Source organism: Motacilla alba, chromosome 4 (assembly GCF_015832195.1).
Source record: "Motacilla alba alba isolate MOTALB_02 chromosome 4, Motacilla_alba_V1.0_pri, whole genome shotgun sequence".
NCBI lineage: Eukaryota > Metazoa > Chordata > Aves > Passeriformes > Motacillidae > Motacilla > Motacilla alba.
The window spans coordinates 67,017,293-67,088,323 of NC_052019.1; the positions used below are offsets into that span (position 1 = coordinate 67,017,293).

A 71,031-nucleotide genomic window follows, 5' to 3' on the forward strand; every position below is an offset into this window, starting at 1 on the left:
AACAGCTACTTAAATATGCCAGATCCCAAAGGACTGTGGTTCTGGAAAATGGTTAGGGCTTTCTCATTCCCAGAGGATTAAGAGCTGCACTGTGGTCAGAAGAAAGCAAAACTTTGGGGATTTAAGTGACAGGAACAGAGGACAAAAAGGAATACCAGGCCAAACTAGCACTTGCTGTCTGACATGCTGTTTATTTATGCTGTATACCTCAGCTTAATGAGTCATGCCTTTAAATAAGAACAAAACAGAACTGACAAATGACACATGTGAGGTTCCCTCTAGAGTTATTTTTTCCAGTAAATAGCCAACAAAACAGTGTCTGAGGGGAGAAGCTGACAGCTCTTTCCAAGCACACTAAGAGCACTTGAGAGGATGAACAGCTACTTGGAGCTGGGAAAAACTAATGTGGCTCAGGAGCAGGTAAAACAGGGACCACTTTCTCCTGAAACATTTCTTAGATATCTGTTTGCCTGTGGTGTTTCAGGCTTTCAGCTTGTGTCTGTAAGAATATTTTCAGTGAAACATCTTAAAATGGAAAAGAATTCCAGTCTAGGACTCTTTGAGATCTTGAGAGATGGCAATAAAAAATGTGTTGAAAATTTTCCGCAGTGCTCTTCTGTATAAGCTTCAAGTGATGAGGCAGGGTAATCTCTGGAGTTAGCAGAGTTTTATAGAGCTAGGAAAATATGGATAAGCCTTTCTCAAATGAAATCTTGATATCTGGCAGATGGTTCTCTGAAGGTCTCTTTTTATCAAATATTAAATGCCAAGTGTCTGATTGGCATGGTACTTATTTTGCCTCTGAATTAAAAGAAAATCCATAGTAACATCTTTGGGAAAATACCTTCTTTGTTTTCACATGGAAATGATAAGAGAAGAACCTCAGTGATACTTTTCTGCAAAGGCAAATAATAAGAATAAATAATGAGGACTGATATGAAGCAATTTGATTTAAAGCAACAGGAAGCAATCATGTTTTCATACCCAAATTTCCTTTCCTTTGGAATTCTTACTTAATTGGTTTGGAAAGAGCAGCTGAGCTGCACTGAATGATAACTTTTGTGGTGAGCTGATTTGCAGGGAAGCCAAGTCTACAGTACAAATTCATAACAGTTCACTTGGACAGCTATCAAAAAACTCCATTACCAATTCCTCACTCAGTGATTTTCCTCATCCAGTGGTTTTCATTATTAACAGTGTTGCTGCTTAATTACCAATTCAAAAAATTCTAGGTTATGTTTAAAGAATGCAATGATTTCAAATTATTTTAGGTAGAAAATGTCTTCAGGCAAAGCTCTCTAAGCTGCAGACTTCTTATTCAAAAGAAGTAACTTAAAAAATCTTTTGTGCACTGAAATAGCTTGACTGTCATAAACTTGAGGATGTGGAAGATGGAGAAATGAGAAAAAAATAGTTTTTTCCTGAACACAGGTAAAAGTCAGCTATGCTATTTAAAATCAGTGGGAAGTGAAAATGCCATTTCCACGCCCAGTAACTACTTCCTGCTCCCTCTCTGCCATGTTTCTTCATCTGTGTCCCACCAGCACAAAGTGATGCAGGTTGCTGCCATTTGTGAATGTAACTCATAAATGGGCCCTTGGGCAGAGGAAATTGTTTCCAGACAGGAAGTCAGCTGGAGCCTGCACTAGGGAAAAGATTCCTGCAGCCATCTTGCTTTTCCTTCAGTCTTCCTCAAGCAGCAGTCCATCCGGTTACTGTGTTTTCCTGATCTGTTTTTCCTGAGCAGATCAGAAGCTGTTTCACAGCACTGGTGCAGCTCAGCTGTCACTCATCACACAGCTCTTGATCCATTTCTCATGCCAGGGCTCAGACTGAAGCAGGTGCTGATGTCAGGTAGGCTGGGCAGTGACACAGAAGGGACACTACACAGCAAGACTTAGCTGTGTCCTAAAAGTTTTTCTTTTTTACATTTAATGACTCTTGTAGGTTTGGGATGATTTTTACTTTTCTCTGGATAACAGTCAAGGAAGGGCAATTTCCAGATCTTGTCAAGTGTCATCAGCCTAGAACCTGAAGTTAGCAATGAACAAAAACCCAAGTCATCAGGATTTGGCAGCTTGCTGGAGCTGGCAATGACAAGGTGTGATATTTACTAATGACCATCTCTAGTTTTTGGTCTGGGTCAAATAGTTATTTTTTTCTTTCATGGCGTTTAATATTTCAACATAACAGACTTAACAATGAGCTGGAAAACCAAACACTGTTTTGGCGTCTCAGAATTGTAGGTTTAATATTTTATTCTGTAGTCTGCTTGAAAAGAGAAAACAACCAGGGAAATTATGTTGGTTTTGGGGTTTTTTTTGTTTGTTTGTATTAAGAAACAGCCATGTTCACATCACCAGTTTCTGTCACTCAGTGTTATTCTTATACCCCTCTCTCTTCCCTTTAGTTGTGCATTTCCAAGCAGAAGAGTTCTGGACATGGGAAAACTTGGTCCCCTTAACCATCTTTCTCCACACCTTTTCCAGCTTGGCTCGATTGTCTTTAAACTGAGAGTAATCAGAACTGCATTTCACATTCAACATATTGGTATTTCATAGGCTGATGCATTGGTGAGGTTTAGCAAAAAATTTTGCCAAAATGTTGACTTTTCCTGACTCCTAAGCTGATTCCACACATGTGTTTGTCCCAGATAAGTTTTCCAGCTTCCCAGGATAGCATGTGGGGCATGGTGTTAGGAAAAGAAGCTCTTTAGATGAGAACCGTCTTCCTCCATGCCATGGTGCCACTGTCTAGTGGCACACAATTTATCTTAGGCAAGAGCTGACAGAAAGAGGAGCAAACCTATGCAATGAATTTCTCATCATTGGGGGAGTTGTAGTCTAGTGGAAAAAGCATTGGTCTAATGCCCAGGTGCCAAGCCTGGTTTTGTTTATGGAATAACCTTTAGGCAATCATCTCTCTCTGTACCTCAGCCTCCCCCTTAAGAGCACTTACTGCTCTCCTTGTCAAGCATTTGAATGCCAATCGATGACATTCTCTGGGCCTGCCAGGTTGCATTCCAGAGACATCACAATCACTTGGCAGTGATTGTTGCCATTATTCTGTCCTTTCTAACTGTAAGGAAGAGTTCTTTGACAAAACCTGTCTCTGTTCACCCATGTTACATCTGGGACTGCAGCTGAGAGTTTGTTCTGGATATGAAAAATGAAACAGGAAAGCTCACAGCTAAGGAAAACTTTTCTAGGAATTGACTGAAGAGGAGTTGTGCACTTACCTCATCTGTGGCCCTCACAAACACAAAAGCTTGTCCAAGGCTTATTTGTCCAAGCAAATCTGCTGTTTTGGAAAACTCCTTGCCATGGATGAGGTTCTTAATACATAAATGGTTTAACTTTTGGGCATTTGGGAAACCTCTTACTTGTGTGCTGGCCTAAGGCATTCTGATTTTTTTGCCAAATGTCTTTGCATATTTCAACTAAATAATTCATTTACCCAGTAAATGACTGGAACCATTCATGAAGCCATGGTCAAAATATTGCTTGAAAAAATGCAGAGTTCTCTGCCATTGATTCCTTAATAGGCTGAATATTTTCTGAACTTTTTTTTCCATATAAAATTATCTGGAAGTTCATGCTGAGCAGTGTACAATATATAACAATAGCTATGAAATATTAAAGGGCAAAGATTTGATTCATAGCTCTATTTTTCTTGTCTCTTTTACGTTCAGGAGAAAACTCCTCAGATTTATTTCCTGGTGTTGACTTTGTAAAGCACTCACATTTGTACAAAACAGGGACCACAGTGGCCCTGAATACATTTCTGTAATGTAAAAAGTAATTTGTGCTGAAAATGCTTATTGATACTGACACCATTTAAAGATTAGATTGTTCCATTGCACTGCAGTTAATTTAAGATTCTCTGGATTTTTTACATAATTTAATCCTTAATGCTTTTTCTTACTTCCGTGACTTTTCTTATCCTTGGAATACTCTGAACAAGTTGCTACCTTTGCAAATAACTCTTCTCTTATGGACAGTTTAGGTACCTATAAAAGCTTACTGTTGTTTAATACCACCCCAGTGCATAAAATTGCTCAAAATTCTGGTCCTTGGTGGTTGCATTCATCGAGAAGAGCTTTTTGTTGTTTCAGCCTTAGACTGAAATTCTGTGACAGACAATGGAAATCCTGCATGTCTTTTTGTAGTTGATTATGACATTTGCTTATTCAATACTTGGATAGTCTTCTTTCTTTTGTAATCAGATTGACTTCTAACCTGTTATTCAAAAGCAAGGTGTAACCCAGTGCTGCAGCGGGGCTTGAAGGGGGAGATAAACCCCTGTTTTGCCCACAGGGACTGAGAGATGAGATGCCCTATCTTCCCACTCATGTTCTTTCCCCTCAGTCTTCTGCTTGTCAATGATTTTGCCAGCCCAGTGGCCACCTCGTTAATCTGACTGTGTGACAAATTGTACCTCTTCCTCCTGTTAACCTTATGTCATATTATATGACAACTTGATTAGTGGAGATGTGTTAACTGAAAATAAATTACCCAATCTGTCCCCAAAGTCATCACCATCATCTTTAGCTAAGTGGAAAATAACCCCCAAACCCTTAGAAGCCCAAAATTCAATTGCTTCTGTGTGCTGTTGATCCTGGCATTTTTAACATGCTTTCAATTAAATGTCCTAAAACAATTTATTTATAATTGCACCCTGGAATCTGCCTGTACTTTGAAATCTGTGTGTTTGCACATACATCCTCTTCTTTAAATTTTGGTTTAGGGGACAGCAGGTGGTAACAGCAATACGAGCAGCAGGAATGTGCTAGCACAAGCCTCTTGCTGTGTAGCACATGATAGCACCCTGTCTAGCTGATGTTATGCAAAACATTAGAAAGGAAGAAGAATGATTTAATATTCTAATTGAAAGAAATTGCTCATTCAGTGCAAGCTGATCTAATTTAGAATAATAAGGGTTATATGAAATTAATCACATCTAACTAAACCATGGTGCAATAGCATTGTAGCAAGGTCACCAGTCACAACAGTATTAAAGAATGCTTAAATGATACCCAGCTTACAGCCAAAGAGCCTCATTAGCCCTCACATGAGCCCCACATTGCTGGGATTTATCCTTGAATACCATGTGGATTGTTTCAAGTAGAGTGGTGCACAGGGTATTTCATGAACTGATTTTGTTTTAATCCTTTCTGAAATATTGTGATTATCTTTTAATTAGGAAGGTGCTGCCAATCCAACCAAACATGTGGGTGATAGAATGTTCTTGGATGTAATAAAACCCCCTGGAGATTAGAGGAACAAATTCAGCTGCTGCTCAAATCGTGGCAAAGCAGCAAAATCCCACATCAAAAAGGGCAGGAGTAGCCGTGTCCTGCAAGCTTCCTAAGTGGTGGTGCCTTTCACCAAGACTAGTACTTGTTAAGCCATCAGATAGTTTTTGAAAATGTTGTGTAGAAGTGGGAATGTTTTAATTACTTTCTCAGAGAAAGTGCAGATTAATCACAGTAGGAAGACTCTCGTGTGAAAACAAGTCTGAGAGTGTAATTCTGATTTCATCAAAAAGGATAAGAAATATTTTATCTCCCTGTGGGCCGCCTTCTTTTCACTCTATTTACTCTGAAAGCTCTTTTGTGGGTGGGAAGTATGAGGCCAAACAATACTACCAAATTTTGCTAATACTTTTATGTTGATCTTTCCTAGTTATTTCTCCTGTGGTCTGTATTTCCAAGGTTTCCTATTCTATTCATCAGCTTTTCCCCAAGTAATTTCTCAGCAACGCTCTCTTGCATTTGAAATAGTTGTTTTTCCTTTATAAATGCATTGTAACTTGTAAAAGGATTTTAAAAGGTTGCAAATACTAATCTAACATGGAAAAGAAATCATTACATGGAAGTGAATATGACATCTTGTTTACCTGCTACTGGTGGCATTTGGCCCAACAGGAGTTGAGATTTTCAGGTGTTGCTGTAAGACAAGGGTAAAAAGGGAGTCAGTCAATTGCTTTGCACCAGAGCATGGAATATGCAGCCTTTAAAGCTTGTAAAACATAGATCAACTACTTAGCAGTACCTTTTTAGAAAGCAAAAGCCATTCTTGGAGATGCAGCAGCTATAAAGCATGAAATCCACTATCCCAAAGCAAAATATGGATCATTGCTATGAAATTGCCAGCAGTGAACTGTCTTAGACTCTGCTGCGGATCTCAAGCTCTTCTGGTGAGCTTTTCAAAAGATTATTGGTGTATCAGTGTTTTCACTTGGCCAGAAGGTAGGATTCTGATATCTTGCTTACAGAAGTTTAATGAGCTCATTTCACCTTTTAAAGTATATTTTCTAGCATGGATTTCTCTTTCAGAAATAATTTAGGGTCATTTATATCACCAAATACCTGACATATAGATCTGCAGCATTATATTCTTTAGAAAAGAACCTACCCCAAGGTGTATTTGATATGTGAAAATGAGAGACAGAAATTCTGTCACACAGTCATTATAGGTGAAAACAGCTGAACTCTCTACTTGACAACATGAAATTTATTATTAGAAATAGAAACATTGAAAATTATTGAGAGCATTACAGTATGATCATCTTCATATCACAGTATTTTAATAATACACCAAATCACAAGGGGAACTTAAATTTAAAATGCTAATAACAGCTCTCATAAGTGTTTTTTTCTGAAATGGTGCAGCTTCTCTTTTCAATCCCTCTAACACCATATTTTGCATGTCCCTGTGGAGGCTTAGTGCCAAAGACTCCCTCAATTTTAAGTTGACATCTAGAACTGAATCAGTTTGTTTATGCTAAGTAGGTCTCTACTCGAGAAGCAAAAGGTCCAGGTCACTGCAGTACAGGCGTTTAACACCATATTTTGCAAATGACAGAGCTTGGTACTAGCATCAGTAGAAAGGAAGAAAATGAGAATTGGACTATCAGAAAATGAAATTACTGGTACACTTTATTTCTTGAATGAAAATTTGGAAATGACTGAGTCTGCTCTTAGATGGAGAATTAATTCCAGTGCAAAACAAATAGAATGGCAACAGCTAAAGGCTGTGCCAGGTAATTGGCCTTTCACAATTAGCTAAGGCTTTGTGTCACAGTCAGCCAAAGTCTTAAAATTGCTACAAGAACAGTTACCTAAAGTGACAGAACAAGCAAGGAGTATTCACACTTGCTAATATATTTGGAAAGATTTTAGATGAAAGGAGTTGCTCTTGCAACCCTTTCTCTGTAAGTGCAAATGAGATTTATAGGAGGTTTAGAACTGATTTTTGGGTACAAGTCATCTGGAAATCATTGAAAGAAATGAAAATGACACGAGTGCTACAAGGAGTGAGAATATTTGCATCATGGTGCTGTTGCCATTGTCTCCTGATGCTCCGAGAACAACAGAAATGGATTTGTGACTGGCCAGAGAGAGCACTGCTTGCTGTGGGACTTGTGATTATTCCTAACAAAAGGGACTGGGCCACAGTGTAAACTTGCTATTAAATCAGAAGATGTGGAAATCTAATTTCATATCTAGGCAAACTGTGGCAGTTGATAACTGGTGGGAAAAAAATAGCTGGTTTTCTGTGTGTGTGGATAAAAGAGAATACCAATTGGAATTGTCCATGGAAATGAAAAAAAATAGTGAACTGAGGATGGATGAACTGCTGCTCAGCACAAGGAAGGAACTTAAAAACCCAGTCAATATATGGCTTAGTATTTTGGCATGTATATCAAATGCTACTTGCACATCGTGACTCGCTAGTTTTTTTAAATTAAACTCACTCTTCAAAAAAACCCCAAACCCTCACAAGTTAAATATTTTATACAACATATGTAATTTTTAAAAAGTTTTAAAAATATTGACCATTTTATTGTTTTACTTGATCTGCATGACGAAAGGGAATAGGGGAGAAAAGGAAGGAAAATGGAAAAAGCAAGTACATGAAATTACTTCCTTTGAGAATTGTGCTTGCTGCAGCTTATTTTTTATTCCACAAGTTCACTAAACATTGTTGGGATGATAAATGGCAGAAGGAGTCAAAGTGTCTAAAAGAATAAATCCTAGTCCAGCACAGACTCTGTTAAAAGAAGTGTTCATTTGCAGTAGGAAGAAAACGCAAGGAATAAGCCCAAGAGAAGGTTGTCAGAAGGTGGGGTGAAAGTAGGTGGAGGTAAGTGTCACATGCACCAGGAGCTATGAGAAATGTGCTTCTTTTGAGGGAAAGAACAGTTTCTCAGGGTGATTTGAAAAGGCTCTTGCTCAATGAACCAATGTCCATGCCAGCTATACAACTTGGGATAGAAACTGTAAATCAAATCATGTCAGAACAGCCTGAGCAACAGAGTCTTGGTTTGGTTGAGTAAGAGCCTGCCCTGGACTGAGCGGCTACTCTTTCTCTAAAATATCAAGTAAGTCTCTGTGTTAATTCTTCACAGGGGTCACAGTGGCAGACTCCTACAGGGAATCGTTGGAGCACCTGCAGCCTGGTGAGGCTGGGCTTCCCAGGCTTAAACAAAGACCAGTTCATGCATGCAGTTCTTTGTTGTTCAATTGCTGTATCAAGTATGACCAGCAAGCTCTATGGGGCTGTAAGGTTTGTGTCCTCCACCCCGCCATGCACACACTGTGCATTAATATCACTGATAGGAGGGTCTGGGTAATAAAGCTCGGTGGGGATCCCTAAATCTAGAGGTGCAGAGACACGAGGCTTCACAAGAAGAAAGATTAGCAGCCAGCAGTGTTTATCAGCACAGCCACACAGTGGGAGACAAAACATTAGGAGTTAAGCCAATGTGCTAAAGTTAACAAAATTTATTTTCTGTTCAGCCACTCCAACATACTTTGCAACTGTGTGCACTCTGCTTTATGGATTGATGCTTCTCTTCATAAATAGTGTTTAGGGGAAGCTGCCTGTCTCCACAAGTGATGGAAAGTAAACCATGCATGAAGATAACAGCCAAAATTAAGTATACACTGCTAAGACCAACTTTGAGCTGTGTCCTTACATACCAAGTAAGATTCTGGTCCAGTTAGTGTTGAGTTTTCTCTTTTCCAAGATAATTTACAGTTTGGCTAAGTGTATAAAAGCATATATATCTAAAGTTGAAGTTTTAGCCTCTGTGCTCTCTCCAAACATAGATGCTAAACAACAGCAAGTGCTTTATCTGAATTTGTGTTTCAGAGGCTGCTTTGACAATTTTAAGAGACGCTCTATTTCTGACTTCATCTAAAATTACCTAACAATGATGGCAAGCTGTTCCATTCCTTTAGAGAATCAAGAATCATCCTAAAAGTTATGGTACTGATCTGGATTAGAGGGGAGTTCATCCCCAAAGGTATCTACCCAAGGATCCAAGGCCAGGAAGGTTTACTAATCATTAGTTGCAGTGGCCGTTCAGAAGTTGGTACTATGGATCTGAATTGTCTCTTCCAAAGTATTTTGACATGTCAAGGGAATGAAAGAGGAGAAAAAGGATTATTGGTTAGTTTTACCATCTCTTTTGCCTGAACCACACGGCCTGAGTAGAGATTTGGAAAGGGAGAAAATATGTTTTAAGATTTCTGATTCAGGATAATACAGTAAGTATGTGCTTTGTCAGAGTTCCAAATGTCTGCTGTTCACAGTTTCTACAAACTTCATGCTCAGTTGTCAAAACTTAAGCAAAACTGTGAAGGCACATTCTTTGCTGTCACCCGCTTTTCACAGCTGCCAGACACGGATCTCTTGGCATGCTGTTGGAAGGGAAACAGAGTGCAAGTGCAGCTTCTTTCCTCTCTGAAAGAGAAAAGGTTCCTCACTGACTAACAGGATTTCACAGTCTGCAGAAAATCCACGGTGTCTTTTGAGTGAGAAGGAAGTGTCATGCAGACAAATCACGTAGGCAAAAAACAAATCAGCGTGTGGTGGCACAAAGCAATGAGCGGTTTTGACAAAAGTGCAATCTGGTACAACACACATTTCACGCCTTTCTGTGCTTATCAGCCTGGCAGATTGTGACCAAAGAATATACAAACCTCCTGAAGCCGAAGGAGAAGTACCCAAGATGTGATCTGTGTTTAAGTTGCAAGTTTTTTCCCCTGGGATTCTAGGTACAGAAGGAAAAGATTTCTAGCCACTGAAGTAGTAGGAGGCCTAATTTTTTTTTTACAGTTAAGAATAAAGAGAAATGCATTGTTTCCATATAATCAATTATTTACTAGAAGATTTTGAGCTTTTTCAAACCCTGTTTTATATTTATAAATGTATCAGCTTAATAAATAATTGTCAAAGGAACAGGACATTGCTTGTAATTTATCATCATCATGTACAGGCTACTAAGAATTTAGAGCAGAGATTAATTTGTTATTGCAGAGATTATGTAAGGGCATGACCCTTGTCCCGTTGATCCATAGACTTCCATGGTACCGGAAGTGGATTTGGAGGTTGCTGCTAAGAATTTGGAAAAATCATCATGAAAATCTGAAAGCAGTCATGCAGGACAAATCAAGGTATGTGTGTAGATACATATTTTGGCGGGCAAGTAAGCAGGGTAGTTGCTCAAATCTTTTAATTAAGAGCATCAATTAGGGGAAAAGAACCCCTTTCGTTTGACAAAGCAGTTTTATACCTTTTTGGTCAAGAACACTTATACAACCTCTCTTGCCAGTTCTAGACAAAACATTTTTACATGGCTGGTGTGGGGAGAGTCAGGGCAGCCCTGCACAGCTCTGCTTTGCGGCTGCAGCAAAAGCTGGAGCAGTGGGTGCAGGATAAGGCAGAACATGAGTCACTGCCCTGAAGAGTCAACACTTTTAACAACCTGCGAATTATTTGTAGCCCAGGGAGGCAGAGAAGTCATTTCAGTAATTTCAGCAGGTTTGAGATGAGGTCACCTTTTGTAACTCAACCCTTTTAACTCCAAATACAATTTAATTCAAGTCAAGGAGCGGGGAAATACAGTTACTAGTGATTTGCCCTACAACCTGTATGATGTCTCTGCTCTTATTGTTTCAGCTAAGAGGATGGATAATGCTCAAAGAAAATGAAAGTTTCCGTAAATCCTACTTTTATCTTCTCCATGTATTATAAGTATTAACAAGAAAAGTTATCTGTAAAACAATCTGCCTTGTGCCTTTCTTTGCCTGCAAAAAATCCAGCTAAACCTGCGCTAGATGCAATGGCACCCTTCCACTGCCTACAGGTTCAAAATCTGTTTATATTCTGTGGCATAACCATTTAGAAGTTGTTCATTTTTAATGCCGTTTGATTACTTGTAATGAGCAATCATAGCAATAAAACAAGGGTGTATGAAAAAACAAATGTCCATGCTAGCCATAAACTCGGGCTATATCTGCAGTATTTAGGTGAGAGCTTATTCCCATTTATTTGTTCCTGACACACTCGGATGCTTTTTACAATGAACAACACAGCACTGTAGGCCAGGATGACAGGCTGGCCTCCAGGTTTGGCCCTTTTCTCTAATAGGAATGAAACCTGCTGAAACACATGTGGCTCGTTTGATAATAGAAGAGCTCCTAAAGGAGGTTTCTGTCACCGGCACCAAGTGGAGGGGGAAGAGGGAAAAGAAAAGAAGAGGTACAGGGAAGGATGTGTGAAGAGAGGGCATGAAGGTAGCTTCAGGCTGTACCTGGCGTAGTTAATGGATAGTTCAAGGGAAGGTGCTGGGAAAATTGATCTCAAAAGAAGTCTGCCTGTGTGACGCAGAGCATAAGCTCAGCAGGATCATGATGGGAATAAAAGACCAAGTTTTCCAGCCAAGAAGGCAAGCCTCAGGGAATGTGAAAGAGGCTGTCACCATCTAAGTCAGTCTAATGAGCATCTGCTTTCCAGACCAAGGCTTTGAAAGCCTGTCAGAGAGGGAGCCTGATGGCATTGGTCTCAAGTGGAAAACGCACAGCTGTGCTGCACCCAAGACAAGTGACATCTCCTCTCTGCATGGGATAATAGAGACAGTGGTTGCCATGGACCTACACCTTAAGAGAGAGGGTTGTCAGCACCTGGAGGACCGAAGCAGCACAGGTTAGTGCAGGCAGTGGAACATCTCTCCATTGATTCTCACTTAACAGAATTTCTTTTTTTTTCAAAGATGACACAAAGTACCTTTGCTCTTGTTGAGGATATTTATTTTGCTGAAAATGAATTGGTGATGAAATCTTCCTTTCCAATTTTCCTTGGCAACCCAGAAACTCTATAAAAAACAGCTTTTGCTAGACTTTTCTTCATTCTTTTCTAGAGGTTCCCTTGAACAGGTAAAATTATGTACCCAGGCCATGGAGCATCTGCTCTATACAAAACGTAATTTTGCAGCATTCTCCTTGGTGATGTGGTTTCCCTATGAAACATCCATTTCTGTGAGGGTGGAAGTGTTGCCAGACAGGCTCTTATATTATTATTGCCTTCTCTGGATACTTTTTGGTAATTTATGTGACTGATTAAAGCAAATTGTTGCTATTCAAGGTACTATCATACAAAGGGGATATTACCTGTGATAGTGAGAAAGCCGTACTGGGCAATTTAAATTAGGGTGGAAGAGAAATCAATGCATACTTTCAACTTGGTCCCTCTGTTAGACATTAACTATAATTAATTTTCATATTTAAACTGCAGAGGCTTTTTTTTTTTTTTTTTTTTTTTTTTTTAGCCACTTAGCTGAGTGCACCTTAGTAGCCTCTATATCCTTACCTGCATAGCCTTGCCAGCCAGGTTGTGTGGGACAGAATTCGGTGTCACATCTCCTCCGGCAAGAGTGGTTGTATTGCTGGGAAAGGGGTCTTCTGAGCCTCCTGTCCTCTCAGTGAAGTGTAGAGAACTACTTTTCTGTTTGAGCTTTGGGGAGTTGTTTGCGCTTTTTGGGAGTGGCGTTGGCACAAAGGGGGCTGGAAGGGCAGATAAAAATCCCTGCGCTGTCTTGTTTGGGATGGCATGGACCAGCAGCAGCCTGACCTGCTGCGGGTGGCATGAGCCTCCCCCCACGCAGGAGGCCATGTTCCCCACAGCATCATCTCTTTTCCTGTCAGCCTGACCCGAACATGAGGAGAGGCCGGTTCGGGAGTTTCAGCACCCACCTTGGGCATTTTGAGCCTGGACTGAGGAGACACCGGTCAGTGGGATCCCAGCGCTGGGAGGGGGGCAGCTATGAGAGGGGTCCCAGTGCTGTGAGGGGTGGTTGTGAAGCTCTTTGAGGGGCGGCTCCCAGCGCCGTGAGGGGTTGCGAGAGAGCGGCGCTGCTGTGAGGGGGGATCCCAGCCCTGTGAGGGGTTGTGAGAGAGCGGCGCTGCTGTGAGGGGGGGGATCCCAGCGCCGTGAGGGGTTGCGAGAGAGCGGCGCTGCTGTGAGGGGGGATCCCAGCGCCGTGAGGGGTTGTGAGAGAGCGGCGCTGCTGTGAGGGGGGATCCCAGCGCCGTGAGGGGTTGTGAGAGAGCGGCGCTGCTGTGAGGGGGGATCCCAGCGCCGTGAGGGGTTGTGAGAGAGCGGCGCTGCTGTGAGGGGCGGCGATCCGAGGGCTCCCCGCGCGCTCCCTCCTCACAGCAGCCGCCTCGCGCCCGTCCCGCTCCACAGCGCCGGGGCCGGGGCGGGCGCGCGCCCCGCGCTGATTGGCTGCCGCCCCCCCCCCCGCCCGCCGCGGCCGCGGGCGGCGCCCCTGCTCCAAGTTTGTGTCCGGGCGGAGCCGCCGCCGCCGCCGCCCGCGGGTTGCTCCCGGCACTGCGCGCTCCCTTCGCCGCCACCGTGCCGCGGGGTCCGGCCCGGCCGAGCGCCCGAGGGGTTGTGGTCCGGCCATGACGGGGCGCGGGCGGCGGCGCTGAGGCGGCGGAGGGTGGGGTGTCGGTCCCAGAGCGGGCGCCATGCGGTCCCTGAACATCACCCCGGAGCAGTTCGCGCAGCTGCTGCGGGACAACAACGTGACGCGGGAGCAGTTCATTGCTCTCTACGGGCTGCAGCCGCTGGTGTACATCCCGGAGCTGCCGGGGCGCACCAAGGTAGCCTTCGTCCTCATCTGCGTTCTCATCTTCGCCCTGGCGCTCTTCGGCAACTGCTTGGTGCTCTACGTCGTGACCCGCAGCAAAGCCATGAGGACCGTCACCAACATCTTCATCTGCTCCCTGGCGCTCAGCGACCTCTTCATCGCCTTCTTCTGCGTGCCCTTCACCATGCTGCAGAACATCTCCTCCAACTGGCTCGGCGGTGGGTGCCGGGGCCGGGCCGGGCGGTCCCGGGCCGGGCTGCGGGGAGGGGGCAGCGCTGCCGCCGAGACCGGCGTTCCCCCCTCTCTGAGGGACCCTTCCTGCCCTCAGTGAGGGACCCTTCCCCTTCCCGCCCCCTGCGACGGATGCCCTCTCCATCCGTCCCTCAGGTCATGGTCAAATAACCCAGTGCGCTTTCCTGCTTGTCTTCCTTCAAAGTTGCGGTGTGTGTATGGGAAGCGGTTCGTTGTGTGGAGTTGGCCAGGAAACCTTGCCGTACTACTCTCTTTTTTTTTCCCCTTCTTTTCTCGCTAAGTAATGAAATCTGTCTGGCAAGTGAGGTATCAGTCTTTATGCAGCATAAGTTCCTCTGACAGCTGTCAGCTCGGAGACAGTCCTCAACCTTTTGTGAGGAAAAAGAATGTCCTTGAAGGAACAGGTGACTGGGAGAACGCGTAGAATTTATGCAGAAATAATGCATCCTTTAATTTTTTTGTTTTAATTCTTTTTTTTTTCTTGGGAGCTGTGTTGTATTTCTGTTGATGTGAAGAACCTTTTGGCAAAGCTTCCCTGATGTTTAGAAAGAAGGATTTTTTTTTCCTTTTCTATGCATCCCAGTTTCAAAGTAGTAAAGAGCAAGCAGAGAAAGGTGCAGTAGAATTGTATATTCTTCATACAATTTTTCTTTCTTTAAACAGTGTTTGACAATTGTAAGTGGAAAAATTAAAGGAGTGGTTTTGCAGCAAGTAGCAGACAACATCTTGTACAACCACAAATTGAAATATTTTTCAGAATATTTCAGATCGATCAGGAAAGCTGTTGATAAAGTGACACATCGATGTCTTGTTTTCCAAGGCTTACTGTCTTTCTGTTGTTCGGAGACAACAGTGAAGGTTGTCAGAACATGGAGATTTAAATCCAGAACTTCCCACAGACTAGAATGCTGGGTGGGAGTTGACAGGTCAGAGGAGACTTGGAGCACATGTGAGAAATGGGCTTTATTACAAGAGACTTCAATGAGAAGGGATCAGTCCAAAGCTCCTGGGACTACTGGTAATAAGGTCAACTGGGCTATTTTCTTATGAGCTGTTCTGGGGAAGATAACCTTTGTGATTCTTCTCTCTCCTAAGGAAGGCTCTGATCTGTCAGCTTGACCAAATATCTGATCAGAATCAACTGAAGCCTCCATGTGGGTTGAATTACAGGAGGTAGGGCATGGGCATGTGGAACGGTATGGGGAAAATATGTATGCCTTTATTTACACTGTTACTGAGGGTGCCTGACAAAAATCTAGAAGTAGTGAATGTAAAAACTCTGGCATAGTTACAACAAATCTCTTCAGATATTCAGTATTTGGGCAGCTGAAGTACACTGTTCTCTAGGGATTACTGTATTTTTTGCCTGCCCTCTTTGCTGTGCTGGAACATTTTCAGTCCAAGTGAATCTATAGGTCTTTTGATCTGGTCAAATCATTGTCTTGACACAGTGTTGGGAGGACGTAAGAAGTAATATCATGGATGGGTTCCCTCTCTTTACTCTGGGGGATGTGGCGTGTGAAGGAAAATTGAGGAAAACAAGTCCATGAACTGATGGTATCCCAAGGGTATCTGGTTCCCGATGTGAACACTTCACATGGTGAAGTGTGAGTGGTGATTACCATTGTACTGCAAATCAGAGCCTGCCAGTCCTGGAGGAGTCTTTTCCTTGCTGGCTTAGCTGGTTTAGTATGTCTTTTGCCTTTCATTTTGGAGTCTGAAAAAAACTTATTTTCGTCCACTTAATGCAGCATCACTGAGTAGTGCAAGATCCAAGTCTTATGAAAAAGGTGATTTGACTTGTGATGTATCCTTGATGGTCAAAGTGGTGCATCCTGAGACACTTGATGCTGGAAATTGGTCGGGGATTCTGAGCTTTTAGTCACTTTATATCTTGATTTACTTGCATGACTAAAACAAGCATGTGTACTAGGTGATGTGAACTGAGATGTGTATGTTTTGTACTCGCATTTAATTTAGAACTGGTTCTTTATTTCCATGCTTGTATATGTGTGTTTGTGTTTCTTCCCCTCTGAAACCCACAGAAGAATGGGAGAGGGGAGGAGAGAAACACAAACACTGTAATGCAAACAAAAGAACAGCCGCAGTTTCAGAGTAGCTGAAGCTGTGACTTTTTCCATAGTGTTTTCAATTACACACTCTTAACCTCACCTGCAGTTAAAAATCTTAATTTGCCTGTTGATCAAGCAACATTAACACAGACCCTTTAACTCTTTATGGGTAACAACTGGAAGCAGCACCATATTGACTAAAAATAGATTTGAACCAGTCCTACTTTTGATTGTCTGATGTCTTTAAGAATCTGTCTAGCTGTGTGAGTGTAATAGTGACAGTATATGATTTAATTTCCCAATATAATTTTCGCAGCTGAAATGGCTGCAATTTCATGGGGAGCTTTGAATGAAAATCCAGCATACTCATCTCTCTGTAATGCAGAAGAAAATTAAGATTGTGGCTTTGTCATAAATGATCTCTGAGATTGTATTTATCGATAAGAAGGATGAAATGGGATGAAGTGGGAGTAAATGGATGCATACAGTAGTAGTGTCTTGGTGCAAGCTGGAGCAGTTGAGGACTTGTTCTCACATAGTCATAGGTGGGAGGCAGCAGTAGTGATCCTGTTGTAGTGATGACAGCTCTATTAAAGATAAATTTGGGCTTTTGTCTCTGGGTCAAATACTACAAGAGTTGCTTTGCTTCCTGACACCGCTTGGTTAGCTGAGTGCTGTCTGTTAGTGTTGTTGTCTTTACAGAGCTGCCTGGGCCGACAGGAGAATTAATTTAATGTTGTCTAATATAACAGTCCTGGTGAAAGATAAGGGCACAACTTGAGCTTACAATACAGCCAGCACCGTCGTACATTCTTGTGAATTTTGCATCTTATCAATTGGGATGTGTGTTCTCCGGACAGGTGTCAGAGGGTGACTTTGCCTGTCACTTTGAGAGCAGTGAGTCATCTGAGACACTCCTGAATACTGAGGTGCCGTCGTGTATCTTGTCTGTCCTCCAGCTGCCCCTCAGGAGAGGGGTGGGTCTTCTGTGTGTTGCTGTCACATCTGATGCTTGTTGATGTGACAGCTTGCTCTTCTCTAAAGGCTTGGTGAAAAACTGACACCTTCTACTCAGCTGAGTCTTTAAGGTGCTTTCTCTGACTTACCAAATGTCGTGTGTCCAGCAGTGTGTTACCTTAGAGCTTCCCTTATGTGTGGGAACACATGAACATTCCTTGCTGAGGTATGAGATCTAAATCTTGCATCTATGCCAATAACTGATGTAAAACAGTGCATTGCCCAGGTATGCAACGCCCTTAAGGATATCATCTGTGTGGTGATGACTGCCCCAAGTTACAAAATGTGAGAGAAACCAACTTGCTTGCTTCAAGTGAGGTGGAGAGAGCTCATTATGAGCTGTGACAGTAATTCTAGTGCAAGGGCATGATCAACAGCATTTTACCAGAGAAAGGAGCCATTTAACTTTTATCAGAGAATTGTTTCAGGCTTTTACTTTTGTAACCCTGATGAAAGAAATGATATTTGAAATGATTAAATCACAGTTCCAGGCACAATGTCCGATAATGAAGGCATAAAATGCTTACGGGAGTGTCATTTATATTTGCAGTCTCTGAATGTGTTATTGTTGGGAAAGCTATTCACTGCTTGAATAATCGATGCAGTTTTTAGCAAGCAGTTCATAAGGAATACTTTTAGCCTCTTGAAAAAGAGAAGCTATTAGTTATTTTCATTCCCGATGTTCTGCTGCAAATGATTTTCTTTCCCAGTTGAAGGTGGTCAGTATTAGGTGCTGCAGTGCCCTCTTGACTAACGTCCCTTGAAAGTGTTCTCTGAAAGCCTGATAGTGTGGAAATTTAAACATTTTGCTACATACTTGAGATATTAATTTAAGTGTTGTCATTATTTAAATTATTCAGAAGAGTCAACACTTTTCTGTACTGCCACCAGTGCAGAAATTAATGCAGTTCCAGTGATTTTGAGGTGATCCCAACACTTTAGCCTTTAACCCAGCACTGGGAAGACTTGTGGAGTGAGATTTTAATAACCTTGACTGAACCTCACTGAAGTGGACTTGTATTCTTTGTGTTTGTCTGTTAGTCATACCATCTCCAAACCATGTTCCAAACAGCCAGATTTTTACCAGCTGGAGTTTAACAAAGATTTAAGCTAGTGTATTCCTTTAAAATCTTCTCTTACTCTGCATTAAGTGTGAACACAAATGTGAAAATTTGCTTGAAATGGTTTTGATGTATGTGTTTGATGCAGCTGGCTTTTTGCCTATCTCAGTCTTCTTTTAATTTCACTATATTTACTATGACATAGTAGCATAATTAATTTTTTTCCTCAAAACTTACCATGTCTTCCTTATAATAAAATTTGACATGTCTCAGTTTTTCCATAAGAGACTTTGAACTAACAGACACTTGAGAATGGGGCTGTATCAATTTCTTCTTCCTGCAGGTGAAGCCTGTTCTACACCAGTGGATTAAATATTAAGTGAAATGTGCATGCATTGTTCTGAAATAATTACCTTATTCCACAGTAAATTTAATTTTCCATCTGTAAAGACCTGATAATATTTGTAATTTGAAAGCATAAGTTATGTAATTTCAAGTATTGAAAGATCTGGAGAAAGTCTTTAGTAATTTTCTAAGCAGTCGGGAATGGCTGCTATAGATTTATAAATAAAACTGTGGGTTTAAAAACTAAGAAGAGGCTTCATGTGAAGAACACTCGCTGTTCTGTCGAGTACAAGGACTCAGGATTCAATTCCATTCAAACATGGTAAGGATGGTGGATGGATCTCAGGTGTGTTGATGGCAGAATTCATGAAGTTCATGGCTGTTCACTTGGCCCTGATATTCTAAACAGTTTATTTCTTTTTCCCCTAAGCAAATCTTTTTTAAATACTTCTGGGAAGGAGGGTCGGCTTCCTTGCTCAGCAGTCTCTTAACCTTGATGGAGGTTTGAATTTCAAGGCACTTGAAGGTCTCATGATTTCAGAAAATGGGAAGCATTTGTGTAGTGAGTTACAATTCAGGGCAAGCACAAGAGCCCTGAAGGGATATTATATTGTTAATTGACGCCCAGAGACCCTGTGCATGGTGGCATCAGAAGCTTCAGGGAAGCTGAAGCTCTGTTCTTACTTTTGATAGATAGATGATTTTTGACTAGCTTTTACCTGTTATTAATTTGAAAATATCATGGTGTTTCTTGTTCATAAAAAAAACTTTGTGGCTGTTTTGCTGTGGCTTCCAAGTTCCCAAAGTGATGCTGTGTGCCTCAGAGTAGGTGTTTCTATTCCAGCCAGCTGTGTCTAATGGAAAATATCCTTTTGCTTCTCATTTCTGGAAGTGCTAATGCCACTTGTCCAGCTCAACCTGCAGGCATAATGTAGACTTTTGCTTTTAGTTACTTTTGTATAACTTAAGTGCTTACTTTTTGTGTGTTTGTCTTCAAAAAGATGAGTTAGGGGTTTTTTGCAGTCTTTTCTCCTGGGAGTTCAGCTCAAGGCATACTGAGTGGTGGTCCGTGCTCTTTGACAGTGTGGTTGCTGGGAAGAAAATGGGAAGACATCTGTAAAAAACCCGATGGGCGTCTGGGAATTTGAGAGTTGTCTCCCAGTTTGGGGTGTTCCCTTTGGTCTTTGAAGAGTTGGGCACCAGCTGGAAATTCCACCAGACTGATGGTGAAAGTTTGTCTCATTTTGTTACTTGAGTAATAGTGATACTTCTTTGCTTCCTGAGAATACCCTGGGATGCTGGGACTTCAGTGGAGGAGTAGTGCATTACAGGGAAATCCCTGTAAGGCAGGTATAGTTCAAGTGGATTTAATTTAAGTGTGGCCTTTTTCAAACTGTAAGAAATAGCCTATGGTGTAAGTTTGAGTTGTTTTTTTAGCTTTGTTTTGTGTTTGTTTGCTTTTTTTCAGTTTTCCCCCAGCTTCAGACTAGAACTCATTTCCTTAGTGAAACAGGAACTTAAACATTTCATTAACAAGTTGGGCTCTTCTGTTTGTTATTTGTAGCAGGAGTCCCTTCTAACTTAGTGAAGCAAAAATGTAAAACCAACTCTTCTGTCACATTTACCATTTGCCATGTGCAGAGTAGGTAGGATCTGAGCTTACTTTTGGTTTTATCTCACAACGGAAGTTTAGGCCCACTGGGTGAAGGATGTGAATTTGACAGTGCGGATCTGGTGCCGTGTGTGCAGCACATTCTGTACTGGGTGTAGTGAGAAACTGATGAGATGCTGAGTTAGTAAAATATGGGCTCTATTTCATGAGGTGTTTCCTTAGGCATTACTGATGCCAAGGAAGGAGCAGGGGTTTTTTTATTTTATAAATTGCAGTTGGTAGAAGATGTGAGGATGTCTTGTCTTGCTCTTCCTGATGCCCTGGAAAAATACATGTTGAGTAAAAAACAGACATGCAGCCCAATGCATCCTCAGCCATGCAGTTCCTACTGGCCATGCTGAGATTTCATTCAAGGAACTTGAAACTGGGCTGCATGGTGTGTTTTTATTCTGGTTTAAGCCAGATCTGTGTGCACATCCATGGTGTTGCTGGTGATGTGCTTGAAGGGTGCTTGATTTCCACCCATTGCTATTTGTTCTCTCCTTCCTTTTGTGGAGCCACAGAAAAAGGGACTTTTGGGCAACTAGAATTGGCAAGACCAGTAGCAAACCAGTTCCTTCTTGTAAGCTGGAGTGGCTTTTAGCCTCGCCTGTCAAGCAGAAGTTGACTTGTTCCTTGTTTCCTTCATGGAAGGTAGGATTAAGTTTTCAGAGTTTTCTGTTTGTTTTCTGTCTGTTTTCTGTGGTGTTACTGCTTAAGGTATCTGTAGCATCTTAAAGCTTGGCTGAAAATTGGATTGGATACTTCTTAGCATGTTTTAGGTTCATGGATTGTATCTGAGTAAGGTATAAATAATGGTCTAGTAAGGATGATAACCCTGACTGTTGCTGAAATGAATAGCTGACACTGAACCATAAGAGTGTGTGGGAACTGTGGAAATGTGTGTGGGAACTGTGGAAATATGGACAGAATATTATCTCAGGGTCAAAAAATGGGTACAAGAAAAGTAGATTGGGCAAGGGCATTAAGGTAAGAGTTTTTACAGAATTATTTATATGACTTTCTAAGATGGCTAGGACTTGAGAATGGGAAATGGAGAATGACTAATATGTTAAGAATTGAGTATGGACTTGGGAAAGCTGTGTCAGCAATAAAAGTTGAAGTTGCATAAACACTAGGAATCTGTACAACTTTGAAAATGTAGGCAAGAAATTGCATTTGGTTTGGAAAGTGGCACTAACAGAAATTAGAAATCAGCAGAGAGGGAGACTTGGAGAACAGAAGGATGATGAAGATGTTAAATTTTTCCTCTTATGCCTCCTCCTCTATATATCTCACTTGACAGGATGATGCATTAAATGCTGAAATGTGCAGCGTGATACAGAAACAAGCTTAAGGAATGTGTTTGTAGCAGCAGAAAAGGTAAACTTTTAAACAGGTAACACTCAGACCTTCATAAACTAGAGAGTAATCTGTCAAAACAAAAAAATAATAAATGGCTCTGTAACTTGGCATGTTTGAAAACAGATGATGGAAGACTTGGTCAAAAGTGAAATAGGAGTAAGTGTCAGACTGGTAGCAGAGCAAGTGAATATGTCCTTAGAAATCTTGGCTTTGCAGATGTGTACAAGAAAGAACGGCTGTGGAGAGCTGCATTTGACAAAAGGCTTAAATAGGTGACACAGCAGTTTAGATGTTAGAATAAATCTAAGAATCTTGGTCTGTTCTTTTTAGTAATGGAGTCTAGTGTTAATAGCTGTTGCATACTTTACTTTCTGATTATTGCAGGTGCCTTCGCTTGCAAGATGGTTCCATTTGTTCAGTCCACTGCTATTGTAACTGAGATTCTTACAATGACCTGCATTGCTGTGGAAAGACACCAGGGAATTGTGCATCCGCTAAAAATGAAGTGGCAGTACACCAATAAAAGAGCTTTCACGATGCTTGGTAAGATTTTAAGCATCTCCAGTAATTGTGTGTGAGAAATTATTTTCAGTGTGGATAGCATGGCATCCACAGAAGGCAGTGATATGACCAGTGATTCAGAGGCAGAGTTAATTGACCTTTATAAAATAGCTCAAGGATAGTGCTACAAGTAAAGTATTCACTAGCTAAAACTCTCACCAAGGTCTTAGCATCTGAAGTCCAAAATGTACTTAAAAAAGATAAACCTTGAGCAGCCATTTATTTTTTTTTTCCAAGAAAAGTTCAAAATGTTCAAGCACTGCTTAAGAAATGTCACAGGGAAATGACCCTTCCATTGTTACACAAAGAGGTTTATTTAATGCTCCTTATGCAGATTAAATGCTTTTCCCTGTGGAATATCAATAAATGGAGGTAGTTTGAGAGAAGCTGATGTCAAAAGAGCATGTGGTTATTGATGTGAGTATTGACTGATGAATGCCTCATGGAAAACTTTGTTCTTTGCTGCAGTTTTCTACCTTGCCTGACTTTGCAAAGCTGTTGAACTGTTTATAACAAATCCTACTTGTTGGACAAAGTATGAAGAAATGTGTTTTTTACAGGCATAGTCTGGTTGCTGGCTCTCATTGTTGGGTCGCCCATGTGGTACGTGCAACGGCTTGAGGTAGGTTAGGTCAAATGTGGGGATTTGCTTTTTAAACTCAGTCCTTGCTGGATCTTCCTGTACCTTTCGTGAAAGTGAATCAACTCCTGTGAAATTGGAGTGGGATAAAGGAGGTGGAGCTTTGGTTCTGTGTGCCAGCCTGGGAAAGGCTGAGAGCTTGCATGCACTGTGGAAGAGGGAATACAAGCAGGGACTAGTCATGCCTACTCTCCCTAATTACGTCCAAGCACAGTAATCTGTGACTTCCACTGTGGCTTACTTTTGGTTTATAGATGCAATGGCACACAGGAATAGAGGGCCTAGATTGCTGTTCAGGATGACGCTGTGCTCCCCAAGATCTGCATTTAGAATTAATTAGCTGCTCATTATGCTTGATGAGTTATTGCACATGTTTGGAGGTTAGGCAGAAGACTTGGCAGAATCTGCTGCTTGTGAATCTGGATGTTAATAATTTTCTTGTTTTTTAAAGTGGCTAACATGTGAGGTTTCTATACATCCATCTTTACTTGCAACATGTGTAGCCAAGGTTTCCTTTGAAGTGCAAATCAGAGCATCTCTGTGCCTCTCTTTGTCAATTTGGATTGAACTCAATATTTGATTGGAAAAGTGCTTGGAAGAATTCTGTCACTCTGAAAATTCTTTTGAATTTTGGTTGTTCCATTAAGAGCAAGGAATATCTGAATGTCCTTGGGTTTTACACTTGGGATAAACACCTTAGTGACTCATCTTCTTTGCATTTGTTACAGGTTAAATATGACTTTCTGTATGAAAAAGTGCATGTTTGTTGCTTGGAAGAATGGGCCAGTCCCATTTATCAGAAGATCTATACAACCTTTATTCTTGTTATACTCTTCCTTCTTCCACTGATGCTGATGCTTTTTTTGTACACTAAAATTGGCTATGAACTCTGGATTAAGAAACGAGTGGGAGACGCTTCAGTTCTTCAAACCATTCATGGGAGTGAAATGTCTAAAATATCAAGGTTTGTAAGCAAAATGCACTTGGAACCTTGACTTGTAGGAAGCTTTTTTTCCTTTTTTATTCCTCCTGAGTAGAGTTGAAAATGCCTTGCAAGACGTGCTAATGTCATGCTGCAAAGTGCTCTGCTGTCCCAAAAAAGAGAAATAAAATGCTAGATTTATATGATGATGCATTTTTTTTTCTTTCCAAGGGGATTGTGTACTTCTGAGCTTTCCTTGAGGGTTTTATTTGCATCTGCAGCCATCAGAACACAGTCACAGATCTAACTTGAAAAGAGATGTGTAACTGCCACCCAGTTCCCAGTGATTCAGTGTGGAATTCTTGGTGCAATTTCAGGAAGAAGAAGCGAGCAATTGTTATGATGGTGACAGTGGTGTTTCTCTTTGCAGTCTGTTGGGCCCCTTTCCATGTGATTCACATGATGATGGAGTACAGTGAGTACCTGCCATATCTCACAGAATAAAGTCTGGGTTTTTTGTTTTGGTTTTTTTTTAGTAATGGGACTTCAGATTGTGAAAAGGTAATGATGCTACAGCATTCAGCTTAGAATACTTTCTGATAGCAAAGGTTGATGTTCTGCTTTAAGGAAAAACAGGAGTATTAGAGGGGTGAGCATCTCTGTGTAGATTCTTTTTCTTACCATTTCTGTTATGCTGCCCTCATTTGCTAAAAGGTCAAAAGGGCTTGGCTGGAAGGTAAAAGCTATTTCTGAGCATAAAACTTCTTGACGTTTTTAATGACATTTAATTTAACTGTTTTGCGTTACACTTAAAATGAAACATTTATCCCTTTTATTGAGGTAGGCATATTGGAAATATAAATACTGGACATCACAGTGATGATATCCAATGAATCCAGCTGGAGTTTTGCAGTGCTCTTCGCTGAAAACTGGCTTGGAAATGCCCTCAAGGCTTTCATGTTGGCTTTTTTTTTGCTATTTGCCTTATTCTCTGGGGTCTTCCACTGTTCACCTCCCACCTCCTCCATGGATACTGGAGCAGCCTATGTGCAGGATCAAGAGGAAGATTTCAGTAGTTGTACTCTGCTTGCTAAAGGCAGGAGCTGTTCTTTTGTCTGCTATCACAGATAAGACTGTAGCAGATAAATCAGTAGTTTAGCCAGTCAGCTTTTTTGGCTCCAAATTTTCTTTCTTTTGATTCTGTTACTATCTACATACAAAGCAGGACTGTGTGATAGGTCTTGATTTTATCTTGTTGATGAAACTCAATTGCTAATGTTAAGAATTTCCAGCATGGGTTTTTGTTGATTTTAAACAAAAACATGTAATGCCAAACTGGATATAAACAGGCTTAATAGTAAGGATTTATGACATTCTGTACTTACAGTGTATTTTTCTTCTCCTCTCCAGGTAATTTTGAGAAGGAATATGATGATGTGACAATCAAAATGATTTTTGCAATTGTCCAGATCATAGGATTCTTCAATTCTATTTGCAACCCTATTGTGTATGCTTTCATGAATGAGAACTTCAAGAAAAATTTTCTGTCTGCCCTCTGCTTCTGCATTGTGAAAGACAGCACATCCCCAAGCAGGCAGCTTGGGAACTCAGGGATTACCATGAGGAGGCAAAAGCCAAGTGCATCTCAGAGAGATCCCATGGATTCGGACAAAGGCAGGAGGGAGGCATTCAGTGATGGCAACATTGAGGTCAAGTTCTGTGATCAGCCAGCTTCCAAAAGGAATTTGAAAAGGCACCTGGTCCTGTTCAGCTCTGAGCTTACTGTGCACTCTGCAGTAGGAAATGGACAGTAGCATTACAAGGGGTTTGGGAATGGAGAAGTCATTCTCTTTATGATCATTTCAATAAGCCATTTAAAAGAGTTTTCTGCTTTGCATGCTGAAGTGAGGAGGGAAAATGATGTGTGGACTCTAATAATGTTGGGATAGTGGCTGAGAAAATGTAATATTTATTTTATAATGATGAGGGGTAAGACTTCGGAAAAGAATATTACTGTGTGATATCCAGAAGAAAAAAATTTCTTCCTGACCTAATTTAGGGCTTGTTTGCCCTCTGCTTTAGGTAAACAAAACAACTGCTGCTTGCTCCATTTATTGTGTGTCTGGACTGTATACAGCTGAATGCCAGAAGAGAGGAACTATGGAGAAAATGTGCACCTTTTTGGGACAACTTGGAAGTCTGACATGCGGATGACATTGTAAGATTTACTTTCTGCAGCTTTGAGGACAGAGCAGCTTCAGATCTGAGTTCAGGAAAGATGGAGACTGAGATGCAATTCCATTGTAGGAAAAAGAAGGGGAATATGAACAAGTTATCCAGAACGTGACTCCGAAGAGATTTAAGATTTAAACATCGCATGCATGTTCAGATTTTGTTAACAGGAAGCATATTAGTAATTAACAATGCATGCGTAATTACTGTGCTGTTGTTTACAGGTTAATTATTGGGTACAAATTTAAATGCCATTGTCCTGCCCTGCAAACTGCATTGTTCTGCTGGAAAATGGAGGAGCTGGAGAAGTGCTGTACAAGAGAGTGCACATGCAGGAGGTGTGGTCTGTAAACACTGAATTGAACTTCCAGTCATGCCTGGACATGTGAATCTCAGGTTGAAAGGGTGGTATTGCCATTTTCTGGAGGGTTATAGGGGCCTGATTCAGAGGCTGTTGAGACTTCACAGAAGACTTTCAATGGAATAATATGGTCTTTTGAGTAGACATTTGTCTGAGGACATGCTTGTAGTTTTGTCTGTCCATCACCTTCAACGGGGATAAGTTGCTGTCTGAGAACTGGGCCAGTGCTTTGTTATTTCAGGCTTCACAGTAAATTGTGGGGTTGCTATCCATGTAAATTCTAAATGTTTTTGCTTTCAGTGGGCCAAACTGCAAAATTGCAAAAGTATGTTTGCATGTGTGGGACTGGGGGAGAAGTGTGATCTGAACTGGTACACTGGGATCCCATAAATGAGGCCTTGAAATACAGAATTTGCCACTCCAGCTGAGGTTAGGTTGGATCCTTTAACAGCCTGTAAAATGTCAGTGCTCTCTTCTGTCACCCCTTGCCTCACCTATGGGACCTTGGTGCTGCCTTGGCAATCAATTTAAGATTGTTTTATGTTGCTACTTTACACTTCATTGCAAATGAAAACTTAGGGTAAAATATCCGTGTATAATTTGGATGTAATCTGATCCTTCTCTAATGTCTACAGATTGCAATGGGTTTGTGACACACTTTGTTTACAAGTGTATTTTTTATATTCTATATGATAGACTCCCGTGCAATGACAGAAAGCTCCTGGCTTGTCCTGAGGGCCAGGAATTAAGAGCTTAATGGGTTTTTATCATAGTTTTTCTGAGCAGATGTAGAGTTGAACTGCCTGATGGTGAGAACTGTGTGTTTGGATAGAATCTGTGACTGAAAACTAATTTATTTTAAGCTATTTATTTATTTGCACTGCTAATTTCAGTGGCAGATTTTAACAAGCTTTTAACCAGAACTTCCAAGTATCTTATGTTTTTGTTTCGTCTTCTGTTGTCTCATAAAACGTTATGTCAATGAATAACTGCTGTAGTATTAATTTTATTTTCATTAAAGTTCCTTATGGCTTTGTTGGTGCTGTTTTGCATTGGGAGATATCTGCTGTAAACTTCACTCTGAGTCTCTCTTTGTTTAAAGATTCATGTGAGCTTATCTGTGCCTCTTTAGTGATTAAATTCCAGTCCTGTTACAGGTGCCAGCTGCTCCTGCAATCCTGAGAGCTGTAATCTAAAGGACTTTACAGAATAAGGTGAGAAAGAAGAAGAAAAGTCCAATGTCTTGGAAGAAGACAAGTGAATAAATATTTCAGCATGGATGTATGTGCCTTTGGTTAGATTAAATATAAACTAAAATACAAAAGACAGTTCTCATACTGTTCTTAATGGTAATTATATTATTTGTGCATTTTTGACAGAGTACTTGTCTTGAAGCCAGGTAATCTTGTCCTTGCTGCAGGGAATAAAAGATCTATTATTGGCATAAGCATCACCAGGATTTCACCCATGTTTTTTAAATTTGTCAGAGCTTCAGCTTTGATTTAGCCAATAAAACCAGTTGTGCTGTTGAAGTGTGTCAGTTTTGAGTCTGGGCTGGTTAGCCTATCCCGGGCAGTGGCTTCTACCCTGTGTGTGGCTGTAACTGAGTGCTTCAAACCAGGAAAAGCCCCGCTGTCCCACAGTCTGCCTGCGCTTATTTCCATCCTCCAGTAACAGAATTGCGTGGTTTGTCTGATCACAAAAATATTCCTGGCTAATGAGTTGATCAGAGAACAGAGAAAATAACCGCTCTCATTTTCCTGAACTGAGATTATTTATTAAAGCTGTCATGTTCTTTGAGGAAAAATGTTTCTTCAAGTTTATTATCATAGTTACGGTTATGAATTACTTATTATTTCTTTGACAAAATTAAAGCGAAACTTTTTATTCTCAGCTGCAAGGGGCTAAGCCTTGAAGTTGCAGTGAGATGATGCCAGGGACTGACAGGCTGATGAAGACAGGAGCCTCAAAGGACACATTCGACTGTACAGAGACTGTGGAAATTGAATGAATGAGGAAAAACTGTCAGATGTGTCAGCTTGTTCAACTTATACCACAGTATTAACCAGGAAAACAGTGAGTAGAAGGGACTGAACCCTCTCAGTAATTGCAACAGTAGCAATTAAAAAAATATCCAATATCAGCCTGTTCCAAGGAATAACTAATTGCCAATGACTGCCAAAGCAGCAGAGGTGTGTGATGTGCCTGCATCCAGGGAGTAAGCGCATAAATTCTCAGCCTGGAGATGTGTTAGCCCTGTCTGTGTGCTGATGACAGGATTAGCTTATGTGCAGTGGTTGCATGTGCTGCTGGCAGAGTCTTGGAGCATGGCAGAAGCTGTTGAAATGAGTGAGCCAGCAGAGTGAAAGGGACACCTGAGAGATCAGGGAAATACATTGAAGAGGCAACCTGGATTATTATTGCCCAGGAAAAAAAAAAAGAAGAAGTAGTAGAGGAAATTTAGTAAAGCTGTTGGCTTGGAGAGACGGGAGAGGAAGATAATCATGGCAAGCTATATTTTTGTATAGTGTTAGAGTGTTAGAGAAGTTGGGAGAATTTAGGAACTGTATTCAGAGAGCAGTTCTGTGAACAGAATAGCATCTCATTGCACAGGGCAAAAGGCTGGGAAGAGCGGAAGCTGCCCTTTTGGTGCCTCTCCAGGTGGGAGCAGTGGAAGGGACCAGGAGCTTTGCCAGCCTGAGGAGGAGACAGGTAAATGTGGATTTAATGCACACTAAAGAGGTTAGATTGTGTACATTCCTTCAAAAACACTGACAGAACAATCTCTTTATTTTTGTCTATACTCCAAGTCCTGCTTCACCCTTCAAAACTGGCTTCCAGGAGTACTGCTGGACATTCAAGCCATCATTAGCTTCTGCTGTTGAAGCTCCAGTGGAGCCGATGGATTATGAAGTTATTTTAAATGCTCTGGTGTGGTTTGAGATGAAGGGTCACATGCTGGTTTATTATGAGGGTTTGATCTCCCCCCAACTCCTCATCCACATCAGTACAATAAAACCTGCTCAGTCAAAAGCAGTAAAACCTGGTTTCTTTCATTCAAGAACATACAGACTCGCAGTCCTACAAGTTAGGCTCACGCAATGTTTGTTTTGCTACAGAAGTGCTGTCCTACAAGCCAGGGTTGTTGTTGAGAAGGTTTAGGGGTATTTGTATGTACTTAATGCTTTCATAAAAGAAGAGATCTAGTAGACATACAAACAAACTCCTACAAATTGCATCTCTGCCCTGTAGGGTGCTTAAAATGTCAACCAAGACTTGAAAAGATGTCTTGCTGCTTGAAAAAGGTTGAGTTTTGTTTCTCAGCCTCCTGTGGTGTAATACAAAGCTTTCTATGAAAAGCTCTTATTTCCTTGCATTTTCCTTTTTTTTTTTTCCCCCACAAAGCAGAGACTTCTTATTTCTTATTCTTTGGAGAAAAAATCATAAAACCTTTTCTCCAAACATATTGTGGAATATATTCAGTTTATGATAGGGACACTGTCCTACAATGACACGTGCTTGCATTGAAAAGCTTTTTTATATTAGCACCTCTTAGATGAAAATGTCTTTATTTTTATAAGCTTCTGTTGAAATCTCTTTATAGCATTCTAGCTTTTATTTGCTCTTTTCAATGCCATCACTAATTTTTTCTAAACTCACCAGGATTTCTCAGGACTCACTCTCCTCAGGTGAACTTACTGTTCCCTTGAACATAGTCCTTTTTTTCTCTATCTCTGATTTTTTCCATGCTTTATTGAGTTGTATGGTCTTACACCATCTTTCCCCATGCTCCTGAGCAAAGCCTTAATTAATTGATTTAAAATTTATGGCACAGTCTCCATAAATCTCTTGTTACATCTTGGAAATTCATAAGAAAGCTTTCAGGCTTTTTTGGTGCTCTGGGATCTGATTTGTAAATCCATTTCATTTTCCCATCTGAAATAGGCATCTTTGCTATTTGCATTTATGCCACCTTGATAAATATTCTAATATATGGACATAGAACTGCTGCAGCATCAGGGATAGTTCTCCTGTGGTAACACAGGTGCAATCTTTTAATTTCATTTTCTGCCTCAACAGTTTGTTCAAGCAAAAATTAGTCAGGGTTGAACTGTATTTTCCAGTGTTGACAAATAAATTCTTCACTGACTTAATAAAGCAGAAGTGCACTGACTTACAGATCCATCACACTGGAGGGGAAAAAGATTTCAAATATTTTAGGAAAATATTATTTTTTCCTAAATAATCTTTCTACTTATAAAAGAAAAAGGTCAGCATGTTTGGAATTTCTAAAAAAATTTTCTTCCTAATTACTTTGTAAGGTGTCTTTCCCTAGTATCCAGACTCTGCTGTATAGGGTGAAAAAGCTGCTGACTGGAGTGTATGGGAAGAGGCTGAATTACAGTTCTCAATTTGTATCTGGGCTGCTCTGCTTGTTGGCATCCCTGGCAGCTGTCTTTGCTTAAGATCCTTCTTTTGACACCAACTAAACTTAGTTTAGTAGGAAGTTGAGCTCTGACTTTTGCTGTTTGCCTTGCTGCTTTTTTTATCTCATTGGTTTGTTTTACTTTTTCACTCTTTCCTTTTTTTTTTCCCTTTTGCTTTCCCTGAAGCAACTTCTTGTGACCTTATCTCTTTTATACAGATTAGAATAACCAGGTAATGAATTTTAAGACCAAAGTGAAGCAGCCCTGTGGTTCAGAATTTTTATTCCATCAAGTCTGATTATCATATTATGTACTGCATTTCCAGTCCTTATTTCAGGCACCCTTGGAAAGACCTTGCCCACTCTACTGGTTACATTAGGCTTGCATGTGTGTATTTTGTTTCTGAATTGACTTTGTGTATTGACATTTTATTTCTCAGGCTGCTTATTGACATATTTCCATTTTAATATTTCTTTCTTTGACTTTAAAAAATTCTAATTCCTAGGAAATGGAGCTTCTCAGTAATGTGCCAGCTGCACTTGGAGAGCTGGGGGGGTCTTTTGCTTTAAATAACAAGCATAGATGTCAGTCTTCCTTGTACAGATGACAGCTAAACCATGGCTTATAAAAAGGTCCAGTAACTTTCTTCTGGTAGTCTGACAACTCTGTGCAGTGTCTTTTGTGTGTGTGTGACAACAAAAATATCATGTTCTTCTGCTTCTTGCCTCTTAGCACATGGTTTCCATAGAAACATCAGCTAAACGCCCAATTTAGCTGTTAGTAAGTTCAGTCCATAACTGAAGAATCTTAAAAACCATGCAGCCTGAGAATAAACATCTAGAAAATATTTAGTGTCTCCACGGGTAAAGTATAAAATATATCCTATTAAATATCATATTAAAGTTTCATCCTCAGGCGGACTTGAATTGTGGAGGAGCAGGTGTGTGGCAAAATCCCATCTGCAAGCTCTCCGTGGCTGCAGCAGCTCGGTGGGGTGGCTGTGGCCTCGCTCGGGCTGTAGATGGCACCGTCGCTGCACACAAAGCTGAGCTCTTCCAGCCCCTCCCTAGGGAATTGTTATCCTACAAGCATTTGGAAGCCTGTATTTCATGGTAGGACTTGGTAGGGGTTTGATAGACTTCTTCTTTTCCTAGGATTAGAGAGAGACATGGAAAGAGGTGTTGGAGTTTTTTTCCTTTGTGAAATAGTGCTTTGAAAAGCAGCTGGAGCTCATGAATGAATGAGGACCAATGATATAAACAGCCCAGTCAAAATTGGTTTTATTTTATCTCAAATGTTTAAATTTTCATGTAGAAGTCACCCCCTTTGCTTTGCGAACTTGTTTGCCAAAACAAATAAACACCACTCTTAGGTCTCTCTTGTTTTTGAAGCTGAACATTTGAAATACAAATTAGTGTATGGATCTACGAAAAAAATTGTAGAGATCAAGGCTCTCTGAAATCCTTCGGACAATCCATTTCCAGATTCCCCTGAGTGTACTAAAAAGCCTGTAGCTGTAGGCATCCCCCTTCCCAAATTTGGGAATAGAGTGGAGGGAAGCCAAAAGGGAAATGGAAAGGGGAGAGAAAAAAGTGTTATTTATTAGCCATCAGTAGAAATCTCAGTTCCTAAATGGCGAACTTAAAAATATAAAGGGTCTCAAAAAGCAATTTGTTTTTGTTACAGTCTTCACAGATACTCATTTAAACATTTTATGCACAGTAGAAAAAACCCTCTAAATTCTCAAAGGGAGTGGAAGAACTTTGCTGTTAAAGTTTAAAAAAAAAGGCAAAAAATACCCTTGTGCAGGGAAACAAATTTAGCAGCCTGTCAAGATCAGCTGTAAAATATAAGTCTTGCCATAGTGATTTAAAGCTCCACAAATACTGGGACAAATGAAGATATTATTATTTGCACTTCTTAAGAATGTAAATGGGGGATAGGACTCCTGGCTATCCAAGGTAAGACAAACCATGAAAAAAAGTGGAAAGTCTTTTCATTATTTGCTCATGGAATGATAATGTTTTTCAGTGAGGTATTGATGTGTGTTCATGAAGTCTGAAGTAAAATAAACCCACTTTACTGACTGGGGAGGGAGGAGCAGAGAAAGGACATAGCCACAAAAGTGATTTGTTTGCAAAATAACCTGAACAGGCAAAGGAACTTTCTGAATTTATAGGGAATCAGTTCTCTGGGATAGAAATCTTCTATAAGCTAAGACTGGCTTGCCTTTTTTTTTTTTTTTTTTTTTTTTTTTTTTTTTTTTGGGGGTGGGGGAACATATTAATGTTAGCTTTCTTAGCATGTGATATTTTCCTCTCCAAAAAAAACTTAGAGAGTACCCATGTTATTCCTTCCTGTTTTGTTTTTTTTTTTTTTTAATGTATTTTGGAGATCTCAAATGCTCCTGGAACCTTGTTCCTTGGAGATGCACTGCAGCTGTGTGTCTGCCAGGCAAGAGGCAAGGTAAGTCCTTACACCTGGTGTACTTGGGGCATCTTGGAACAGGTGACTGCTGGGTCAGCCGTGCCTCTGTTCACTTGTGAGTAATTATGTTCTCTTTTGAGGCTTCAAATCCTACTGATTTTTTAGAGATTATGAAAAATTAGACACTGGATTGTAATTTCTGCCTGAGAGCTGCATCAGAGATAGTTTTCAAATGTTAAGCCACTCTTCTCTCAAGTGAGAGCTGAGGTTTTTTTCAAGAAAGGGAAATACAGGGGGGGTGGTAGAAGGGGGAATATTCTTTTTAAATGCAGCACAGTAGTTTTGAATTCATGCTGTGTTCATGCAGTGTTCGATAGAAAGGGCTTAATGATAAATATAAATGAGGAGCAAGCACATAATTATATCTGATAGCAGATTTTTGCAAGACTTCTGTGTTGTTTTCAGGGTTAGGTGTGAAAGATGGGCATGGAACTGTGAATGATCAAAACAAAATGAGACAAACCCTCTTTTCTAACATTAGCATGGAACTGAGGCAGAGCTAATGATTGATTTTATTTCTTTTTCTGTATGAGGGTGAATTTTTTGAGGTAGTTCATGAAAAGCTAATGCCTGAAGTTGTTTGCATTTCCCATCGATCTGTGTGTACTCGGTTCATTTACTGTTCAAATCATTGCCTTGCTGCTTACAGCTGAGAGGCCCTGCTGCACCAAGACGCTCCTGCTCAGGCATTAACTCCTTCTGATCCCGTTCCAAAGCAGCCTCACATGTTTCCGAGGCAGGGGGAGCAAGGATAGGGAAGGGCGTTCGAGTATTTTGGCTGATGCATCTCTAGTGACACCTTGTGGGATGTTTCACGGAATCGCCTACAGCTTTTTTTGGGGAAGGAATAAACTGCAAGGTTTGTTGTGCAAAAAGCTGCCCAGATAGTGGGATACACTTAAAGCTCTGCACTCACCTATAATTAATAGTGAACTATACAGATAAACTTCCCCATGTTGAAGTTGTCCTTCCTTAGTCCATTGAGGTGTTAAATCATTATGGATATACATTTATATATATGTGTGTATATATATATATATATATATATATATATATATATATATATATATATATATACATGTATATATATGTATCTAAAATCTATATCTAGATAATATTATCTAGAAATAAAATTTAACTTGTAGAAATAAACATGTTCATATTCACCTTAGAGTGAAACAGTGAGAATGGGAATGTTGCAAATCAGCTGCATCTGGCATGATTTGGGTGTACTCAGTACACAGCTGGTTGTCCTGCCTGGTAAACGTTTGATGTTCTGAGAAAAAAACTGGCCAGGAAAAATATCCCAAACAACTTAAACAATGCTGTTCAAAAATTAATATTTAGAGAACTTGAATTGATATTTTATTATCCAATAATTCATTTTTAGAACTTTCTGGTGGTTTTCACCCAGTGGTAAGACCTTTTTTTCCTATTGAGTGACACTGGGTAACTGTTTTGGCTAGATGTGTTGCAAGATTTGTTTCCTGATGCTTGCTCTAATATTGTGGAGATGGCCAAGTCTGGGGGATAACCAAAATCTCTGGTAGAATCTAAAAAATTGGATCTCTTTTATGTTCTTAAAGTTCTGTGCTGGTTGCAGATTCACCCATCTGGCATTTCAAAATGCCTTGTGCTGGTCAGGAGATGAATCCCAGCTAACCCTGAGGGAACAGAGCAGGGATTTTTTTTTTGAGACAGACCATTTTTAGAGAAATTTAAACCAAATTAAAATAATGTGAAGCAAATAAAAATTGGAATTTTTATTGCTGGGCCTGTAGGTGTGGAGATTATAGCAGGGGAGATGGGAGATGTAGCAAGACAAATTGCTACATGAGGACAATTTGGTAAAGAGGACTGAAAAGAGATTTGAAAAATATTTACTTTTTATTACTTGCTCAGAAGAATATTTCTTCTTCCTGTGCATAAGTATAATGAATGGAAATTTAGCTTGATCCTTTACTGACTGAGAAGGAGGAATTGGAGACTTCTAGAAAATGCTGTGGGTTGTCTTCCAGCACAGACCAGCTGGACTGGTTTTTTTTTTGTTTGTTTGTTTGGGTTTTTTTGTCTAAACACTCAGCCTTTCCTTCCCTTAAATGCCTGGTGCCTCTGGCTTTCTACCCCTCCCTTAGCCCCTGCAGGCTTCTGTGGAGTTGTGTGATTAGTGCTTTAATTGATGCTCTTGATTCCATTGACAGTGTTCTTTCTTTCTTTCTTTCTTTCCCTAGATGGAAGCCCTGGGCCAGCTGAGCCTGAGAAAGGTGAAAAGGGGTCTCTAACACCTGAATCTATGAGTCAGTCTAGAGGACCTCTTCTATTCAGAGACCTTCCACAAAACTGCTGTGAAAGAATAACAGCTTTACAAAGGGGTGAGTTTGATCTCAGTTTATATAGTAATTAATAATACACAAACAAGTTGGGGGAGACTTTGGCCAGGTCTTCTTCTGCAGCTCCTGTGGAGAAATAAAACTGTTTTACACCCCTTATGTTGCTTTCCTTTTAATCAATGTGTATTGATACTTCCTGCTTACTTCCTGCTTTCCATGCCTGGCACTTGGAAGTGAGATATTTGAACGGTTGCTCAGTTTTGTGGTGGCAGGCAGATAGCACAGGTAGAGGGCAGATGCAGAAGACACATTGGCCTGCTGGTGTTGCCTCCAGTTTCCATCTCTCTGTAGTGAAGAATTAGAACTTTTGCAGCCGAATTTAGTACAAAGTTGATGCCTAAAGCAACTCTTGTTGGGAGGCTGAGTGCAGGAGGGCCATGAAGCTGGGCAGTTTTCATTCTCTCCTGGACTGAAGCAGACCGAAGTTGTGACTTGGTGATGTAGCACTGTGGTCCAGTGTCAGAACAGCTCTGGGTTGAGGCTCTGCCTGCTTGTCTTTCCCCAAAAATGGGATGCCACTGCAAACTTCCTGGTATGCCAGTGCTCTGAAGGCCTCACCCACAGGGCAAACACCCAGTTACTAAAAATCCTAATGGCTGGCATCTGTATTCAAGGCAGGAGGCTGCTCCTTCCTATGAACAGTCTACGTAGGAAACAGCCCACGTAGTTTGCAACAACTCTCCTGCATTTGCTGTGCAGGGGAGTTTATCTTTACTAGAAACAGTAACTTGAGAGTGACCTTCATACTTACTGAAAGCAGCGGAGTGCTTGGCTGTGACTCATGGAAGGAGCCCAGGTATTTGGGAATGATAGCATTTCCCTCTGCTGCCTGGTCCAGCAGTTAAACCAAGCCTAGTTCTATGTCAGGTACCATATTGAAGATGATGTGTGTGATGGCTCTGTCCCTGCCAGAATCCAGAATGAATCAAAAGCTCCAAAACCACTGCTGGCTGCTGAAAGTAGCTCTGTGTTGGATCGGTGGGTTTCAGAGTGAAGCCTCATGCTCTGGTGTGTGTCTAATTTCGGTTTTAGAATAACAAATCCAGTTTAGATCCTGAGCCTCCAGCTGAAATACATCTACAGAAAAAAAAAAAAAAGGCTTTTATTACCTCCCTGCGGAATCCTTGGTCTCCCTCTTTACTGTGATCTTTGATGATTTTTGCCTCCTGTGATGTTCACTGGTGCTTTACTTCAGTAGGAAATCCCCTTTTTTTAAAATAATGCCTTGTGATGAGTCACTACTGCTGTTTGCTTCAAACTGAAGGGGGTTCCAACTATGAAGTTGTATTATTGCTAAAATAGAATCCTGTTCCATTGCGTAGGTTGCAGTTGAAAGCAGAGAAAGGTCTGGGGGAGTTGTAGGGTGAGCAAGCAGTGTTGCTGCTAATTTGTTTACCAGGGGTCTAATGGCAATTCCAGTAACAAGTAAGCAGCTTAGGAGTCTAGTAGAGCAAAACCCATCTCTAGCTGAAAAGCAGTTCTGTATCTCTGAAGCTGAGCATAAAGAAACAAAAAACAACCCCCAAACCATAATAGTTTGTGTGTTTCTAGCAAAGGCTATTAAAATCCATTCAGCAAGAAGCATAGTTTGGTTTGGGCTTTTTTGTGTCTGTGTATGTTCATTAGGGATTCAAATTGAATTCCTTTAAGAATGGTTCTTTTAGATGTGGAAGATTGCTTTCAATTTTCCTCCTTCGTTGTAAATCCGGCTATCCTCGTATCTATATTACTGTTGGTTTAGCCCGGCTGCTGTAAGCTGCAATGTTCTGAAACCATAGTCTATCACTTTCTTTCTTCTGAAGTAACTGCTGCAGAACTCTGTCATGCTCGAGTTTTGACCAGTTTCCAAATCCCTCTGTGTGCATACAGGAAATGGAGATTGTAATTTGGAGTAGTCTTTGGTCCTGTCAGGGATGCAGGTAACCCAGGTCTGTCCTCTGAATGCTGACTTTGCACCCTCTTTCAGCTCGGGATTTCCTTCCTTATTTTCAGAGTTCACCTGAGAACCTCTGCAGGCTACAGCAAAACAACCCCCCAGATTACAAAAGGCACCATTTAAATGCGTTTTGTATCAATGTGTTCAGTATTAGGATTTTGAAGGCTGTAGTTAGTGAGCATTGAAAAAGGACCATGAGGCTGCTGATAGCACCACAGTAACACTTGAATTTAAAGAGAGTCTCACTACTGGTTTTACAGCATATTGCTGGAAAGGAAATAAGTTAATAAAAGCCACAAAGATGTACGATTTCCCATAGCCTTTGACTAATGCTGTAAGAAAGAGAGCAGTTAAAAAACAGTCTGAGCTGAAGGTGGGGGGATTTCCTTAGGAAGAATGCTTGGAAAGGGCCTTGCTCTGAACCAGACTGGGAGACAGTTCCTAACTTTCTGACAGGAGTGCCTGTGCTGAATGGGAGGACACAGTCCATCCCCTCAACCCCCAAAATGCTTTTGGGATTGCATCTCTTCAAAGGTATTTCCTGCTGAAGACTCAGAATCCTGTAGCAATGCCCTATAATGCCTGATCTGCTTGGCTGGAATCCTCTCAGGTAACAGGACCAAAGGCTGAATATGCTTTTTTAGGAGTTTAGGTTGAACTAACCTTGAACGCTTGCAAACATTTAGAAGACTTACAAGTAGTAATCTATCAGACTCACAGGCACTCTGCTGTGGTTTAAGGCTTCCTTCAAAATAGGATGCCCAGAGAACTGCAGAAGCTTAGAGTAAGGTCATGATTAATAGGTGGATAAATATCCCTACATTATAAAACAATCCTCAGTGTTTAATGTTATTCCTGGGTTTTAATTGCTGGGGAAGTACATAAGGGAAGTAGAACTTGGTTTGCTACAACATTTCAGTGCTCCAAGAACTTGGGTTTTTTCTCTTTTTTTCTTCTTAAAGGAAAATAGAAAAAAAAAAACCACCTTATCTCCACTCCAGCAAATGGCTTTTCCTTACATCATTTATAAAAATTAATCATTTTAACAACTTTTTTCTTTGCTGTTCAAAGAAGCTTTACATTTTTCTTGATTGTTCCCCAATGCCTATACACTGCCTCTATGTTTTATGAGTAAAATCTAAATAACTCAAGGGTACAGTTTCCATAAAATTAAGGTCATATGAGGTGGAAATAGCAGCCTAAGATCAGGAGTTCCTTCATTTTTATAGTCTTTTTGTTTGGTAACAGGAAACAGCTCTAAGGCAGTTTGCTTGTTGGATATATAGGAGTGTTTGCCTTTATAGATTTGTGCGTGTGTGTCTACAGGCTTATGTGATAGAGAGCTGCCTTAGGAATATGTGGACCTGGCTTCTAACAGCCAGAGAGCTCTGTCTTGTGTGGTTATTAGCTTTACCACACACTTGGAGAACAATATTGCGGAGTTGTAAGCAGATATTACTCTTGATTTCACAAAAAGGGAAAATTAGATTCATATGCTTCATGGGGAAGGTGGAGCAGACAACTTCTGCTTCAGTGCTATGGGGAATGCTGGTGCTTGTGGAAAGGTCACCCAATCCTCCAGAGAAGTTGGGAAAGAGTACAATTCTCATCTGAAATGTGGATGTGTCACATCTCCCCACCTTCCTCTCCTCCAAGGTACCTTTCCTTCTGTCCACCAACAGCCAGGATGCCTCCTCGGAGATAGCCTCACTTCTCTTTGCCCTTGGGCAGCTGCAAACCCAGGTAGAGGCATCTTTCTCTATTCAGCCACCTGTACTGAGGGCAAACACCATCTCTCACAAGGTTCATCAGAGTTTTTTCCTTTCTTCCTTTTCTTACTTTGCTTCTGTTTTCTTTTTGTTTTTAACCTGGACTCATGTTGTTGTCTATCACCTTATTCCGTTCTCAGCCCTGTCTGTGGAGGTATCCACTGTTCTGGGTGAACGCAGTAGCTCATTGCACTCCTTGCTGCTGAGATAAAAATCAGAGACCAGAAAAACTTTGTTTTGTGGTAGATCAAGTTGTTGAGAAAATTCTGAGTCTTCTGGGATCTGTGTCTGATTTCATTTTTGCAGCTCAGCCAAGAAATAGCAAAAGGCAGGGAAGTGTCTGCAACTTGCAGGTTTTGGCAGTCCTTGAATCTGGGTGAAAATGCTTTGCTTCCTGCAAAAATACCATGCGTCCATGTAGTAAAGGTCACTTTTCTGTCAAACCACTAAACGTTAAGATGTCATTGATGTAGAGAGTCGTAAATTCAGAATAGCTCCAGGGCTGACTTTTCTCTCTTGGTAATTGGCAAGAAGGTGCTAGTGTGTATGGATAGGGAAGAAATCTCTCAGAAGTTGGTGCAGAAAGAGAAAATGCTTTCTTGAAGGATTTAGATACTGGTTAAAGTTAGCTTTAATTCCAATTTGGACCAGAATTTAAACTCTGCAGTACTTGAGTAAAAAATGTAGTGGTAGAGATGAGTGGGAAACCAGCTCAAGGTGGCCTTATTGGCAAGAAAAGAAGTTTTGTAGTCGAACCTTCCTAACACTAAGCTGCATGCTTTAAGTTTGTGGGATTGACAAATGATGGAAGGGATGTTCCCACAAACAAAGGGCTGTTCTCATGATCCCACAAACCTTGTTCCTGCTGCAGCCTGCTGCTGGCCTGATGTAAAGCCTGTTTTCATGCTTGACATTGTATCAACTTCATGAGCATCTTCAGGAAAATCCAGTGAAATAGTATATTTGAGTAAAAGTTAAGAATTCATAGAATCACCATCTAAGACCTCATAAAGGAACTGTGGCATTTCCATTTTTTTCCATAAGGAAGTGAGATTTTGTTGTGGGTGGTCTTCTGTTCACAGCTAAGCAGTAAAGCCACACAGTGAGCAGGAACAAAATGGGTGGGAAGTGCCTTGACTTCTGATACATCTCAGGCAAAAGCTGTTTTAGTCCAAACTAAAATCAAAGCAGTTAGCTAAAATTTAGGGTAGAGCTGGGAGCAGCATCTCCCTCCCTCAGAAAGCCTCTCCTGTGAGCACAAAAATATATTTTAACAGTGTGTGAAGAGTGGATAAGAGATAACCTCACCTTTGAGTGTTTAGTTCACCTCAAAAACCTGACAGCTGAGACTGGCTGTCTCACTGCTACGTCTTGATCTGGGGCATGTGACCCTGTTCAAGACATAGGTAACTACAAAAGAGCAGCCAACCTACTTGTGAGTGAAGCAGAAGAGAGAATTTTAGCTTGAGAGAGCCCTGAGTGCGTGGGAGCAGTCCTCATTCGTGCACCAGAGAGAGAGGAGGACAGCTGCAGACAGCCAGGGAGAAAGGAAGGCTTGTGTGGAGGAGCAGGCTGCCTTGTTTCAGCAGAACTATCTCCTAATGCCCTAAGTGTGGTATCAAAGTGTCAGCTTCACGCTAAATCTCAGAACATTTCTGGGTAGCAAATCAGTCTTAAGTTGCCTCTCCAGAATACTGGAGTCCCAAAGTGTTTTGAGCACTATTGAAATTGCTTTTTTCCCCCCACCCCAGTCTTCTTTCTTTCTTGTAGTGCTCTCTTCTCTCCTGAATAATACTTACATGTCAATTAAGCCCTTTACAAATCACCAAGGATCTGGTACTTTAAGCTGTTGTCTTTGCATTATATTAAATTTTCTCTAACTCATTTCCTTATTTTTCCCCTATGGGAAGCCCCTCAACAAGCATTTCTTCAGAGGACAATAAAATAATTTGAATGGCAGCCATCCAACCTGGCCTTTTTCTAGATAAGTGGTTTGGGTATGCCTAAGAAACAATGAAGTTTTTATTATTCAGTTCTGTGTGGTGTAGCCAAAGGGGTTTTCTTCTTCTGAATGGGGGCAGTGGGAAAGTCAGGTAAAAAGGTGATTTCTGCTGTACCCCCACAGTTTTCCACTGGAGGTTAAAAGAAAGGGTTCCCCCTTCAAATTTTCCATTGACTGCTTTTCTCTGCCTCCACCAAACACTTTGTTGTGCCTGCCTTGCTGTGCTGAAAATGTCAATACTTTCATATCACCAATGTTTACAGGAGGTAAAAAAGAAAACCCTCTAGTTGTTTGAGTCAGGAGGGCTGTGAAGCTGCTGTTAACAGGAAAGCAAAGGCCCACATGTTCATCTCCTCTTCTCTGGAAGCAGGAAGGATGCTGTGCCCTGTTAACCTCTGCTGCACAGATGTAGCATCACATCCCTGCCTGTGCCTGCTTTGGACATGGCTGGTACTTGGAGTAGCCCAGCACAGCAGGCAATGTCCAGCCTCAGAAGGACTCCAGTTTAGATATTTATGGTTTGCATTTTGTTCAGGGAATGCTTCTCAGAGTAAATTTTCATCTTTGGTCACTTGTCTTAGCTCATGGGGTGGCATAAGAAGGCACCTGACCTTAAAGCCTTAACAGTCCTGGCTTTACCTTGCCCTGCATGAGGAGGAGGAAAGTGGCTATTCCTGGTGTCCCTGGCAGAAACCACAATGGTTCTGTTGAATAGGTGATGGATAACAAACCCAGGAGCTGCACACATGCAAAGTTTTAGTTTAACCCCATCATTGTTGAGCTGACAGATGATGACAAAATCACAGCCATGCCCTCATGCCCTGAACTATTTCCAGTCCCATTGCAATTAAGCATGTTGGTCAGTCCAAAGGTGAAAGCAGTGGAGTGCAGTGACAGCCAAAAACATAGAAGGCTTAATTCACTGTATTCTGTGTGAATGCATTGCTGAGTAATATTTAATGCTATTCCCTTCTTATTCAGTCATCCAGTGGGAAAAGCTTTTTTCTTCAGAGGATACCTCTTGGCTTTGGTTTCTTTTGCTGCTTGGATTTGAGTATGTGTCACTCACCTCCCAGCACTTTGCTACTGAGCCTTTGCTGGGTTTCAAATGTCCCCCGTCGAGGCTGTTCAGCTTTTTAAAAATACTTACATAAAATTAAACAAGAGGTCAGGGTAAGAACAAGTGACTGATGTGGAGCTAGCTGAGTGGATAGGATGCTGTTCTGATAAGTGGAAGATGTTGATGCTGTTGCATTTTTTTAAAGTTTATTTTAAGCAGGCAGCCAGTAAATCAGAGCTCTTGTTGGTAAATGTGTGACCCATCAAACTGAAGTCATTAAGTAAATGCTTCATATAAAATGGAACACTATTATTGCGAAAGACTGGAGAAATCACCCTGTATCTCCAGCACTTAAAGCATTGTTCCAGGAGGTACAAACACAGTTAAACTCCCTTCAGGGAAAGGCGGGGGAAAGAATTTGACCTTGGTTTCTCACATCCTGATCCTGACCCTGGCCTGTTATTTCCTTTGTTATAATTGCAAATGCCTCCAGAATAGTTTTGTTTGAACAAACCTGCAGTGAATTGAACATGAATTTGCAAATGACTGCTCTCTGTGTGCATGTGAGGAGCTGAGTAAGTGCTTTGACAGAACAAGATCCACTCTGCTCTCCTGAGCAGCTGAGATATTTCTGCTACAAGTATGGGAATGCTCTCAGGGCAGTTATATCACGAGTGTTACAGCAGGAATCTCCTAAAAATCTCAGCAGGGTTTTTAGTCCTCGGTGCAGAGCTGCACAGGTTTTGTTGTCATCAAAACCGAAACTGATACACCAATCAGACTTACAGATGAGTGTTTTTCTGAGTTTACCTATCGTGAATCTTTCGCTTCTAGGTGAGAGCATGATAATTTTTATCATCGGTGAAACTTGACTAATCAACTCCTGTATGCAGGGGGCTATAGCCTGGAATGAATAGTAGATTCTTGAAAATGCTGCATCACTTCTTGTCTGGTGAAGGGGATCTGCAGCCTTCACCTCTACAAGCACTCTTCCTCAGAATGAAAATCAGATATGATAGGGAGGTGTTTCTAGTCAGGGGCAGAGCTGAATGTCACTGCTGATGAGGAGACTGTAGCTGGTCAAACTGAGCACTGATTCTGTAAGGGAAACATAAGTTCTCAATAAAAATACATTCCTAGAAATGGCTCCCTGACCTATATGCCCCTTACAGTAAATTATTGTGCTTCTAGATTGATATTTGTGTTCTATTCAATTTGAGTTGATGCAGCTTTTCCACCATGTTAGACCACCACTTTTCCCACAGAGCAGCTCTCGCTGGTGCGTGGGCGAAGCGTTGTGTCACTGTTCCGTGCTAATCTGAAGAATGAGAGGGAATCCTCTGTGGTCTCTTACAAGCAGTGCTTTCAAGTAGATCTGTGTGGGCTGCGTTTGAGAGAGATGAATGTGCACTCAATGGTAGAATGACTTTAGGAAAGGGGTTTCCCTAAAGCCTGGGGTGTAGGTTAAACTTTGAGATATATATACACAGATACACTTTTGCCTCCAAGCCACTTAGTTCTCATTTGATTCAGAGAGCCTTTATTTGAGACTGGGATGTCCTAACCTGGCAGTGCAGAGACGGACACCTTCCCTAAATATGGTGAGTAACAGCTGCATTCATTGGAAATTTGTACTGGTAGGTCTCTTCTAGCCTCAGAGAGAAGTCATGTGCCTCTTTTCCCTTCTTGTCCACCAAAAAGACCTCAAATCCAAAACCTTATTTTTTCCCAATTGCCTTTGTAATTTCTTCCTACTCTTTATAGAGAATGACTGTAGGAATGTTCTTTTATTTACTTTTCCTGAATAAAGTTGGACAATGAAGATTACAGCAAGTTGTAAAGGATATATAATATTATACAATTATAATATTATAACTGTAAAGGATATATAATATATAATATTGCCATATATATTACTGACTGTATTAAACAGTCATTTTGACATAAATTTAGTGGTACAAAAATTCAATGCACCTATACTGGGTTTGACCAAAATCCCCCTTTTTGGATAAGGTTTCTGCTGAGAACTTTGCAAGTTTCATCTGTTTTGTGGAGTTCGGCATGTTCCCTGAGCTGCTGATTCTGCCTGGAGCAGGCACAGGATTCCTTTAGGCATTTCTGTCATTAGGGCATCTACTACAAATTATTTTCTATAATCCATATAGCATTTAAGAATGGGCTAGGTGATATTTTGCTTGCATGTTGCGTGTAAATAGGTATTGAAGCTGGATCTCAGAAGTTTTGATGCATCCTAACCTTGACTAGGGAATACTTGGAGCTTCAGTATTGCGACCTCCTTTTTCCAGGGCCTGTGTTGTTTGCTGCCAGAGGGCACATTCCTGTTTGTGCTGCGGCAGCTGTAGGAGCTCCAGACTGTTCTACCTCCCTCCCAAAAGGAAGCATAAGTTCTCATGTTCCCTTGGCTCAATTCTGGATCCTAAGGACATCATGAAATGCTGCTGGCACAGTCCAAATTTCTGGCAGCAGCAGTACCACATACCCAGAATGTGGGAGTGTTGGAATATGTGGAAAGCAACATATGCTTTTGAGTTGTTTAGGACTGGTGTTCCTGCCAGCCAAGAAATGCCAATGTTTTTTTGCTATTGGCTGCTTGGATTGTTCTTACCTTGCTGTGGGCTCTTCTTTCTCCTTTGGTTTTGTTTTTTTTTTTTTTTTTTTTTGGCTTTGTTTTTGGTTTTTTGGTGGTTTTTTGTTTTGTTTTGTTTTTTTTGTCCTGGGATTTTAAAGCTTGTTTGGAGGGCATGAATCTTACATAGAACAGCATTCCTCTTCTAAATCAACTCTTCTTGTCTTCTTGCTGTTAAACATCCCTTCTTTTTGGTGCTTTGCTTTTTTTAGCTAGGGCTGTCCCTGCCATTTTTAAGGACACGTGGCTCCTGTACTTGGAGCAATCTCCTTTCTATTACTTTTTTATATTCTACCTCCTTATACTGCAGAGATTTGATTCCAAAGTCATGGATTTGATACTTCCTAACTTTTATCTCTTGGTTTGGATTGTACAAGAAAGTTTTGTCCTTTCCTGTCAGGACATCAGTTTCACTGCAGTGACATCTCTATTAAAAATTGTTCAGCAAAATCCCCACATTTTGGGTGCTATCAGTGAATATCATAGTTATTAATCTTGCTTTTATCCTGCAGCATTTTTCCTTTTCTCTTCTGTATTTTATCTTTCTGAAAGCTTCCTATCTGTGCTTTGGTAGTGAATAGTAATAAAAAGCCATTTTCTTACTGCATTATTTACAGTTGACATTGAACAAATAAGTACTTCCTTCCCATCTTGCCCACCTCCAAATAATTTGTTGAGCAAATTAAAGTTGGACACAGATAATGAGAAAATAGCATTGAAAAGATAATAATTGTTGAGGCCTTTATTTTATCAAAATAGTATACAGTTTAAAAAAAAATTAATTTGTATTCTATTAACAATTTGCTTCCACAGAAATTGTGTACAGTAAGTGTGGTCAAAGTATTATGGGCTTTGTACCCAGACCTCTGTGCACTACTTGGCTTTAGCTGAACTGAGCATTTGCCATGAGGACAAGATCTCTTCTAAATATATTAAAAATGAGGAGTCTCATTTTTAACTGGAGAAGTACTGAGGGTGTTTTGAGGTAGGCTGTGTGTGACTTTGATGGCTTGGTGAGACGATATTTGCAACTTCCTCTGGTCACTTCTTATGTGACTCTTTTGCATGTTGGAAGTGTGGTCATGATATTTTTGGCACTGAGCTCGTGTTTTGTGGCCTTTCAAATGAGTCTGTGTGCTTTAAACTCGCTTGTGCAGGTGCCTGTGTGGGGTGGCTGACATGGTAAGCCAAATGTAGATGTGTAAAATGTGTATCACCTGAGCACAACTGTGATGGCTGAGCACAACTGTGGTGGCCTTTTGGTGGCATTTGTGCGACTGATTTCAACTTAAAGGGATTTATTCTCATTGGGGAATCATCTTCTTACTTTTAGGTCTTCTTGAGGTCTTCAGTCCAAAAATGCTTAGAAGTTTGCTGGTTGGCAAAGGGAGAAACATGCCTGCAAATTGGTTTTGTCTCAGTTCAAATTCAAGAAACAAGTGTTGTATTGATTTTGAATAAGGTCCTATTGTTTAAAGCAGTGTTTTTCTTTTAAGCCACTGTCATGAATTTGTGTGTGTCAAGAGGAGCATTTTCACAAACCCAGTATGGGGGAGCATAGCCCGCACTGTTTATGAAGTTGTGGATATCACAGCTCCATGGGAGGGCATCTGGGAATTAAGTTCTTTGCAGGGATTGCTGCTCAAAATCTACTGTTACCTTAATAAAGGAGATTTGTACTTAGTATGGACATCAGCTTAAGGTATTCAGCATTAAATCTTCCTGCATCACACAGGGCAGATACCAGTTTCATTTTGTCCAAATTAAATTAGGCAAGACAAAACTATCTAGGACAAAACTATCTACTCTAGGAAACTATCTACTCTTTATTTTTGGCTAAAATCAAGCTTTGCATTTAAAATTTTAGTTAGAAACTGTCTTACATTGAAGTTTCAGCACTTTATCAGGAAATAACAGGGGGAGGAGACAATTGGCAGATCTGTTTGTGGCTTTTTCTAGGCAGTGTTTGTGTGTGTGAAGCTGCATTTTCAGCAAAGGACAGAAAACGTGCAGGGTAATGGCTGGCTCAGGTGCTACTCTGAGAACCAAACCTGAGAATATCTACATAAGGGGAGATGGCAGAAACGTTTTATGTTTGATTTCTTCATCAAAGAAGTCTTGAAGGCTTTATTCCCGTTTTAGATTAGTTTCAGTGACTGCTGCTTAGGCTCTCTTTCATCAAATGTTCTTTTATTTCTCTGGTTATTCTTCCATTTTGATCACATTTACTGTAATAATGCATTTCTCCCTCCCACTCCTCCTACACGACAGTCACACGCAAATAATGTCTAACCTGCTGGCTTGTTTATCAACAGCACTGGTGATGGTGTTTGTTCCACTTTGTTTTGGAGCTATTTTGCAATATGGGTAATGCTTAAATGAGGTAAATTTGCTCAGCCTGGCTGTGACAGGCCCTGCAGCTTTCACAACAGAAAAATTTGTATTACTGGAAAGGTAACTTATGAGTAGGTTTATTCCTTTTGTGACTTTTGCTAGCATGTACTTTAATTTATTTGGCATATTGTTTCTTTTCTGTTCTTTCTGCTGGGACAATGTCTGGTGATGGTGGTGATCTGTAAAATTGAACCATGGAATTGATCTAGGCAGGAAAACCAAACCAAACACCTCCTTTCCCCTTTTCTGCGCTTTTGGTCTGGCTCATCTCTGGCATTCATTTTACATTGCATTCCTACAAAATATTGCTTTGGTACAAATTAAATAAAAGTGAATTACTGAGCAAGTTTGGGTAAAATGAGCAAAGGTTTGGAAACATCAGATACTCTTAAGCTAAAACTAGACTTGGGGAAAGAAAAAGAGAATGGGGCAAGAGCAGTGCAGGATTTAACATTTACAAAAAGGATGTTTGTGAAAAGCACTTTGGAAAATATTTTGAAACACCAGCGTGATGAGTGCCTCTCTGGTTGTAATCAATTTTACAGTTAAGATTTCATTAGAATTAGTGAGTCTCATTGTCTTTCTTGAACAATGTAGTTTTTTTCGTCTTCAAATGTGTTTTTTCTACGTGGGAAACTTGTTTTTAATGCAAATTAATACTCCAGCCAAAAAAAGTGCTTTTTTTTTTGACCTTTTCTGGGTGTATCTATGAAATACTTAGGGCTTGGGGCTGTGATAAATTTGATGGGCGAGCACCAAGGAAATTCTACACACTTCTTAACAAACATTTTCAATTATTGCAAAACCCCATAAATCTGTGAGCAGGACTGATTCTGTTTTACTTCAGGGTGTTCCTGTTCTTAAAAGCCTTGACAGAAAGCAGAAAATTTATGTAATTCTGGGCAATCCTTTACATGACCATTACAACCCTCTCTTTTACAGAACCTTAATTCTTTGAAGTAGCTGAATTTTATCCATCTAGGCTTCAGTCTGCCAGATCTAATAAAAACCTACAGCATTACACTGCATATTATGGTTGTAAAAACTTCTGTTTGTCCTAATAACAAACACTTGCACGGGGCACAACGACTGGGTCGCATCTCTTTCGTTCAGGTTCTCAAGTGGAGGTTTGGATTTTAGCTGCAAAATCTGCATATGACTAAGAGTCAGGAGACCTGCACAACGTCCCCCACCCCAGCAGTGTGAGCAGCAGGGCTTCTGGAGAAATGCATGTTTATGCTGCCTGGGTGTGCAGCTGGGCCGCGCAGGGACGTGGGACTTGACAGCTCTTAGCAGCTTCGTCTGTGTTTGCCTGGCTCAGTGGAGCAGGGACACAGAAAACCCAGAGTGCACTCACTGCAGCCCCAGAGAGCTTCCTAGCAGGGCCCCCAAATCTGGCTTACACTGCAGAACCAGTAAATATCAAAATAACTGAATAAATATATTTTTCTGCATTCACCACTGCTTTTCTCTTTTTCAGTATGTTGCTTGCTTCTTACATGACTCTTAGCAACATGGGTGTCATATTTTCAGTAACATTTAACCTGCATACTTTTAATGTGGGCTGCAATACTGTGCCCAGCTTGGCAAATACATCTGAAACTGCTGAAATGTCAAAGCTCAGTGGGACAAATTAGGGCTGGAGTAGCAGTCTGAATTCTGTGATGTTCTGGGTCAGTTTTGGTTTTTTTTTTCGTTCTGCCTCCTTTTAGTCATTTTGCTTTTTGTTGTTGTTGTTGTTTCAGTGGCAGTAGACTGTTTATTCCAGGTCAATGTTTTTCAAATTTTATATTTTTTAGTCAGACACATGCAGGCCAAGTTCAGGCACTCCAAAATAAGGCTTAATCCTCACTAGTCCCCCATGTCTGCTGCCCCCATTGAAATCAATCAAATGCAGCTTTCTGTACTTCAACGTGATTGTGTTATGATTAAACAGACACTCATAAAACTCAGACAAGCTGGAATCAAGTTTCACATGAAACTGAATTGCCATTTTTTTTCCTTAATAGGATCCTTGTAATTAGTGATTACCAGATGCATTTAGAATGTGTGAAATGCCTGTAGGAATTGGAATTAAGAAGGCAGGGGGATGCCAAACACCTCAGATCTTCTGCTGGCAACCTTTCATTTTAAATTTCTGCCCCGCACATAGATGAAGCAGCATGGTTTCTATAAAATGTTCAGCAGTGGTTTCACGTTAAGTTGATGTTACCAATAAGGAGAGTGACTTGTAATTGAAAACTGATTTGCTTATAAATAGCAGGTTTAGCTCTGGATGGCTCCCCTCTTCATTTCAGTGGTCACCTTGCTGTCCTTAAGATAGGTCTTATGAAACCTGTCAATGTTCAGTTCTAGCAACCAGCATAATGATGTTGTTTGATCTAAAGAGAAGAATAAGGCTTCTGGGCTCCTTTTCTGATGAATTAGAGGTGTCTGAGGAAACATACCCAGGGCTGTCACTAGCCTGCAGCGCAGAAGCAGAATGATTGCTCTGGTCCAGGTGATGTTGGCTCACTTGTTGTACAATGTCTTCTTCCACTTGAGATGGAGAGGTGGTGCTTGGTTTTTTCATCTTTGGAGTTCAAATTCAAAATCTCCAGTTTCAAGGGGTTATCTTAACTTACTGTTACCCTGTAGCAGCCCTTTTCTCTGGGAGCTTGGTTTGGGATTTTTCATTTATCTCCCTTCTCTTAGGAAATGCAGTGCTTTAGAGTAACTTGCCTGACCAGAGGGAAGCTTGTTAGGAGCTTATGGAGTGCTTAAACAACATGTTCATGCTCAATGACTTACATGTGGCTCCTTTTCTCTCCAAGTGATTTACATCAGAGTCATTACTCAAATTCTCTTAATTTTGGGGCAGTAGTTTTATTGGGCACTTCCATAAAGTGTAGGAATTTTTTGGACAATGTGAGGACACGCTTGAATTCGAGAGTATGAAAAATAATTGATTCTTTTAGGATGATTAATAAAAGCCCTTTTTGCAACACTTCCAATGTTCCTGCAACTGCTGGCAGCTTTGTTCCTTGGGTAGATTTTTGTCACAGCGGCCAGAGATTGTTGTTGCTTCTGCCCTTGCAGAACTGTCCCTGCAGACACAGTGGTGCACTTAATAGAGAATGGTGCTGGGAAGGAGGAAGTAGATTCCTGGGTTGTTCATCAACCATTTTGTAGTTTATGAAGAATACAATAGAAATACAAGACATTGTTATCTGTTCTCACTGTAATTGGTTACTTAACTTTTTCTTCTCAGATGGTTAATTTTTTACTTCCCCTTAAAAACTGCTTTTTTTCCTTCCCTGTTCCTAATAGATTCACTGTGAGGAGCTCAAAATGAAGAAGAAAGATGCAGAGGATTTCATGGAGCTGTGCCCCCATCAGTGTGTTGAGATGGAAAGGTACTGTGCTAATGTAACAGGGAAAAACTCCTTTGTGAGAAATTTTTTGGGGCACCTGCACTTTCACAAGGTAGTATTAGTTCTTCTGATAACACTGAGAGTATTGAGTTAGATGCAGTGAGTGTCCTCTGCCTTTCAGCTGAGGCTGCCTGGCAGCCACCACAGGCAAGGAGCTGACCTGACTTCAAGAGCTGGTTGTCCCCTGTCAGCTACTGTATGCTACATTTCCTGGCTGCATTTCTAAATGGTTTTCATCTGTCTGTCCTGCTCATGCTGTTAGTAGATCACTGCAAATACCTCAGCTCTGTGTGGTAGACACCAACTCAAGTGAATCACGGGCTTGTTTTCCTCCAAAGGCTCAGCCCAGCTGTGAGCCCAGCTCAGCAGGGCGTTGGTGAAGCATCCCCATCCTGGCCCCGGCTGAAACAGGAGGCACGAGGGCTGCTTGTGGTGATGCCTGATATGAAAAGAGAGCAGTGGTGTCAAGCACCAGTTAAAAATGTCAGCTCTGTGCAATTGTGCTGCATCAGAGTCACAGCTTTTCAGAGGAACGAGCGCATGGAAGATGTGAACAGACTCGTGGGGCTCCAGCTGAATGTGCAGGGCAAGCAGCCAGTCCAGAAGGGGCCATGGGGGGGGTACACCATTCCAAAAAGGCACGTACTGAGGCCAGCAAAGTGCCCTTAAAGGGGCACAAGCTTTTCTAGGGGTTGATCTCCACAGAAAAAGAGTGAGCACTTGAAAAGATCTCGATTTGCCTCCCTTCGTGTCCTCTTAGCTTTCAGTTCTTTCAACACGTTCCTGCCACCTCCCCACAGCTTTCTGCATGTGTGCCTTTCAGGGGGGGAGTGCATCTGCTCGGACAGTACGTGCTGCTTGGTGGCTCTGCTTGGCCAAGCTTTCCAGTTGATTGATTTTCATGGCAAAAATCTATTCCCTTTCCACTGGTGATCCACACGCAGCTACATGAGGCCTTGGGGCTAAGTCTGGGTGACAGTGCCCCACTTGTTGCCTCTCCAGGGAGACAGTTGTCTGTGACTCACTCAGGGCTCATTTGAAGCCTGAGAATGTTGGTGGAGATAATTTAATTGGCTTTCCTGAGATTTGAATGCATCCCAAATGCTGTCCATCAGGAACATAGTCAATGTCTTGGTAGTACAATTAAGTGAAAGATCCAAGTGAAAGGGGGATGATACTCTTTTCCTGTTGTACAATCTGTATAGGGTACAGGAGTGAGGCAGCAGCATGGAAACTTCCCAAGGGACAGGAATATCCAGGCATGGAGGGACCAGCGCCGTGTGATAAGTAACATCATTTAATGCAAGCCAACAGCCATGGTCTTCTTGCATGTTGCAAATTTCCTGAAGGGAGTAGTCAAACACTGAGAGACACTGAATGCCTGTGTATCAGTAGCTTTCCTTCTCCTCACTGAGCTGGGATGGATTATAGGTGCTGCTTCACTTAATCACTGCCCCCCACCCCGGGGTTTTTTTTTTCTTTTTTTTGGGCTTGTTTTCAGAGGAAACCAGATGTGTTTCCATTAGGAACATGCCCCTCTTTTGTTGTCATTTGTGTAATTCTTAAAATTAAGCAAAAGTATTAAAGAATAATTGTTTCTGCTCACATTAACAGCACACAGCTTCTCCAGATGTGGCATTTGACAGCCCAACAGCTGCTGGCTATTAAATGTGCCTTAAAAGGCCCATTCCTTTGTCATAAAGGGAACAGAAGTGTAGGGACGTTTATGGGGTGAGAGGCAGATGTTTTGGCTACATCAGATTGGAGGGAAAGTTTTAAGTGGTTTCTCTGCTATGGTCACAGTGCATGTTTTAACCCCTATCATAGACCTTATTGAGCTCTCTTCTTGGCACTGGGGTGAGATTATTCCTAATCCCACACTGACCTGTGGGACATCTCACTCTGAAGACAGGGCAGTTTTGTCAAGTGGATCTCAGTTGATGCTTGGCTGGCTTTCCAGCTATGCTCTTGAAATACTGGATAAATTTTTGGGGATGAAACTCAGGTTAAAATATTAAGCCAGAAACAATTTGAAATAATGTGTTGCCTTGCCCCCCCCCCCCCCCCCCCAACTCTCTTTTTAAGTATCTACTCATAATCATCAAAGGCAGGTGTTCTTTTTGTGTTTGTCCCAGCACAGTATGTTTTATGCCCAATAAACTATTTTTTTATGGTGGTACATGTGAGGTGGAACATGGAATGAATGGAGATCAATTTCAAAAGTTTTGTCTCAAATTCCCAAGCCTAAACTTCGAGTGGAGTGTTGAGTACTGGAATAGCACCACTGGTCCTTAGGGAGCTGCACCACTTTTGAACTATTCTCTATCAGCTCAGAGTCTGCTGAACTTCTAAGAGTTTACAGGGCTGCAGAATTTTTTCAGTAATATAAGTATTTTTGTCTTCTCAGCAAAATAAATTCTTTGCTATTTTTTAGTCTTAACTGGAGAAGATTTCAATTTAAAAATCCCAATGTATTTGCATGAAAAAAATCCAAGTATTCTACAAAACTGAATTAAAAGACAGCAGAAGTTCTGCAAAATTACATGGAACATAAGAGAATAGGCTTGTTCTGCAGATAAGCTGTCATTTTTAAGAATTATGTCATTATTTTTATTTCTATTTTAAGTCTATTTCTAGAGCAAGTTAGATTAAATATTTTGTAATTCAATCTGATTCTTCCCCTTACTCTACAGGCCTTTTTCTGACATGAAGTCTATTATCATAAATAAGGGAAATATTAGCTGAAACAATTTGTCTTGAAATTTGGCACATCTTTAATTTATCGGACTAGCTCTTTCTCCATAATTAAAATGCAGAAATTTCTTTTTTTCTATGAATTTCTTTTATTTCCTAGGCTTAGCCAAGCAAGAATCCTATATCCCAAATGCCCACCCAAGGGGATGAAGCACATGTTTTACCATTAAGCTCTGGAATTCATTTCCCATCAAAATATGGCTCCGTGGTGTTGGCGTCTGGCTGTAAATCCTGGCTTTAAGCCTTTTTTCACAATTGTTTATGGTGTGTATTTGTGCTTTCACCACCACAAGAGAATGACCCCAGCACACCAGCCTTGAAATTAATATTTAAAATAGAATTATATGGCTTTGGTATTAAGATGGTGCAATAAATGCCTCAGGACATCTTGTAGGTATGTCCATTGTTGCCATGTAACTGCTATGAGTAAGGAAAAATGCCAGTTTCCAGTAAAAAACAGGGAAAGCCAAGAGATGCAGAACTGGGACTCTTGTGGAGCTTCTACCTACTATTTTTCAGCCTTCAATCTATGCTGCTAAAGCCCAAAGCATGGAGCTGATCATGTTCTGGCTCTTCACTTAAAAGTGGAATTGTTGTAAAAAGCACGCAACCATTTATAAACAAACAATCATTATTACTTAGAGCATTATACTGTTATAAATACTATCAATGATTATAAATAAATAGGCCAGTGGAGCCCAAAAAGTGGAAGTGGTGCAAAGATATACCATGGGGCAATACGTGAAAACCATTTTCAAGGCAGCAAGTTGAACACGTGGGAGAAATGAAAATAGCTTTAGTGGAGTGCACAGTGAAGTTCTGTGTGGATATAGTAACTTGAAAAGCAAAGGCAGCACGCCAAATTTTTTATTCTTGTAGGATATGGCTTTTCAGATCTGACATGGAAATTGTGAGGAAGATTGGGCTCTCTTCTTTCCCTGCAAGCAGCGAAAACTTGTGCTGAGAGGCCAGCTTCCTTCGTTACGTCTGTATCTTCTGCTTCCAAGTATCTTAATTTTTCAAAAAAGGAGATTTTGCAACTAACTCAAAGTCTACAGAGAAGAGTTAACATTCTAATCTTTTATTGCCTCCTGCAGTAATCACAGCTTGCTATGTGTAGTTTTTATAACTTTGTATTCTTTAGAAGGCTTAAGCACATGGAAGCGTTATACTTTGTCTCATATGACCACAGAAAAATGCTTTTAATATTTTCTGAAAAGTTTTAATGGTGCAGGGGTGTACCTGTTAACTCCAGGAAACCTAAAGCAGTTTTGAAAACTTTTCTGTGCAGAATCTGAATGCTGTGTGCCCTCTAGAGCTCTCTGGGGGAAGCTCTGGTAGTCACCTTGTCTTGGTCTGGGCTAACTCCTAATCATGAGTCCCTTGATGTATTCAAGCACTCAGAGCATCTGTGTGTGCTCTGAAAGTCTAGATTCAAAATCAGATGTACACAGCAGATATGATTAGTGTTCTAACTCGTAAATGTAGCCTTCTGGTTATCAAAGTGGCTGATAATAAAATGCAAATAAATGCAGTAATAGTTTCTCCGTTTAAAAATGAAGTAACTTTCTGACTTTCATGATAGTCTTCAAACACAGAGCAGAAATTGGTTTGTAGAGATCTGAGCCTTTGGTAGTTCTCTTTCTTTTACCCAGACACAGCTGGGTCCTGCTCTTGCACAGGTAAGCCCAGAAAGAAGAATGTAGGGAGAGACAAGGGTAGGAGCAGCCAGAGGTGATTATATTTACAGCTACAACATCGAACTGTGGTGAGCAGAGGAATGAACACTTCCTGGCTGAAAAAAAGATATTAAAAGCCAACCCCCCATGTTTATGGGGTATTTCTCAGCTTGCTTCATGCTCTGACCTCAGGAGGTTGTGGTCACACGTCCCCACTTGCAGTGGCTGAACCAGCAGCAGAGCTGAGTGCAGCCTGCCTAAGCATTTGCTGCTGCACTCCTGCCAGATCACTGCTCCTCTTTTACAGTCCCCAGGGCTGCACCCAGGCATGGTTCCTTTATTTCGGGTATTTTTTTTCTTAGGCTTCGCTGCTTCATTTGGCTTAAAAGAGTTTGAAAGCACTGGCTACTCTGCCCGAGCTGGGGGAGTAGGTTGTGCCGGCAGCTGGGGGTGGTGAATTGCAGCAGCGAGTGGCTGCTTCCGTGCTGTGGCTTTTCAGTTCTTCTGAGCAGCCTCGGAAGCAGCGAGGGCTCTGCCCAGGGCATGTGCACCTCTGCTGCACAAAGCTGTCTCAGACAGCATCAGGAGCTGGAGTCCAAATGGTCTGAAGGTGCTGTTTTCTATGGACGTGCACTTGAGAGTGCAGAGTGCCTGCTCTGCCTGCTGCCTGAGGTGCGGGAACCTCAGCACAGAAGAACAAGTGCCACTTGCCCTGGCTTATCCAGGGTTTTGCAATATTTAGCCAGCCAGAGAAGGGCTGGATTTCTGTCGCGAGGTTCGTTGCGTCCTCTTGCAGTTTTCTCCTTGAGCTGCCACGCGGTGCCAGTGCTGCCGCTGGGCTCACCTGCCACCCACGCACAGCTGAGCCTTTGGAACCTGCCACCAGCCCGCAGAGCAGCTGCAGCCTCCTGCACCACCATGGAGCTCACGAAAATGTGCCTTGGGAAGGTCTTGCTTTTAATCCTCATGGCTATGAAAGTACAGCTTATCTAACTACCAGCAGCGAATCAAAAAAAAAAAAACCAAAACCCAAACGACCCAACTCTAGAATTTTATTAGCTCTTATTTGCTACTCTTGGTATTTTATTTCCTCTTGGAAATGATTTTGTGTCCATGCTTACTGAAAAATACATTTCTGCTACAGTCTCTCTGTTTTAAATATGGAGCATTAAATGAATCATTCTATGCTGTCAGCATGAAATTCACACTTATTTACTCTTATGATTAAGACAAATGGGTTTGTTTATTGGGTAATTTTATCAATTTCACTTGAAGAGTTTCCTCAGAACCTGCAGTTCAATCCCTGAGGATTGCCTGTCTAAGCTTCAGGAAGTGTAATTGATAAACTCCTACGGCTTTCAGTTTTCTGGTGGTTCAAATAAAGAATTCTGTGCTTTCTGTTGAAATCAAGAAGTAGTCTTACTATAACAGTTTGGTGGGGTTTTTTTGAGCCTTGCAGTTTGGTTTGTGGTCACACATTAATTATACTTAAAATTGGTTTAAGTTGATTAGGCAATGAAGTCTAAGCTCACAAAAGAGATGAATCTTTCTTGATAACTTGGGTTGATCTGGGAGACTTAGGGGCTTGTGCTAATTGTATCTCAGTTAATTATCTGGAAGTCACATTCCACCATTACAGTGTATCAAGTGAATCAGCCCTAGTTGCAAGTTCATTCTGTGAATTTGGAACAAACACTTATGTGCACCTATGTCCTTAACAGAGAGACTGAAGAAAAAGAATTTTACCACAAAAAAAAAAAAAAAAAAAAAAAAATTAAATGTTCTCAACAGACCAATTTTTTTATACGATGTGAATGTTTTTAAAACTAATCTTTAAGGGAAAAAATTTTTGAAAATGCATGTCAGGTGTCTGCAACAAAGTGTTAGAGAAAATAAAAAGTGCCATCAAAAGACGTTGTGAACTTGGAGACTTTTGAACTCAAAAGACTTTGAGCACCTGGTTTTGCAGTTCTAAACCTATTCAACTATTCTGGTTGCATTTTTGCTGAAGCTGAATTTAAAACTCTTGAAACTGTGAGTGACGGAGTGAGGTTCAAGGCACATAGCTGTCTCCATATAATCCCCAAAAGGTTCAGTTTGGCTTTTGTAGGTGAAGAGTGGTAAAATTCATAAAGGTTTCTTGTCTAAGTATTTTAAATTATTTTCTGCCACAAAGCACTTGGAGGTTGTGTGTCACTGCCCTGGTGCTCTCTGCTTGTGTTACCAGGAAGGAAGGGAGCTGGAGCCTGGTGCAGGACCAGCTCTGTGTTCTCACATTCAAAAGAAAGCCTCGAATTCTGGTGTAAAGTTTAACATTGCTTTTTCTTCCTAAGCAGGTGTGAAAGTAAAGAGCTGGATGTTGAAATAAGGAACCTGATAGGGAAGAACATCACTTCGGAGTCGTGTGAGGACCCCAAGCCTATTGCCCAAGAGAGGCTGAGCCCTCAGAGAACTTCGTGTACCCTTAAGGTAATCACAGTGTGCTTTTGCAATGTTTATCTGCCAGGAAAGAACATTCAGGGGATGTTCTCTGTGGGACTTGACTATGCATGAAACTTTAGGATTTCTGAAATGATGCAATGAACTTGCTACACATTTTTTTTCCTGATATAGCTACGTTCTGGTACGAGGAAGAGTGACTGAGAAGGTGCATTTTATATAGTGCTTTAAAAGGTTAGCTAAACACACTGGTTATTATCCAAAGTGTCAAACCCTGTAGCCAGATGTGCATTTTGGATAACACAGATCATTGGAACTGTGTAACCCCCAAAACTGTCATTTTTGATGTGTTTGGAAGTTCTGATTTAGCTGGGAAGGAGGAGAGGTGTGGGACACACAGACCGGTGGAAGTGTCAGGCTTTTAGATGAATAGGAAGAGAGGAGAAGGAAAATGATGATGATTCAAACCCACACTTCTGTGGTATTGCAAACAGAAAATCGTAAGCCACCTGCTAAGACAATTGTCTTTGCCTGCAGTGAAGCAGTGGTTAACAAGCCTGACAGAAACTTGTTCTGGGTTTCCCTCTCAGTTTCACTCCTCTCCCCTGAAATAGTGAGAATAGAAGGAATTTGCCTGTTTTCCACACACTAGGAAGAGGAGGAGGGAGGGGTACAGAGGAGAGGAGTGATTAAACCGTGCAAGGGATGGCGCTCTTACCTGTGTGACTCCAGGGGAGTGGGGATGGGGAAAGCAAAACTCTGAAGGCTGCACGCCGAGGCACGGTGCAGGAAATTGGTGAGGAGGTAAAAGGGAGATGACTCTCTTCTACGAAATCCGAAATTACACACAGCTCCTTTCACATGCAAACCGCCATCTCCAGAATGACTCATGACCTCGGGGCACGAAGCCGAGCCGAGCCTAAGGAGACACCGCAGGGTCAGACCGGTGGGATTAGAAACCAGTGGGTGGCAGAGAAGCCACAGGCAGGGATGGGGATTCCCGGAGGCAGGGGAGAAACAAGCGTGGCCAAGCACAAGTCAGTGCAGAACCAAGCTGTGGAATTACAAGCCACAAATGATCCATGGAAATGCCGGGTTCCACATGTTAGCCTCTCTCCAGCAGAAAGAGACATAGCAAAGGATTTGGGGGATATGGGCAATGTGAGGAGGAAAGAGGAAGGATGTGCTCACCTGGACCCTTTCTGAGGGATGCTACAGTGCTTCACACAGGAGACTGTGGCATATTTAATCTGTGGTGCTTTTATGCTCTCTGCATTTATAGCACTTCTTGCCTGTAAAATGTGTGTGTGTGGTTTTCAGAGCTTAAAGAGGGACACTTGATGATATTTCTGCACTAGACGCATGCTGGCTGGTTTTTATTTATATTTCTAAGTCAAGCAACTTTTCACTTGGCTGGTTATTGAGCTGGGCTTCAAGTGAGTGACAGCTTGACAGTCCTGTTGAGCTTCAACAACCTCGGTGTAAGGTGCTAGGAGTACCTGTCTTGGATTGTGTTTTGGGAAAGGAGGTCATATGTTTAGCACCTAGTAGAATTTGTGAAGATTATGAAATAATAATTTAAAAAAACCCACACCAGAAAATAACCATTTGGGAAATTTGGCTGATTAGGACTTAAACATTTAATTTGCCTCCAATTTTATGAGATTAGGACTTAAAATGAGGGACAAAGGAAATGTTTAAGAGTTAAGAAAAAGTGAATAATCAAACAAGTGTACCCTTCCCTATAGTGTCAGTCATTCATCAGGAAGTTTAGTCAGAGACAGCGGGTCATCTTCATTCTGTAACATTTTTCTGGAGTGAAGAGTAAAAATTGCACTCTGCGGAATGGCATTTCCATCTGACCTTAAATCACTTTCAAGACTAATCTCTAAGTGTCTGTAAACAAATTCCCCTTTTTTCCCAGTTTTTTTTGGCCATAAAAATTTATGGACTTCTCAGCACATCCTTCAGTCTGTGATTCCTTCAGTTGCAATTTGTCCTGATGCTGCATTCTTCATTCCAGGAAAGGGAATAAATTTGCATTTTTTAGATTTGCAAATTGTCTTCCAATTATTTTCACATGGAACTTGGATTTTCATCAGCAGGCCTGAGGTTGCAAATACTTAGGTACTTGGGGGGCCATGCCCTTATGGTTAGTGGATAAAGGAAATCCTGAAGCAGGAGCCTGTGCTCAAATATTTTGATTTACTCTGAACCCATGTCTTGCTCTAATTTTATCTGGTTCCCACATATTAAGACGCATATTTGCATCTGCGCCTATTTTTCTGTCAGAGGGAGCATGTAACTGAGCAGCACAAAAGGCTGAGGCTGACACACTTACTGAAGGGAAAATCCATTTTTAGCACACCTCTCTGGTGAGCCACAGGGGCCAGGTTGGGGCAGGAAGAGGCAGATTCTTCTTCTGGTTCAAGAGCAAATTTTATTCTTCAGCTAAAATGTCTTGTTTTTTACCATTTTATCACATGCCTCAGAATGGGAAAATGGATATTGTGGCAAGCACTGCTGGCGTAACAGCTTCAGCAATAAAGCCAAAAACAAAGCTTAGCTAAAACATAAGCAAAGTGAAGGCTCCCCAAAAGCCACCAGATTTTAACCCAAGTAATCTCAGAGTTAATCTAGCTTCTACAAGTCTGCAACTGAACAATAAATTTTAAAAAATTATAATAAAAGAAAATCCCCAACAAACCTCACAGCAGATGCATGACCAGCTAGGGAAAAAAAAAAAGAGACTTGGTCATTTTGTATGATTTTGTTATCATCAAGGAAAGCCTCACATTTGCTTGCATCAGGCCTTTTAGTGATTCTTGGTTTCACTGCAGTTACTGAACAGAAGGAATTTTCAGAAGTGAGAAATGGTTTTCATTATCTGAATTTGAGTGATATTTTGTAATACTGTGACACAAGTTGTTCCCAGAATTAAGATCCAACACTCTGAAAATGAGAACTTTTATCATCTTGTGGTGCTGAGGCTTGTGAGAGGATTCAGTGCTGGCCACAGCTCCAAGGCTCTGATTTTTCTCCCACTGCAAGCTTCCCAAAGATGCCTACAAGGCCTTTATGCTCAGGAAGCTCAGGTCGTCCTAGAATAGAAACTAAAATACTTTTCATTTTTCGACAGGACATGAAAAGAAAACAAAACAACAATCTCAAAGCTGCTACTAATAGAAATGACAGAGTATCATGGAAATAAAGAGGCTTCTAAGTTATTGTAAGATACCACTTGGGAGTTAACTTAGGAAGTGTGTGTGAGGGGCAGCAAATTCTCCCATTTACTTCCTGAGCAGCTTTTTCTATCTCTGACAGATTTTTAGGTTTGTGACTGCATTTACAGCCTGATTGTCAACTGGAATTTTCCAAGCAATTCAAAACTGTTTGTTTTGTTCAAGAGCTTCAAACCAAGTAGAAATGCTTTAAAAGATCTGTATGGCTTTTTGAATTCTGAAACCTGATAGGTCTCAAAGTGTCCTTCTTTCAAGGATTTCTGTATATCTCAGGTTTCTGTAGTGCTGTTGTACAACCAAGCTTTTCTTGATAGCAGTAAACATAAACAAATGTAGTGTCTTTATCCCTGCAGTATCAATGAAAATGGATGTTGTCATCCTCTTCTCTTTCTTTTTGGTGCTATTAACCGTTTTCACAGAGACAGGCAATGATTTTGCTTCAACCTCACAGTTTTTGCTGGAAGAATGCCACCACCTCTGAAGAGCTTGAGTTTTTGCTCCCTACTCATTGCCATTTCTTCTATTCATATAAATCTCAGACATACTCTTCTCTCTCCAGTCTGTTTTTATGTGGCAACCAGATCCCTATGAATGCTAAGCTGGATGAGACAGGCACTGAAAAGTACTTCAGTCTTAGTTCTATTCTGTCCAATTTTATGTAAAATCATTCACTTTAAGTGGTCATTATTGCAGTCATGAAGAAATCACTAACAAAGGTCATGGTGTTCTAATGTCCAGGTAGCTCTCCAGGAAACTACTCAGCTCTTCAGGAAACTGTTGTGACCTAAATTACAGTATCAACCAAGGTCTCAGCCTCATCCTCTCTTCAAAGTAATTTGACCATTAATATCTTTCAAGTGGGAACTGTGATTCATGAGTGGGTCTGCGCCCTGGGTTTCCTCTTCTGTCCCCACTGCGGGGACTGCTCAGCTCCTCGCTCACCACATCCCAGCGTGCTCTTGTGAGGAAACCAGAAACTGGGGCTGCTTTACCTTGTAGGCCAGACCATAAAACGCAGCTGTTCAACCTGAGCTTTCTCCAAAAGTGAACGTGCTGCTGGAGTGGGGATGAGACTGGTGAGAGTGGGAGCTGGGGAAGGGACAGCACCTGGGCTCGAGGGGCATCGCCCTCAAGAGCAGACGTGCAATATGGAATGTTTATGATTGTGTTTTTATTAAGCAGATGCACAGTGTTGGTGCTGTTCTGCACCAGTTTTTAGTCTTCAATGCTGTCTAGTTTTGATATAGGTACAGATGAAATTCTTCTAATTTCTTCATTAAAATAACCTTTGTTTTAAAATTTTTCTCTTGATGCACCACAACTTTTCTGGCTGCTCCATAAACCAGGAGAAAAAATGGAGAGAACCTCAGGGTAGCAGGACATATCTCATATGCAAATACTATAAAATAGTAGCTTTCTTCCAAATTGGAGTTTGTATCTTGCAAAAGAGGAGTTGCTTAGTCACACATTGTGAACCAGAGGTCTGGAATGTGGCTGTAAAATTTCAGCATTTCACATGATTGCTTTACTTTCTCTCAGTCTGTTTTTGGAAATTGAAAGAGGGTTTTCTGTTATTTTATGTCAAAATTCACAGGCCAGCTTTCATTTCATTCCTTCAAAAGGAAATAAGCAACCTCTGCTGCCACTGCCAAAGCCCTAGACCTAGAGATCTTTCCACAACAGGGAGCAGAATTTTTCTTTTATGCTTCCCTCTGAAATCCGTTATTATTCAGAATTCCAAGACTGAAGACGGGAACGTTTTCTACTTTTCTGTTTCATTCTGACTTTGTATAGGAAGTCTGTGGAAGCCTTTTCTTTGTTAGTCTTTTCTGTGAGTTTCACTTGGTAAGGCTAGCATCTTCCTCCAAATGGAAAGCTGAGGCTCAGGGTTGGAGTGTTGGGTACCTTTGAGTACCCAAGCCTTGAACGTCTTGAAGCTGGATCTGTGCCCAGGTAAGGCAAGTGGCGGAAGTGCAAATAAAACAGCTGTCATTCTTCATCTGTGTGCAGCTTTTCTTTGGGGAAACAAATCAGTTTTCCAGTGTTGGTTTTCCCCTAAACATCTTGGGGTTTTTGTATGGGGGTGCTTTTCCCTGTAGCTGTTAACAGACTTTGCTATTGCTCCTTTAGAAGCGTGACTCACTCATTTTTCTGTTCTGATAGTTCACTCTGTGTCAATAATGGTTATAATGACTGAAGTCCTTTTTTATAACTGGAAACAGGGATAGAAAAGCCTGTCCTCTTACTTACTGAAAAAGCAAATACTCTTCCTTCCCTCACATGCAACTTCCTCTCTGGGGGGAACTGGCCAGGCAACTGTGATTTCCATGCACACAAAGCTGAGAGCTGTCTTGCCTGGCACATTAGTCATAGGCATTGTGCTTCATCCATTCTGGGAAGCCCCAGCCAGGAAGGAGGAAAAGGTTAAAATCAGAATTCCACCACTACTTTCTGGACCGTGGCTGCTTCCACAGGCAGCACTCCTGGATCTTCTGGGTCTGAGAGCAATTCTCCTGCTCCTTTAGCCAACACAAAATCTGTTTCACTTCTCTTCTTCCTCCAAAGAGCCACAGTGAAGGAAAAGCTCCAGGTCTTCTTGGATGCACCTGGGCAGGTGGGAGTGGCATGGAAGCTCCAGCAGAACCATTGCAGGTAAGTGGCTGTGTTGGCTGTTCTCTGAAGTGTTTTCTGATGAACAGGAGCTGGTGCAGGTCACTTTGTAGATTGACAGTTAATGGGCTGATCTTTGTGCTCAAATAGATTTTTCTGAGTTATTTAAACTGTGTAAGAGTGGAAGGAAACATTAGAAATATTTTTGCAGATGGCATTCTTAGAAAGAAGCCCTTTCCTAATGGAGTTTTTTTGCCCTCCAAAAGTTGCACAAAAGGTACAAAGTGGTTCATTTGAGTGACCCCACAACTTCTGTGAGCAGTGTTTGGGCTAGTTGGTGCCAAGTGTATGTGTGTAGTTGTTAGATTTGTGAGTTGTCCTATTCACTTTATTACTACTCTTAAACAGGCTCTTCAGCCTATGCCTAAGGCCCAGATGCTGAAAGCAATTCAGCATGGGAATAACTCCATTAGCTGCCAGGTATTGCTTCAGATACTCTAAATTAAACATGTCAGTGAGCTACAAGAAGAAGGATTAAGTGTTTTCTGGCTTGGAAGTCAAGGGCTCCACATCAGAGTTCAGCAGGACTGGCCGTGGGGCAAATATGTGGTTGGGATTTTTGCCTTTGAAAAGACACAGCAAAACTGTCCTTTGATCTTCATTGGTATTCAGCATTAAATTCTGTATCTACAGAAAATTTATTCCAGACCTCAGAAGTGCTCATACCATTATTCTTGTTTTACATGTAGTGGTTGAGAATTTAGGGAGGGAAACAAAAATCACTGAGCATCTATCTGACCAGAGTGTGTTCTATTTTTATGAAGCTCTTTTTTTCCAGTGCAGCTCTCTCTCTTCCTTGCTAATGGATCACATGTTTGTTTTCATGACAATCCATAGAAACTTCTTGGAAATTATGATATAGTACACTGCCATTATAAAAATGAGGGTCTAGCTGCTGCTGTCCCACGTGGGTGAAACTCCACACTTTAAAAAATTGAACAATTGCAGACTGATCTTCTAAATTTCTCCAAATGGCCTATTTGTTTTCTGTATTGCTTGTTTTGAGCCCATTGTGCTAAAGCTATCACCTTGGGCCTGCAAGCACTTACCAGGGGCAATCCTACTAATTATTTCAGTTCTTGTAAATGAGGGGAATTACTTCCACCCTCTCCAAGTCATGCTCAACATTTGTGGCTTGTACTACTTGTTTGTATTGCCATCTGCAAGATAATTAAAATCCTCTTTTGTGTTCTGTGTCTCAGATGGTACAAATAGATACAGTTTTGGTTATTTCAGTGGCTATTTGCATAATGCTTCAAATAAAACGCAGCCTGAGTGGGTTTAAAGCAGATGTATGCTCTAGAATCAGCTGCCGGCAGGTGTGAAGGTATTTAGGTACAAATTTGGTGTAAGAAAATGTTTGTTTCAGTTTCTTTTTGTGCACCTGTCAGGGTGGATGGGAGCTTTACATGAGAATCTTGAAGAGAACAGGCCAGAAGCATTAATTTTTGAACATTGCTTTTCTCCAGTCAAGGCACACTATACTGAGCGAAAAGAAGCCTTTATCATCCAATTCTCTGGAGCAACAGATCCTCACACTGGAAAGACAGAGACGAGAGGTAATCCTAAATGTACCCTTAACCACATGATGACTGATTGTACCATGCCTATGAATCTGGAAGAGCAGAGCTTTCTTTAGTACAAAGGGCAAATTTTATTAATGATCACTATTGCAAATTTTATTAATGATCACTATTGCTAAAGGCCAAGCAGGGTTTGCACTCAGTAGTATCCCAGTCAGTAGGAGTCTTCATTTCATTTGTTTGAAGCCAAAGACCTTTTAATTGGAAATATGTTCATGGAACTTGTAAGAAACTAGCAGGAAAGTCCTTGGCCATTTAGGATTTGAAGCTTGGGATTTGTGAAGTGCTGCAAATGATGCACCTCGAGCTTGTTGTGTATTTGCATGTTTCCTGAGTGCTGCTTCCTGAATGTTCATGCGCTTTAACTGAAATACCAAAGCACTGGCAGATGGGCTGCAAGGCTTGCCAAACCTTAAACTTACTTCTTCTGAAATAAATGCACTGGCCAGATGATGAGGAGGTTGGGAACACTCACTGACAGAGGATTAGAATGCCAGTCTGGTTTTGATTTACTGAAAATGTTGAAATAAGTGTTATTTACTGTGCCTTCCTGGTAATTACAGCTTTTGGAGGTGAACAAGCAATGGGATCATCAATTTAGAAGTATGAAACAGCTTTATGAAAAGCAGGTAACCATGCTGACAACTTCTGTTGCAATATGTGTGCCACCTGCTGACAGTTAAGTCTGTGTTTAAATACCAGCCAGCCATAACCATGGTAAATATCTTACTTTGTCTTGAGCTCATAAATTGAAAAAGCTTCATCATATAAAAGCAAAGCCAATGTGTGTCAGTCTTCAGTAGGACAAACTAACCAGAGAAGCCGGGTATCCCTAAAATAGTAGTCAGTGTGGACATGACAGCAGAGATCTCCATGTCCTCCACACTGTAGTTAAAAATGCACATAACTGAGAGCACCATTAACTGAAAATCAGCTTGGTGTGCCCAGCCCCCGATCCACATCACCACACATATGCTGGTTCTTGTCCCATCTCTTGTGAAGTCTGGGTAAATTCTCCATGAAAGTTGCCCTCTGTAAGCAGAGACACTCAAAATGAATTGTAAAGAAATATTTTGATTTCTGGGGTTTTTTTCCATCCAAGATCCAATTGACACAGCTTTTATTCCCTGCTTATGGCTGTGTGGTGTCATTGCTGCAGACATCATCATCAGCTGCCTAGTGAAGTTCAGTGCTCACAATTTTGTCTGGTATTCCAGAACGCAAGATGGTTCATTGACTGACACTTGTCATCTCCTGTTTCCTGCTACAAACAGGAAGTTTATAGAATGAATTCATGTGCTTATCAGGAAAATTTTCTCTCTAATATTTTCCAGAAAGTTTTCCTGAGATCTGAATCATTCCTTTCCTTTTCCCCCAAAGAGAAGAGGAATCCAAATGGCTCTTCCTCATTTAATCTGGAACTTTGTTATGCTGCTGGCTCAACACCCTGACGGTGCTGTGCCTTTCAGAATCCCCAGTGAGCCCAGCATGGTGTGTCACTTGCTTTTCAGCTGACAGAGATGAGGGCAAGGCTGGACGTGTCGGAGAGGAGAGTGAGCGAGCTGGAGCAGGAGAGGCACCGGCAGCATCCAGAGGAGGAGAGGTGGCAAGTGCTGGGCAGAGAGAGGCTGCTGCAGGAAAAGGTAGGAGGGTGGCGTGTGGCACCCCTTGTGTGCTCTGTGGTGAGCTCTCTCTTGCCTTTCATCTTTCTCTCCTTGCGTGGGTTGTGCACAGCCCAGAGGTGAGACTGTGGCTCCTCAATATCCTACCCAAGGCTGCTGAGCTGCCTCATCACAGAACTGTGTATAAGAGAAAGAGTCATTTCCATACGGGGGGCAGACAGCATAACATTAGTGTGGGGGGGGGGGGGGGAGTAAAGAGCAGGTTGATTTCTACACTGCACAGATTTCCCTCCTCACAGTTCAGTTCAGGGTGAATTTCTTTGTGAAGGAAAATGCTGCAGTTATTTCAAATGGAAGAGGAACAGCAATGCAGATGTTACACCAAGTGCTTGGCAAGAAATCCTCAAGGAGTGAAGGCAGCTCCAGTCCCCCAGGTTTTGGTATTGACAGTACAGGCTCTCATACATGTGCTAGCTGTCTCAGCTCCCTGCAAATACCAGTGACACTATCAGTGCAGTTATCAGGGCTGCAAGTGTCTGGGCTGATCAGCTGCTCCAGAGTGGTGTTCACCTCACCCTCAGTGTGGTTGGGCTGCTCTTTCAGGATTCTTTGGGCACTGGCTCTTGTGGTGGGCTTCTGCATCTCAATTTAGATCCCTGAGCTGGATTCTCACCTCAGTAAAACCACCAGCCTGAATGATGGGCACCTATACAAAACTTTGTGCTCCATTTTAGAAACCCCACAGAGTGGCGCTTCCTGTTCTCATTCTGCTTCATGGTGTCATGTACTTGGTGACCTCTGGTGAGAGTTTCTGGATGGTGATGGTGGCTGAAGTTGGGCTTCTCTATGCACATGGTAACCTGAAACAAGTGGCAGTTGCATCACTTCCAGGCTCAGATGAGATGCGAGTTAGCTGCTGCAGGAGGAAAAGAAATGCAACCCTCTTAGCTTACATCTGCAAAAGCAGAACATTCATCTTACTTGCTTATCAGTTAGTCCCAGCTAAGCACATACTTGATTCCAAATCCATAGAGCAATTTGCATGTGTTAAGAAAAGCTATGGTATGTACTTGCTGAATCACTGCCTGTATTTGCTCTGAGTGTGAGACAGTCCATATTTTTCTTCATGTTACTGCCTTTTAATGGAGGATACCTGGGAAAATAACTACCATTTTATAAAAATAAGGATGAGTAGTACACTCTCTGATTTTTTTGCTGCATACTTGAATAATGAACTAAATAACAATATAATCCAAAACTACGTTGTGGGGACAGGTTAACCAGCATGGAACTTTGGTCTTAAATCTGCAATTTCTTGAAAGTTACACACTCAGCCAGTAAGTGCTTGTCAGCTTGAGCTAGCTGCTGGATGAGTTCCTATACTTATTGCAGAGATACCCTACTAATCTTGTTAATCTAAACTAATCTAATTTTTGGAGAAAATTAAATATCCCAGCTGACTTAGAGCATAGCAGAGTCAAGCTTCCTCATGTATAAGCAAGTAACTCAAGGGTGTTTTTCACTGGCCCTGTTAGCACACTGTGATGAACTTCTGATGAGCCCAAACTGTGACTGGCTGCACAGAGATGAGCCTTTTACACAGGAAAAAGCCTCATTCCTGTGGTGTGCTGTGCCTTCATTGTTGGATCTCACTTTTTTATTCACATAAGCAGTTGCAGAAAATATTTGAAATACTTTTTTTTTGTTTTGGTCTTCAATGTTATATGGCACTGGGAATGGCTGGGCCTCCACCAGCATTTAGCCCTGGTCTTATTCTTTGAGTTCATAAGAGAAATGCAGGTCTGGGGTAACTGTGGGTGTGATTTTGATCTGCTTGGCCTGCCAGCATTCCCATGCCTTCGTGGAACTGCAGGGAGCAGGGATTTAGTCTGGTATGTTGTCTCTGTCTTATCATATGGTGAGTGGTCAAAACAATTTCTACCGACTTTATCATATCTGGGTGTACTAATGATCTGCCTTCCTGCTGCCTCCGTTCCCAACTGTGTTTGGGACAACAAAAATGCAGCACATCTGTCAGACAGAAGATTATTTGGAAAATTGTTCTTGAAAAATGCTTCCATCTGCATTTCTGCAGCATCTCTGTGTTCTTGCATCCCAGAAAGATACAGAGGTCCTTAGTGAGGCTCTCCATGAAATGAAGGAAGAGAACAGGCTCCTGAAGCAGCAGAATGCCTCAATGACCAGGAGGAAGGAATACTATGAGAGTGAAATAAGTCGTCTCAACAAGGTAGGAGCAGGAGTGAGCTACTGATTGCTCTGATTCTGGGATCTGTGTTGTCACTGACCTACCAGATACCATCTTTTCAATTCTGGGTGAACAACCTGGCAGCAAACACATGATCACCTTTTGGGAGCTGGGGAAACGAGCAAGAGCTCACTTCAGCTCAGACCTGTGCATGCAGGGTATAATTCCTTGGCAGGTAGCAGGGTTGCATTGCAAGGAGAAAAATTCAGAGTATTTGGCTTCTCCTGTGAAGCCTCTCTACATGTCATGTCTAAGCCCTTTCTACATCCTCCCTCCTCAGAGCAAAGAGGAAAGAGCACAAAGATGCTTCTGTGTGCACCTAGTCAAAGACTGTGGTTGAAAAGAAAGGTCACACAGCTTAAAAACTCATTTTACATGGGTTCTGTGTTTGAGAATGATGCCTTCTCTTCAGAAGACATGGTCTTGTCCTATTGCTTAATCCATACACACACATATTTATACCTATAATATGATGGGTATATATGTTTCACTGAGGAAATTGTCATTAAATAGATGCATGGAACTTTTTTTTAACTGAGGGAAAATAATAAATGTAATTTTGTTTAATCAAAAGATCACATAAAGCAGTGGGTGTTTTCTAACAATTTTGTATTTAATGGTGAACCACAAACACTTCCTGAGGAAATGCATTGCAGTAACCATTGCTGTGTAACTTGAATAAGTGCTTTAATAAGCTAAAGGGCCATGATGTGCAAAAGCCAAGCCAAAAACATAATGCTGCCATAAGAAAAACTCTGACAGAACCCATGATCTCTAGCTCTTTTTGAAACGCATTGACAGGACTTGCTCAAAGCTCCAGTCTAACTTTAATTCAAGGCCTTGTTTATTAAACAACTTGTTTAAATGTTTTATTTTGCTGTCTTATGATGTGGGTGTAATAAGATAAATGGGTATATAGACCATTCTTTTAAATGAAGCATCAATTTCATATACACTTTCCCAGAAGTAATTCACTGATGTTCTGTGTATTTGCACCCTTCAAATCTCCTGTCATGAATGCACATGAGACAGAAAGGGACCCTCTGTGCCCTTTTAACTTTAGTCCCCTGCTGTCTCAGGTTCAACTACTTGAAATTATTATGAATTCTCTGAAATCAAACAACTTTTTCTTTTTATGTGAGTGGGTAAAGCAGGGTCTCACAATATTATGTTCAAATGGAGTTTAAAAATAATCTTCCTCTTGCCATTAACTTTTTCAAGGTTGAATTTTCTGGATTTTTCCTCTTTTCCCCTCCTCCATAATTCTGAGTTGCAGAACCTCCTCAAAAAGATATTAAAGGAGCATTCAAAGGGGCAAAAGAAGGATGAATCAGGGTGTCTGTATTTTCACCCTCCCAGTTGTAGGTTTAACTTTCTGAATGTATTGGCATGGAACACCGACTTTGCCACTATTATAACCAGTTTCACTTCTGCACAATTCTTAGGGGACAGCACCTCATCAGATGAAAAGCTTTCCTTTTCTATGCTTCCATGGAAAGTGCTTGGTTTTTGTTGGGCCTTGGATAATTAATGCCCATCCTTGGATTACTTGGAAACTGGTTCTCCTGCTTGGCCACTTCTTCCCTGTTTGCCTCTTCCCCTTCCAAATATCTTCCATCCTTCCTGCTTGAGTTGGGACAGCAAGGGAGAGCTGAGGATCATCAGCATGAATTCAACTTCTAAAAGGGATGAAGTGAGGGATTTATATCTTATGTGAGAGAATGAAAAGTACTGACTGGTATCTGTGCTAGAGTAAAGAAAATAATGTATAATTATAATGTGTGGTTATAGACACAGAGATGTAGGAGTGATTTAATTATTCCAGTCCAAG

At 41.2% G+C, this 71,031-nt stretch overlaps 2 protein-coding genes across 4 annotated transcripts in view; both read left to right on the forward strand.

The window, feature by feature from the left end:
• Positions 1-13,665: 13,665 nt before the first annotated feature.
• Positions 13,666-27,424, forward strand: QRFPR (pyroglutamylated RFamide peptide receptor). Of its 2 annotated transcripts, none has more exons than XM_038136609.1 (6): positions 13,666-14,159; positions 22,089-22,247; positions 22,826-22,887; positions 23,634-23,869; positions 24,205-24,302; positions 25,238-27,424. In XM_038136609.1, the coding sequence occupies exons 1-6, from the start codon at positions 13,820-13,822 to the stop codon at positions 25,639-25,641; spliced, it is 1,299 nt and encodes a 432-aa protein (XP_037992537.1). In that variant the 5' UTR covers positions 13,666-13,819; the 3' UTR covers positions 25,642-27,424. The 2 variants fall into 2 exon arrangements, with proteins under 2 accessions (XP_037992537.1, XP_037992538.1); XM_038136610.1 differs by having other exon boundaries at positions 24,258-24,302.
• An 8,148-nt stretch (positions 27,425-35,572) lies between these two features.
• TNIP3 (TNFAIP3 interacting protein 3) overlaps positions 35,573-71,031 on the forward strand; it is a 48,375-nt gene continuing 12,916 nt past the window's right edge. Inside the window, exons 1-8 of one of the 2 annotated variants that reach the window (XM_038136597.1) lie at positions 35,573-35,706; positions 50,842-50,927; positions 57,715-57,847; positions 63,625-63,711; positions 65,199-65,288; positions 65,876-65,941; positions 66,824-66,955; positions 69,054-69,182. In XM_038136597.1, the coding sequence (XP_037992525.1) occupies positions 50,863-50,927; positions 57,715-57,847; positions 63,625-63,711; positions 65,199-65,288; positions 65,876-65,941; positions 66,824-66,955; positions 69,054-69,182 (702 nt within the window). In that variant the 5' untranslated portion in view covers positions 35,573-35,706; positions 50,842-50,862. Of the gene's footprint in view, positions 35,707-43,938; positions 44,093-50,841; positions 50,928-57,714; positions 57,848-63,624; positions 63,712-65,198; positions 65,289-65,875; positions 65,942-66,823; positions 66,956-69,053; positions 69,183-71,031 lie in introns of those variants that run through there. The other variant, XM_038136596.1, reaches the window with a different exon arrangement.

Excerpts from the sequence above, each read along its gene's own strand:
- QRFPR (XM_038136609.1), top strand. The coding sequence starts at position 13,820 with ATGCGGTCCCTGAACATCACCCCGGAGCAGTTCGCGCAGCTGCTGCGG. Across the intron at positions 14,160-22,088 it reads CTCCTCCAACTGGCTCGGCG|GTGCCTTCGCTTGCAAGATG; the intron begins GTGGGTGCCGGG and ends TGATTATTGCAG. Across the intron at positions 23,870-24,204 it reads GAAATGTCTAAAATATCAAG|GAAGAAGAAGCGAGCAATTG; the intron begins GTTTGTAAGCAA and ends GTGCAATTTCAG.